At 39.3% G+C, this 72,089-nt stretch overlaps 5 protein-coding genes and 4 long non-coding RNA genes across 13 annotated transcripts; 5 read left to right on the top strand and 4 right to left on the bottom strand.

Moving 5' to 3' along the window:
* Positions 1-173: 173 nt before the first annotated feature.
* Positions 174-1,715, top strand: LOC123988974. Its single transcript, XR_006830359.1, has 3 exons — positions 174-1,076; positions 1,146-1,272; positions 1,353-1,715. It is a non-coding gene; the product is annotated as an uncharacterized LOC123988974 (long non-coding RNA).
* Positions 1,716-12,091: 10,376 nt separating this feature from the next.
* Positions 12,092-14,929, top strand: LOC123988972. The gene is made up of 4 exons (XR_006830357.1): positions 12,092-13,121; positions 13,202-14,289; positions 14,359-14,485; positions 14,566-14,929. It is a non-coding gene; the product is annotated as an uncharacterized LOC123988972 (long non-coding RNA).
* Positions 14,930-25,862: 10,933 nt separating this feature from the next.
* On the top strand, positions 25,863-30,332 carry LOC114882392. Of its 5 annotated transcripts, none has more exons than XR_006830348.1 (11): positions 25,863-26,386; positions 27,570-27,624; positions 27,687-27,711; positions 27,790-27,924; positions 28,038-28,094; positions 28,171-28,237; positions 28,442-28,545; positions 28,629-28,705; positions 28,919-28,983; positions 29,604-30,084; positions 30,241-30,332. XR_006830348.1 is itself a non-coding variant. In XM_046289716.1 (8 exons), the coding sequence occupies exons 1-8, from the start codon at positions 27,580-27,582 to the stop codon at positions 29,648-29,650; spliced, it is 705 nt and encodes a 234-aa protein (XP_046145672.1). In that variant the 5' UTR covers positions 27,349-27,579; the 3' UTR covers positions 29,651-29,753. The 5 variants fall into 5 exon arrangements, 2 of the variants coding, with proteins under 2 accessions (XP_046145672.1, XP_046145673.1); XR_006830347.1 differs by lacking the exon at positions 25,863-26,386 and adding an exon at positions 27,348-27,427; XR_006830349.1 differs by lacking the exon at positions 25,863-26,386 and having other exon boundaries at positions 27,349-27,624; positions 29,604-29,823; positions 29,907-30,084.
* A 47-nt stretch (positions 30,333-30,379) lies between these two features.
* On the bottom strand, positions 30,380-32,355 carry LOC114882391. The gene is made up of 2 exons (XM_029199277.2): positions 30,590-32,355; positions 30,380-30,508 (listed from the first exon to the last, which is right to left on the bottom strand). Exons 1-2 carry the CDS (start codon positions 32,318-32,320, stop codon positions 30,479-30,481), a joined length of 1,761 nt encoding a protein of 586 aa, XP_029055110.2. The 5' UTR covers positions 32,321-32,355; the 3' UTR covers positions 30,380-30,478.
* On the top strand, positions 30,470-32,447 carry LOC123988979. Its single transcript, XR_006830365.1, has 4 exons — positions 30,470-30,559; positions 30,671-30,825; positions 32,176-32,287; positions 32,355-32,447. It is a non-coding gene; the product is annotated as an uncharacterized LOC123988979 (long non-coding RNA).
* Positions 32,448-39,268: 6,821 nt separating this feature from the next.
* On the top strand, positions 39,269-41,594 carry LOC123988973. The gene is made up of 4 exons (XR_006830358.1): positions 39,269-39,786; positions 39,861-40,954; positions 41,024-41,150; positions 41,231-41,594. It is a non-coding gene; the product is annotated as an uncharacterized LOC123988973 (long non-coding RNA).
* An 8,584-nt stretch (positions 41,595-50,178) lies between these two features.
* On the bottom strand, positions 50,179-52,501 carry LOC123988969. Its single transcript, XM_046289715.1, has 2 exons — positions 50,672-52,501; positions 50,179-50,501 (listed from the first exon to the last, which is right to left on the bottom strand). The coding sequence occupies exon 1, from the start codon at positions 52,394-52,396 to the stop codon at positions 50,846-50,848; it is 1,551 nt and encodes a 516-aa protein (XP_046145671.1). The 5' UTR covers positions 52,397-52,501; the 3' UTR covers positions 50,179-50,501; positions 50,672-50,845.
* A 4,272-nt stretch (positions 52,502-56,773) lies between these two features.
* Positions 56,774-59,836, bottom strand: LOC123989001. The gene is made up of 6 exons (XM_046289728.1): positions 59,826-59,836; positions 59,519-59,760; positions 59,136-59,359; positions 58,027-59,066; positions 57,324-57,567; positions 56,774-56,914 (listed from the first exon to the last, which is right to left on the bottom strand). The coding sequence occupies exons 1-6, from the start codon at positions 59,834-59,836 to the stop codon at positions 56,774-56,776; spliced, it is 1,902 nt and encodes a 633-aa protein (XP_046145684.1).
* Positions 59,837-60,104: 268 nt separating this feature from the next.
* On the bottom strand, positions 60,105-61,658 carry LOC123989000. The gene has a single exon (XM_046289727.1). It carries the CDS (start codon positions 61,656-61,658, stop codon positions 60,105-60,107), a length of 1,554 nt encoding a protein of 517 aa, XP_046145683.1.
* Between the last annotated feature and the right edge of the window lie 10,431 nt (positions 61,659-72,089).

Here is a 72,089-nt window from a genome sequence, read left to right as displayed (position 1 = left end):
ACAATACCAATACCAGACAGGGACATCATGAATTAATTGAATTAAAGAATAACAAAGAAGAATCAAAATATCCAAGGATATATAACAGGCGACAAATCAAGAAGGCGACAGTGAAATAAATAAAATAGTGATAAACAGTGATAGCGTGACACAAATAAATTAAAATATAAAATATAAGTATATTAAATATATTAAATATATTAAATATAGAATAACCGCATAAAAGTAAACCATAAATATGTTAATATAATCTACAAAACTTTGTACCACCATGAACATACAATTAGACTAAATCATAACAATAGCTTCAATTCAATTTAATTCAGAAGAAGAACAAATGAGAGAATGAAAGAATGAATGAATGAACCACTGATCAGTGAAGTTATTAATTCAAGAAATTAAATAATGTAGTAAATAGGAAAGCGTTAAGGATAAAGTGAAAGCCGTGACCACCATAATGTAAATAATAAAGTAACGCAGTGTGATACAATGCAATGTGACGTCATATAACATAAAACAAATGAAATATAATGAAATAGAATACAAAATTCAAGAAGTGGGCTCACTAAAATATAACTGTGAAGATTATTAATGAAATACTCTATTCCTTTACACAAGTAAATTATAAGTTAAATTGTGAGCGGTATTTGGTCAATGATAAATGGTCATGTCAATGCAAATGCAAATAGAACCGATTATTGCATGACATTTCAAAAAAGTGGGTAAATAGCAACTAAATCAAATCAAATGTAGACTGCGTAGTTCAATTAACGCTGTGCTACTGTATAGCGTAGAGATAAATAAATAACTCAACAAGTAGAGTATTAAAAACTAACATTTAAAATGGTGAATTAAACAGAAACCATGCACCTTCAAAGCACTTGAATAGACAAAACCATTCAGCATCACAGAAAAATAACAAAATTAAGATAAATTAAGATAAATTAAGATAAAGTAAGATAAAGATAAATCAAGTCAAATCAAATCACCAACTTCAGCTGATCAGAGTGGATGAATGGATGAATGGATCAAGGAAGGAAGAGAGAAACAGCAGAATACCAGCAAGTACAAGTAAGGTAAAGTAGAAAACCATTAAAAGTAAAATCAGTGATGTGATAACGCATGACAAAGACAATTATTTACAGAATCACAACCCCAATGTGTCAAAGCAGTATCAAAGCCAGCATGCAAGGACTAGTTAAAGGAAATAACAAATAAGAGAGCTGAATTGCAACTGAAAAGGAAAAGAAAAGGAGAAAGAAAGGAAACAAGGTAAGGTAGTTGCAACATACTATAAACAACAGAAATAACCCATACTAGTGACATGAATATTAAATTAATTGCATTTACAGAAACAGCCCATCGTCATGGAAGAGCAACATTATGACCAGAGAGAGACATCGTGGATAAATTGAATTAAAGAATATCAAGAACATCAAAATGTCCAATGAATATCAAGAATGCACAGGCAAATCAAAACCAATCAACCAATCAAAACCAAATCAAGAAGCGATAATGAAATAAGTAAATAGCAATAACAGTGATAATGTGGCACAGATGAATTAATATATATAAATATAAGTATATTAAATTATAAAATATAGAATAAAGAATAACCATATGGAAATAAATCATAAATATATTAATACAATCTACAGAACTACAGAACTTTGTACCATCATGAGTTAAATAAATAAACTAAGTCATAACAATTACTTTAATTCAATTCATTTCAGAATAAATGAACATTGACAGAGTAGAATAAAAGAATGAACAACTAAACAATGAAGTAGTCAATTAAAGATACTAAATGAGCTAAGTAAGGCAATAGTTATTCAGTCATAAGTCATAAAGTACAAAATGAAGGCAGTAACCAACATAATATAAATAATGTAATCACATAATATAATGTAAAACAAAATGGAATATACTAAATAGGATACGAAATACAAGAAATGAATTCAATAATATATAACCATAGAATTTATTAACTACAACACCCTATTTCCTCAGCAAGGTACATTATAAGTTAAATTATAAATTATAAATGATAAATGGTGAATGACAAATGCTCATGTCAATGCAAATGCGAATAGACCTAATTATTAAATGACGTTTCAAAATAAAGTAATTAAAGCGACAATTAAGCCAGATAAATTATAAAGTACGTAGTTCAATAAGCACTACACCAGTATATAGACTGTATAAATAATAAGCGAATAAGTAAATAAATAAGGATACTTAAATAACAAGATTATAATAAAATCACGCACAATCAAAGCATTTGAATAGACAGAACCATTTGTCATCACAGAAAGCGAATTAAAGCAAGATAAATAAATCATATTCATTAACTTTAATTGACCAGAACTGAGCAGAATTAATGAGAGAATGCACAATGAATGAATGAATGAGACCGTTAAGGAGCTGAAAGATTAAGAGGAAAGAAGGTAAGAAGGCGTGAATAAAAGAAATGAACAAGCATGAAAGCATGAAAACATGCAAACATGAAAACATGAAAACATGAAAACATGAATGTGATAAAATTGTAAGTAAAGGAAAGGAAAGGAAAGTGAATGTGAATGAACACCCACCACCTAACAATAAACTACACAAAACAGACTACGCCAAGAGCACAAAACAATCACAATCAATCACTCATCACGCAACACTTTAAAACAATCATACTGATACTGAAATAAAACTAAAACAAAACCGAAACCGAAACTGAAACTGAAACTGAAACTAAAAGAAAAACAGTTAATAGTTAATAGTTAATAACAAAACCCGGATTGTTCAATTCATTCATTTAAGCATATTACACTGCTGCTTCGTCCAAATATAAAATGAAATGAAAATAAAAGAAAATGAAAATGAAAATAAAAGAAAATGAAATGATAATGAAAATGAACTTGAACTAATCAACGAAACAGCAATGCAAGCCAAGTAAACCATGAACACACATTATACACTGACATAAACCATTGATAACCGATAATTAACCGGTAAGATTCACAAAACAAAATAAAAGAACAACACCGGCAAATGCAATAACAGTGGAACGATAAATGAATTGAACAATGAAATAACGGAACAAGATGTAGATTGCGCAGATTTATTAAGCACATTATATATTATATAATTATATCGTTGCGATTAAATAAATAATAAATAAAGAGACGTCAATGATACAGAATAAAATAAACAATAATCAATATTACGCGAGTTGCACAAATCATCAATGCACATCACCCCACCGCATTTAATAAATAAATAAATAAATAACTAACAACTAAATAAATAAATAAGTAAATGAACAAATAACACAGAATAACACAAAATACAAAACGGAATGAAATATAACTGTATAATGGACGACGAACGGTGAAGGAAGATATACACCATAAACAATAGAATAATAAAATAATAAATCGAACATGAAAATAAATGAAAATAGAAATAAAATAAAATAAAATAAAATATACGTAGAATAAACACGTTAAAATGACAGATAGAATAAATGGAAAGGCTATGCCTCGAGCAATCACCGAATAAACGAGATAATATAATCGATTAATCGAAAAATCGAACAATCGAATGTATTAATAAACGAAAATAATTAAATAATACAGCGGGGTAACGTGCCAGTCAAACACATGCAACCAAATAGTAATAATAAATGGATCAATATTAATAATACTAATAATAACGAAATATCGAAAAATACCAAAAAATATCGAAAAATATCGACGCACTTTCACATAAATCACTTAATAAATCATCGCAATAAACGTTAAACAAATGAATAAAAACGCAATAAAAGATTAAAGATTAAAGTAATACGTCACCAAACCGTTGACCTAGTTTCTCATCGTCTGTCCTCTTCTACCCAAGGTCCTGGCCGCGCGTGCAGCCGTCTGTCTTTCTTCAACTACGGCAGCCATCTTGCGAACCTGTCAGTTCCTGCATGCTTTCATTAACCAAGTTAATCACAAATTAATCATAAAATCACTCAAAAAACACGGAATCACACCACGAAACGTTCTTAATAAACGAGAATTGTTCTTAAATAATGTCAAATGTTTATAATTAACGCCCCGAACAACGAAAATACGACGTCGAACTGCCGTGTAACACGCACACCACGTTTTCGATGATTATTAATTAATTAATACACTATTTAACTGAAAAACGACACATTAGCACTCCCGAACATATAATAAAATGATTCTAGCAAAAAACGCGAATATCTAAGAAACTATCCACCGCGTTGCAAATCTGACCACGGAGCGACCACGAAACACGTCCGCTCTCCTCGACGCGTCGAGCGGGGGAGCAACCTAACCTAACCTAACCCTAACCTAACCTAACCTAACCTAACCTAACCTAACCTTTTTTTTTTTTTTTTTTTTTTTTTTTTTTTTTTTTTTTTTGTTTAAATAGAAGAGGAAAATGCCTTTATGCACGCGCGGGTTGTCCCCCATTCACTCTATTCGGCTGGTGAGGGCCCGGGCAGTGTGGGACTCGTATCCCCTGAAGGGGGGCCTGGCGCCCATTGGTGAGGGCAAACCCAAAGAGGCAACCCAGAAGGGGCAACCTGACAGCCCTACCCTAAAGGGTGGGCTCAAAAATAAGGTCACAGCCCAGAAGGGGCGACCTAGCGGCGCCCAGAAGGGGCATCCGCGGCCTGATACACTACCCACTAAAAACCTCTCCCCTAACGTAGGCCGCCAGAACCGTTTCATCCTTTGGGGATATATAACATGAACCAACGATAGCCGCAACGGCGCTTCGGCTCCCTAGCTTACATCGACGCTTTCGTCCACCCTCAATCCGCCATGCGCACAATCAAGCTATAAGGGATTGAGGATCCACGCCGTTACACCTCCGATCAAGCGGTAGGATATTTTCAACCTGTACGATAAAGCACAGGATTTTTCTTCGGCCACGACCAGGAACCGGAGGATACACTCAACTCGACGGGTGGTCGCGCCATCCATTCACCAGCCTGCAAATGCGAGGTCAGGGCTTGCTCTTCGACCCGACCAGGAACCGGAGCACGTCCGCTCGACGGGTGATCGCGCCATCGGCAACGGTCAGCAACGGGGGGATATCCTCAGGGATCACACCAACCCGCACTGACTGTGCCTTCTCTTCACCAGCCTGCCGTAGCGAGGTCAGGATAGCTTTCTCTTCGGCCACGACCAGGAACCGGAGGATACACTCAACTCGACGGGTGATCGCGCCATCCATTCACCAGCCTGCAAATGCGAGGTCAGGGCTTGCTCTTCGACCCGACCAGGAACCGGAGCACGTCCGCTCGACGGGTGATCGCGCCATCGGCAACGGTCAGCAACGGGGGGATATCCTCAGGGATCACACCAACCCGCACTGACTGTGCCTTCTCTTCACCAGCCTGCCGTAGCGAGGTCAGGATAGCTTTCTCTTCGGCCACGACCAGGAACCGGAGGATACACTCAACTCGACGGGTGATCGCGCCATCCATTCACCAGCCTGCCGTAGCGAGGTCAGGAAGCTTTCTCTTCGGCCACGACCAGGAACCGGAGGATACACTCAACTCGACGGGTGATCGCGCCATCCATTCACCAGCCTGCGAATGCGAGGTCAGGGCTTGCTCTTCGGCCACGACCAGGAACCGGAGGATACCCAACTCGACGGGTGGTCGCGCCATCCATTCACCAGCCTGCAAATGCGAGGTCAGGGCTTGCTCTTCGACCCGACCAGGAACCGGAGCACGTCCGCTCGACGGGTGATCGCGCCATCGGCAACGGTCAGCAACGGGGGGATATCCTCAGGGATCACACCAACCCGCACTGACTGTGCCTTCTCTTCACCAGCCTGCCGTAGCGAGGTCAGGATAGCTTTCTCTTCGGCCACGACCAGGAACCGGAGCTCCTGCTCAACGGGTGATCGCGCCATGTCTTCACCAGCCTGCAAAGCGAGGTCAGGAGCTTTCTCTTCGGCCACGACCAGGAACCGGAGCTCCTGCTCAACGGGTGATCGCGCCATGTGTTCACCTGCTTAACAGGGCTTGCTCTTCAACACGGCCAGGAACTGGGACATCCACTTCCCAGTTGGCCGTGCCATATCTTCGTAGGCTGCAATCCTCGATGACTTGTCCCATACACACTTTACACTCACGTGCACAAACGCTTAAACACTCACACGCTCATGATAAGCAACAAAATAATAATAAATAATAAATGATAAATGATGAATAATGAATAATAATCCATGAGCCCATGAAGCCCATGGATAGGTGGACCCATAGACGGACCATGAAGATGACAGATGAATGCAAGCATAATTGAACATGATGATTATTAAACGTAACTAAATAACAGATTCACAAAATACAACAAGGAATCAACATATATATGCATCCAGTGCAACAATGCAATTAATGAAAAGTCATAAAGAACAGATAAGAAACCGTTAAAATAAGGAAAGAAAGAAACAGTAACAGTAAACAGTAATAATCAGTAATAAACAAACAAGTAAGCAAGTAATAAATAAATAAATAAATATATAAACATATATACATATATACATATATACATATATACACATGAGAACATTTGAGAACACATTTAAGAACATGAGAACATGTGAACGGAACATAGGATGCATAGTACTAGAGTAAGCAAGCGAGCACATGTGAACTCGGCATAAAAGGCAAGCCAAGCATATAACCAACAAAACCTCCAAAAAGCTGAAACGTCAAACATACGGCCAAGTAACCAATCAGCAGGAAATGAAATGAATAGTAAACAGTAAAGAGTATTTAACATTTAGTACCAACACACAATACAATTAGGTAGTTTAAAATAAGTTCAAGATGAACTAGAAATTAAAATGAAAATGAATGTAAACCAAGGATGTGAAGAATGTAAGTAAAGAAAAGATTATAGACAACAGATAGCAAATACCAGTCATAAGAGATGAGGTAAACACAAAACGCTGATAATTATTGTCAGCAGTAAAGGGCAATAAAACATAACCAGAAACAACAGATTCTGATGCAGAGTAGACACACGCATCACCACATTGAAGAGACAAGATCACCATGAAGAAAGAAAGGGTACGTCAATTAGCATAATGAGTAAATGTATGTATGTAACGAATGAATGCATGCGTGAGGAATTCCTTATAATCATCTATTACAATTATCAAGATGAATTCAGATAATAAGATAATAAGAATTGAACTGAGAGCTCATATGAAGTGCTCGAGCCAGCGAAGCTGGGAATCCCTCCTGCGAGGCCCAGCTACCCAAGACAGCCAAGATAGTATAAATTAAAGTCCATCAAGATTGTGATCAGACTGTGCTACGTGTAACCAACAACCCTGCAATGAACAAATGTGCTTAGAAGACGAGCTACATAAAACTTGAGCAGGCCCATTAATGGTGCTAACGCCAATCGTATACAATACATAATATATTCCTATCCTGTCAATTAATGGGAAAAGCACCATCTTCAAAAGGGGAAGATCGGCTAAAAATAAAAGCAGAAAGAAGAAAGAAGAAATAGATGGTGAGCATAATGTAACACTAACAGTTGAAATTACTGTTCGGGACCATTGAAACTACTTAAGTCTGCTTGCAGGAACGTTACCCACAACCGTGACCTCAAACTTGATTAACAAGCAAAGATGGTGAAGAAACAATCAAATCATCACATGCAGGCAATGAACAATAATTAAATTATTACATTATTAATTATCTTTAGCAAATCATCAATAAATAAAGGCAAATAGCAATATATATCCTATAACATGAATGATGGTGAACATAATAGGAAGAGATAGACTATTACCATCAGAAAGTGAGATGTTAATATTAAACCGTGAACAATAATATTAATCTGTTTGCAGGAAACCTTTACGCCAGCCAATAAAGTGGAGGCAAAACGTAGCAATTAATAGGAGAAGAAAATCGGAGAGGAAAATACCCATCTGTCATAATATGAGAAGCAACATGAGACGTATATCAGCCTAAAACATGGAGCAGATCAAATCAATGTAAATAGTTATAAATTGCGTATATATTGTTACTGAATTATCATACCGCTCCGATAAGTATGATATTAAATTTAAGTTAATACTGATACAGATAAAGTGAATCAATGTAAATCAATGTAATACAGCGCGTGTTAAACAAAACTAATCAAATAATAAACATCGCATACTACTGTAATGTTCCTAACCCAAATATGGAAGTAGAAGAAAACTAATCTCTGATATGAAGAAAATAGATCAAAATTTATTGTGTACGTATGTATTTATATATGTAGCAAACATGCCAAATTTAATTAATTTAACAATTTAATAAAGTATACTAATGTAGATAGCTAATTAAACTCCTCATATTATAGTCAATTTAAATAATACAATTCCATTAAGACCCCTTTTATTCCCAATTAATAGAGAAACATATGGAAAACATATGAGTACCAAAACCAACCCAGACATTGTTATAAGAAGTTCAAATGAGATCCACCGTCCAGAAAATCAGGAATTTAAGAAAATTTGAGGAACCGTGATGCATATGTGTACATATGTATAGAAAACAATAAAGACATTATATCATGCAAGAAAGAAAGACTACTGCAGCGTATGCCTCTCTGAGCACCCACCATATCAACTAATACTAAACTAACACTAACACTTTCCAAATCAAAATCAAAATTAGAATTGCAATTAAGATAGGATAATGTACAAAAGATTGCATAAAGTACTATAAATATTCAAATCTCACAAATCCATCATCCGTCACAGCTGTACTGGAATTACGTTAGCCATAACATGCAGAACATTGTCCTGAAGGGGTACGAAAAGCTACAAATGAGCAGTGGGCGATATTACAAACACGAATCCTGAACATATAGTTGGAGAAAGAAGTTCCTGAAGCATGTCAGAATGACCCAAAAGGAATATAAAATAAAGCAAGAAATAAAGAATATAGAGCATATAGAATATAGAATATATAATATAGAATATATAATCACAGCAGGTACGGTGAATAAACAAGCACATATTAATAATCAGAATCACGTCATTTAATTCAATGCAATTCAATACATTATGCCATATGCCACTGTTAGTCACCCTGTACACTTATTTACTCAATTATAATAATATAATATAAGATAAGAAGTTAATTATATAATAATAATATAATACACTACAATACAATCTAGCGCATAGTGCTAACTAAGTATGGCTTAATACACTAATACACCTCAAATAACCGGATGCAATCCAAGGTCTGGGATAATAATATAATATAGTATATAATACATTCAATATCTAAATTGGTCATAAATTGATTGTAACCTAAACGTGTATTGTAGATTGAAGATTGAAGATTGAAGATTGAACGTAGTAAGCATAAATATTAACCTAACCATAAAAATAAAATAAAAATATAAAATATAAGGATATAAATATGATAAAATACAAATACAAATATGAACATGATATAATAATATAATATAATAATATAGTAATTGTATATAATATATATATAATATAATGCATAAAACTAAGCAAATAAGCAAATAATAGTACCACTTTAACAAATACACTGCAACGCGTCTCAATGTAGCATACTGAAACACGCACTGTCACGGCAATCACGTCCGCACGTTCAAATTAGAAAGTTCAATTGATTTAGCTTAATTGAAACTTATCCCTTATCACTTCGTACCACATCACATCACAGATGACCGATGACCATGACCATGTCAACTAAGATAGGAACTAAGATAGGAAACCGGGGAAAGTAAAAGTAAAGAACGTAACCATAAACCTAAAGAATATAGATACCAAACGTTTATAAAATTCCCCAGTTCATACCACAATAACCATCAGCCATCATCAAATTAACCGTCAAACCATCAAATTAATCAATTAACAATTAATTACAGAGTATATAAATATTCAAAAGCGAAAAGCGAAAATGCTTCACAAACTTTCAATAAATCACCACAATGAAACCGGAAGTAAAGTACATATGAGAGGTAATGTTAGCAAAACGCATCGTAAGTAAAGCTCGCAATACTGCTCGAAGATAAGCCGCAAAGCTATCCATAGTCGGCAACTACCGCAGCACCAAAGATGTTACCATTCGCAGATATACCATCTACCATATGATACTCGGCCGTTCACTCCGTAACGATTGTCGGCACACAAATTATCAGTCGCACAGTGGTTACCTACCACGCGCCAGTTATCCGCTAGACAGTTACCGACTATAGACCTTTCCATCATGCAGCCGCACAATCCTAGGAATCATGCTTATCATCAAGCTTACCATCAAAAAATAAGTCTGATATACGACGCTTATACGCGAAAGATATAGGTAATTATACTCAGACAAAAAGCAACAAGTTGAATTTCAAGACGGGCCGAGGTCAAAATAAATCCATTAGCCCATTAACTGAGTCAAGCTGCGATTATTATTTATTATGTAAATCATTTATGAACTAAAATAAATATAAATATAAATATTGATATGAATATAAATATAAACATAATTTGAATATAAATTATAAAGAAAGTGAACCTACCATAAAGCTAGATTAAGCCAGATTAATAACAATTATGGAAGAAGTAACCCATATAAACCCGCAGATTGCGCGGAGTGCAGGCACATTGCGCAAGCACATTATCGCGACGCAGAAAACAAATTGTGCAAAATACCGAAAATAAGGAAAACAACCGCCAAGGAAAGAAAGGCCGAATAAATAAATAAACTAGAATAAACAAACAAATAACATAAGACACTTAACCAAATAAATAAATCAAGATGAAAATCAGAATCAAAATAAATCAGAATAAAATAAAATCAAACAACGCATGTAACAACGCATGTAATCAAGTAAATCTCATACAACCAACAAGCACACAACTAAATAGTATTAACTAATACTAATTTACGGAATAAATAAAATAAAATAAAATAAAATAAATTAAATCAAGAAATCAAGAAAATAGAGAAAATGTAGGGTGCAAACTGTAAAGTGAAATGCGTAAGCAGAATAACCAGCACAATATACTGTATTATAAACCGTAATATAAACAAAATAAAGAATAAGATACCGTGAAGTTACAGTGAAGTTAATTTCGAAATAATATAACCATAGATAATATAAACCATAGAACAGCCACCTTCAAAGATGTCAGGTGACAGAATTTACAGAGATATAACCTTAACCCTAACCCCTAATGTGTCAAAACAAGGATGTCAACAGGAAGCAAGAACAGTGTAAGAAGACTCGTTAGGGATAAGAAGAACAAATTACCAATTAAGGAACCCTGATTGCCAACTCAAGGACAGGAAACAAGCAAGGTAAATAAAGATTGTGGCAACGCACAATAAACATGAAAAGCACAACTGAATAACATGCACATTAATTCCTACAGAAAGGCACTGTCACCCTTTTGTGAAAGGGCTACGCAATACCAATGCCAGGGAGAGACATCATGAATTAATTGAATTAAAGAATATCGAAGAAGAATCAAAATATCCAAGGATATATAACAGGCGACAAATCAAGAAGGCGACAGGAAATGAAATAAAATAGTGGTAGTCAGTGATAACGTGACACAATTAAATTAAAATATAAAATATATATGTATTAAATGTATTAAATATAGAATAACCGCATAAAAGTAAACATAAATATGTTAATATAATCTACAAACTTTGTACCACCATGAACCTATAATTAAAACTAAATCATAACAATAACAATAACTTCAATTCAATTTAATTCAGAATGAAGAACAAATGAGAGAATGGAAGAATGAGCGACAAAACAGTAAAGTAGTTAATTAAAGATATTAAAGAAGAGTGAGGTAAATAATAAGACATAAATTATAAATTGAAGGCCGTAATCCAACAACACAATGTAAAATAATGTAATGTGACGCAAAACAGTATAATGTAATGTAACGTGATGTAAAGCAGTGCAATGCAATGTAATGTAATGCAGTGTAATGTAGTGTGAAGAAAATTAATATAAGGTAAAAGAGATATAATGTAAAGAATAGAGATATAATGTAAGGAATATGAAATGTAATGTAATATAATAGAATACAAAATACCGAAATTGAACTGAACGTATACCATAACCGTAAAGATTATCATCCCAATTACCCACTTCCCCGTCAAAGCAGACCATAAGTCAAATTGTAAATAATAAATGATAAATGATCATATCAGTGCAAATGTAAGAAGGACCGATTATTGAATGAGGTATTAAGATAAATAACTAAAGCGATAAACAAATCAAACATTAACTGCGTAGTTAAAATAGAAACTAGAAATAGAAAGTAGAAACTGATCGCCATATGAGGTATCAAGAATAAATAAAACAACAAAATCAAAATCAAAATCAAATCAAATATAAAGCACGTATCTAATTAAGCACCACATCATTGTATAATCGAACAAGTAAGCCTGATATTTAACAGTCAAACCATTATCCGTCAATTGTAGATAAATTAAATAGACACTTGCACAGAAAAACCATTCATCATAAAAGAAAAAACAATAATCAATCTACTGGCCTTGATCAATCAAGTAAAATGAATAAATAAACAATTAACAATATTAAATACGAGCCATCAATTGAAGAGATTATGAAATTATAAATTACAAATTAAGAAATTAAGAAAAAGAGAAAATGTGGAATGTAAAGTGCAATCTGTAAAGTATAGTATAAGGTATAAGGTATAATGTGTAAGCAAAATAATCAGCACAATATATGTGATATAAAACAGAATAAGAGAATAAGATAAAGTAAAGATACAGTGGAGTGAATTTCAAAATTTCAAAATTTCAAAATAATATAACCATAGATAGTATAACCATAGATAACCATAGATAACATAAACCATAGAATAGACACTTTCAAAGATGTCGGGTGACAGAATTTACAGAAATATAACCTTAGCCCTAACCCTAATGTGTCAAACAAGGAATGTCAGCAAGAAACCAGAACAGTGTAAGAAGACTCATTAAGAAAACGAACAAGAACAAGATTACCAATTAAGGAAGCCTGATAGTCAACTCAGAAAAGGAAACAGGCAAGGTAAGATAATAATTGTAATAACGCACCATAAAATAAACAGGAATAGCACAACTTAATAACATGCATATTAATTCCCACAGAAAAGCACACTTTCACCCTGTTATGAAAGAACTACACAATACCAATACCAGACAGGGACATCATGAATTAATTGAATTAAAGAATAACCAAAAAGAATCAAAATATCCAAGGATATATAACAGGCGACAAATCAAGAAGGCGACAGTGAAATAAATAAAATAGTGATAGACAGTGATAGCGTGACACAAATAAATTAAAATATAAAATATAAGTATATTAAATATAGAATAACCGCATAAAAGTAAACCATAAATATGTTAATATAATCTACAAAACTTTGTACCACCATGAACATACAATTAGACTAAATCATAACAATAGCTTCAATTCAATTTAATTCAGAAGAAGAACAAATGAGAGAATGAAAGAATGAATGAATGAACCACTGATCAGTGAAGTTATTAATTCAAGAAATTAAATAATGTAGTAAATAGGAAAGCGTTAAGGATAAAGTGAAAGCCGTGACCACCATAAATAATAAAGTAACGCAGTGTGATACAATGCAATGTGACGTCATATAACATAAAACAAATGAAATATAATGAAATAGAATACAAAATTCAAGAAGTGGGCTCACTAAAATATAACTGTGAAGATTATTAATGAAATACTCTATTCCTTTACACAAGTAAATTATAAGTTAAATTGTGAGCGGTATTTGGTGAATGATAAATGGTCATGTCAATGCAAATGCAAATAGAACCGATTATTGCATGACATTTCAAAAAAGTGGGTAAATAGCAAATAAATCAAATCAAATGTAGACTGCGTAGTTCAATTAACGCTGTGCTACTGTATAGCGTAGAGATAAATAAATAACTCAACAAGTAGAGTATTAAAAACTAACATTTAAAATGGTGAATTAAACAGAAACCATGCACCTTCAAAGCACTTGAATAGACAAAACCATTCAGCATCACAGAAAAATAACAAAATTAAGATAAATTAAAATAAATTAAGATAAAGTAAGATAAAGATAAATCAAGTCAAATCAAATCACCAACTTCAGCTGATCAGAGTGGATGAATGGATGAATGGATCAAGGAAGGAAGAGAGAAACAGCAGAATACCAGCAAGTACAAGTAAGGTAAAGTAGAAAACCATTAAAAGTAAAATCAGTGATGTGATAACGCATGACAAAGACAATTATTTACAGAATCACAACCCCAATGTGTCAAAGCAGTATCAAAACCAGCATGCAAGGACTAGTTAAAGGAAATAACAAATAAGAGAGCTGAATTGCAACTGAAAAGGAAAAGAAAAGGAGAAAGAAAGGAAACAAGGTAAGGTAGTTGCAACATACTATAAACAACAGAAATAACCCATACTAGTGACATGAATATTAAATTAATTGCATTTACAGAAACAGCCCATCGTCATGGAAGAGCAACATTATGACCAGAGAGAGACATCGTGGATAAATTGAATTAAAGAATATCAAGAACATCAAAATGTCCAATGAATATCAAGAATGCACAGGCAAATCAAAAACCAATCAACCAATCAAAACCAAATCAAGAAGCGATAATGAAATAAGTAAATAGCAATAACAGTGATAATGTGGCACAGATAAATTAATATATATAAATATAAGTATATTAAATTATAGAATATAGAATAAAGAATAACCATATGGAAATAAATCATAAATATATTAATACAATCTACAGAACTACAGAACTTTGTACCATCATGAGTTAAATAAATAAACTAAGTCATAACAATTACTTTAATTCAATTCATTTCAGAATAAATGAACATTGACAGAGTAGAATAAAAGAATGAACAACTAAACAATGAAGTAGCCAATTAAAGATACTAAATGAGCTAAGTAAGGCAATAGTTATTCAGTCATAAGTCATAAAGTACAAAATGAAGGCAGTAACCAACATAATACAAATAATGTAATCACATAATATAATGTAAAACAAAATGGAATATACTAAATAGGATACGAAATACAAGAAATGAATTCAATAATATATAACCATAGAATTTATTAACTACAACACCCTATTTCCTCAGCAAGGTACATTATAAGTTAAATTATAAATTATAAATGATAAATGGTGAATGACAAATGCTCATGTCAATGCAAATGCGAATAGACCTAATTATTAAATGACGTTTCAAAATAAAGTAATTAAAGCGACAATTAAGCCAGATAAATTATAAAGTACGTAGTTCAATAAGCACTACACCAGTATATAGACTGTATAAATAATAAGCGAATAAGTAAATAAATAAGGATACTTAAATAACAAGATTATAATAAAATCACGCACAATCAAAGCATTTGAATAGACAGAACCATTTGTCATCACAGAAAGCGAATTAAAGCAAGATAAATAAATCATATTCATTAACTTTAATTGACCAGAACTGAGCAGAATTAATGAGAGAATGAACAATGAATGAATGAATGAGACGGTTAAGGAGCTGAAAGATTAAGAGGAATAAAGAAGGTAAGAAGGCGTGAATAAAAGAAATGAACAAGCATGAAAGCATGAAAACATGCAAACATGAAAACATGAAAACATGAAAACATGAATGTGATAAAATTGTAAGTAAAGGAAAGGAAAGGAAAGTGAATGTGAATGAACACCCACCACCTAACAATAAACTACACAAAACAGACTACGCCAAGAGCACAAAACAATCACAATCAATCACTCATCACGCAACACTTTAAAACAATCATACTGATACTGAAATAAAACTAAAACAAAACCGAAACCGAAACTGAAACTGAAACTGAAACTAAAAGAAAAACAGTTAATAGTTAATAGTTAATAACAAAACCCGGATTGTTCAATTCATTCATTTAAGCATATTACACTGCTGCTTCGTCCAAATATAAAATGAAATGAAAATAAAAGAAAATGAAAATGAAAATAAAAGAAAATGAAATGATAATGAAAATGAACTTGAACTAATCAACGAAACAGCAATGCAAGCCAAGTAAACCATGAACACACATTATACACTGACATAAACCATTGATAACCGATAATTAACCGGTAAGATTCACAAAACAAAATAAAAGAACAACACCGGCAAATGCAATAACAGTGGAACGATAAATGAATTGAACAATGAAATAACGGAACAAGATGTAGATTGCGCAGATTTATTAAGCACATTATATATTATATAATTATATCGTTGCGATTAAATAAATAATAAATAAAGAAGAGACGTCAATGATACAGAATAAAATAAACAATAATCAATATTACGCGAGTTGCACAAATCATCAATGCACATCACCCCACCGTATTTAATAAATAAATAAATAAATAACTAACAAATAAATAAATAAATAAGTAAATGAACAAATAACACAGAATAACACAAAATACAAAACGGAATGAAATATAACTGTATAATGGACGGCGAACGGTGAAGAAGATATACACCATAAACAATAGAATAATAAAATAATAAATCGAACATGAAAATAAATGAAAATAGAAATAAAATAAAATAAAATAAAATATACGTAGAATAAACACGTTAAAATGACAGATAGAATAAATGGAAAGGCTATGCCTCGAACAATCACCGAAAAACAAGATAATATAATCGATTAATCGAATGTATTAATAAACGAAAATAATTAAATAATACAGCGGGGTAACGTGCCAGTCAAACACATGCAACCAAATAGTAATAATAAATGGATCAATATTAATAATACTAATAATAACGAAAATATCGAAAAATACCAAAAAATATCGAAAAATATCGACGCACTTTCACATAAATCACTTAATAAATCATCGCAATAAACGTTAAACAAATGAATAAAAACGCAATAAAAGATTAAAGATTAAAGTAATACGTCACCAAACCGTTGACCTAGTTTCTCATCGTCTGTCCTCTTCTACCCAAGGCCCTGGCCGCGCGTGCAGCCGTCTGTCTTTCTTCAACTACGGCAGCCATCTTGCGAACCTGTCAGTTCCTGCATGCTTTCATTAACCAAGTTAATCACAAATTAATCATAAAATCACTCAAAAAACACGGAATCACACCACGAAACGTTCTTAATAAACGAGAATTGTTCTTAAATAATGTCAAATGTTTATAATTAACGCCCCGAACAACGGAAATACGACGTCAAACTGCCGTGTAACACGCACACCACGTTTTCGATGATTATTAATTAATTAATACACTATTTAACTGAAAAACGACACATTAGCACTCCCGAACATATAATAAAATGATTCTAGCAAAAAACGCGAATATCTAAGCAACTATCCACCGCGTTGCAAATCTGACCGCGGAGCGACCACGAAACACGTCCGCTCTCCTCGACGCGTCGAGCGGGAATCAACCTAACCTAACCTAACCTAACCTAACCTAACCTAACCTAACCTAACCCTAACCTAACCTAACCTAACCTAACCTAACCTAACCCTAACCTAACCTAACCTAACCTAACCTAACCTAACCTAACCTAACCTAACCTAACCTAACCCTAACCCTAACCTAACCCTAACCTAACCTAACCTAACCTAACCTAACCTAACCTAACCCAACCTAACCTAACCTAACCTAACCTGACCTTTTTTTTTGCGAGGAGGGGGAAAATGCATTTAGGCACACCAGGAGAGAGGAGAAGACCCCCCCTGGTAGTGTGGGACTCTCGACTTCTGTCGCCTACCCACTAAAAACCCCCTCCCCGACTTTCCTGTTTCCATATGAGACAGGATGGAGCCGGGACCGCCTTTCGGCACTACTTCAGCCCATCCCTGTTGTCTCCCTCCATTATCACCATCATGATGACCTTCTTTATTAGCTTACTTATTTCCATTTAATATTTACTTCACCTACTAGCGCTTGCTTTATATTTTATCTTCTTTCCTATTATTTTCTTTATACTAGAGCGGCTGCACTTTCCTCATCTCTGTAGTCTCTATTTACTTACGTTATCTATAAAATCCTTTATTCTTCCATACATATATATATATATACAATTTATTTTTAATTATTAACTTATTTATTAAATTATTCATATACACTTGACTTGTTAATATTCCTTTACTCTGTTTAGTATTGCACATTCCCATCTCTAATTTCTATCATTTCGGTTCCTTGCTTCATTGCCATTCCTTATCTATACATGACTATCTATACACCTTGTACTCTATGTTCAATAGTGTCATGGCGTAGAAACCTTCCCGTTTATGTTTAGTTGTCAACTGGTTCTTTTATTATTTTTCCACGTTTATTTATCTACAGTTTTAAATTTATACATTCTCTAAATCACTTATTGACTTTAGAATTAATATAACCTACTCTCCACCCATATCGGTCACCTTTATGCATAAATAAATTAATTACATTTTCTCTTTTCAGGTTGATCCAATTCGGCTTTTATTTTTCCTCCCTCAATCAGCCACGATGATAGAGAGAGTATTCCTCAGAGACAGAACCGGTTTTACCTATCGATTCCATCTTAAGGTGAGCCTTCTTGTTCCTCTATACGAGTATTCTTACTTTTTTATATTCTACTCTTTACATTTCTTAAACTAACCCATTTGTACATTGTAGGTACGTAGTGTACTCTTTATTTTCTTTGTAGACTCTATTTTTATTTATATTCGTAGCTGGGATTTAACCTTACTGTTTGTCTACTTATGTAATTTGTGGCCCTCCGTTATGGGACGCCCTTCATACTTTGTAATTTATCTGCACCGTACCGTTGGATAAACCATCCGGTTGTGCTCCACGAAGATAGGCGTCAACCCTTCTCTTTTACTTTAATCATTGAATCTATATTCATTACATCATTTATTCAGTTGTACTACCCTTTATTCCTTCACGCCTCAGACCACCAGCTGTTATTATTTCATTGACAGCGTACCTTCTTTATTGGATTCTACTCCAGTGTACGCTGTCATATGTTTCTCCCTTCGACTGTTTAATAACCCTTCTAATCCATCTCCTTATATATATAGATAAATAAATATTTGAATAAATACATAAATAAATAAATAAATAAATAAATAAATAAATAAGTACTTCAAACAAAACGGACTACACAGATAGAATGACTAGATGTAATAATAAGACTGTATAAAAGTAGTAAAGATGTATAACTAAATGACTAAATGACTAGAACTGCACTGAATCTCAACTCAGCTATATAAATAACTTACTCCTTACAATTATATTCACATGTAATAAATTTTTTTTTCTCTTTCAGGTTGCTTATTCCCTCAATCTACTATGGTGAAAGAGAGAAACTTACGCAAGACCACAAAACAAATTGTACCTAACGTTCCCATCTCGGGTAAGCCTTTTTACTCCTCTATAGGAGAATTTTCCCTTATTGGTGCTCTATTCCTAAAAACTAAGTCCTTATATAAGCTGCAGGTACGTATTGTATTCTTTGATATTCTTTGTTAACTTCTATTTATTTTCCTAACTAAGATTTAGCCCTATTTACTAGTCTGTTTTTGTAGCACGTATCCCTTTGTTACGGCCATGGATCTTGTGTTATTTGACCACGGCGTGCTGTTGGCTATACCACCAGATTAGATCCCCAAGGGTAAGCGTCTATATTTTCCATATTCACTTTGTTCTTTTTAATTAATATTTAATTACCTATTTATTCATTTATACCCCATTATATACCTTCAGACTTCAGACCACCAGGTGTTATTATTTGTTTTACTGCATATATCCCTTATTGTTTTCTACTCTATTTTATTTTATTGCACGTTGTCATATATATCTCTTGCCCACTGTTTAATAAACCTTCTGTTCCATCTTATTTATATAATACATAAATAAATAAATAAGTAGATAAATATAAATAAGTAAATGTATAAATAAATAAATAAATAAATACATAAATAATACACAAATAAATAGAACAAAACGGTCTACACAAGTAAAATGACTAGATATAACAGTAAGAATGTATAAATACAATAATAGATGTATAAGTAAATGACTAGACTAGATATGTATCACAACTGCATAACTTAATAATATTCATTTTTCCTTTCAGGATTTTCTTCACTACGTAGCTCAGCCATCAAGGGAAATTCCCCGGCCTCTACCCACGGTAAACTCAACCCTTAATGGCGGGACACGTAGAACCATCCAGCCCTGGTGTCTGTCACGCAACACTGTTCTCCTTATTAACCTCATTTCTTTTCTTTTCTCTATTATACTTCCTATGTTTGTTTTTGCTTGCTTTTTCTATTGCTGTCTCCCTTTTGTTTCAGCTTTTCTTTCCTGATTTCCTCTCTATAATCCTTTTCCCATTTCTCTTTTGTTTTTATGCAATCTTCACAGAATTTTCTGATTGCCGCGTTCGCATTATTCTTCTTCAGGAGTTCTGTAACGGTTTCCACCTCCCATCTATCTGGTTGGAGGCTTTTCTTTAATTCTTCTCTTTCTACCTCCCATTTGGGGCAATGGAATAGCGTATGTTCTACGTCATCTATTGGGTTATTACAAAACCAACATTCTGATGTTTCCTCTTTTTTAATTTTATGTAGGTAACTCCCAAAACAGCCATGTCCGGTGAGAGCTTGAACCAGATGATAATTCACGGCCGGGATGCCCCCCTTGTTCCATTTAGTAATATCTGGAATTAATTTATTTGTCCATCTACCTTTATCGATTTTTTGCCATTCCTCTTGCCATCGTTGTTGTGTGATTTCGCGCTCCTCCTCTTTAATCTTCTTAATCATATTATTTTTGGTTTCTAGCGTTATAGGTTCCAGCTCCTCTTTTTTTTCTAGCTCCCTCGTTCTATGGAAGACTCTCTCGATTTCCATGGCTACCAAATCCCATGGTATCTGCCCTGTAACCGCACACATTACCTCCGTAGATACTGTTTTGTATGCTTTACATAATCTTTTTAGGGGCAGCCTTTGAGTGCCCCTCAGTAGGTTTATATTTATCTTGTAGTTTAGGGCCCTTGCCCATATCGGGGCTCCATACATTACTACTGATTTTACTACGTTATAATACAGCATTCTAGCTTTGTTCCCTGCTCCCTTGGTATTTTTCATCAGTATGCTTAATTGTACTGCATATTTGCTAGACTTATTTGTTGCTGTCATTATATGTTGTTTGAACACTTGATTGCACTCAAAGACCACCCCCAAATATCTGGCCCTATTGCAGACTGGGATTTGATTGTCTCCTATCTTCACTACGATGCCTTCAGGATTTTTCCTTCCGGTCAATAATATTGTTTCCGATTTCTGTGGAGCTAATTGCAGTCCTTCACTTTCGTACCACTTAATGAGGTCCTTCAGGGTCTCGTTTGCCATTTCGGCCATTTTTTCCAAGTTCTTTTCGATAATGACGATCCCTATATCATCTGCGAAGGCTACTAAGTACACATCCTTCCGTAGCCTGATCTTTAATAACCCATCATAAACCAGGTTCCACATGAATGGACCTATAATGGATCCTTGTGGGACTCCCCCGAATACCTGTATTTTTTCCTGGCCTTCATTCGTGTTTATTACCAACCATCTGTTGTTTAGGTATGATTTTATCAGCCCCACTATTTTCCTCGGAAACTTTCTCTTTTTCATTTCTCTTATTACGCTCTTCCATTTCAAAGAATTGAACGCATTTTTTACGTCTAGTAGTATTAGTAGGCAGTGTTTACCCTTCTTTTTCGCGTTGTCCCAGTGTTCCATGACTTCCTCCATGGCGTGGACGGTGCCAAGTCCCTTCCTGAATCCATACTGGTGTGCCGACAGGTCATTCCCCTTAATAGCTTCGTGCAACCTATTTTTAACTATTTTTTCGAATATTTTTGCAATATTTGACGCTATACATAGCGGCCTGAAATCTGAAGGGTTTATTTTATTAATATCCCCCCCATTATTCGACGACTTACCTTTGGGGAGCAGGACCAATCTAGTGGTCTTCCACTCCGCCGGCCAGTAACCCCTGTCCATGCATTTGTTTAGAAGGGTTTTCCAGAACTGGGACGCTCCTATCCCTATCTCTTTAGCTGCTTTAGCCGTTATCCCATCCGGTCCGGGTGCCTTTTTAACCGCCATTTTTTTACAGGCAGCCATTATTTCCCCCTCTGTGATGTGTTCTTCCCCCATCCCTTCATTTTCTCCCTCACCTATTACTATTTCATTTTCTTCCTCTATCTCATTTATAGTATTATTCCCTGCTTCTTCTATATCTCTTAGCATGAACAGCCCTCCAATTACTTCTTTCGTCTGTTCTAGGTCTAATTTAATTGGGGGTGTACTTATCCTAATTTGTTTCATTACAGTTTTATACGGCTTCCCCCAGACGTCCCTATCGACTGCTTCTAGTAGTTTGTCCCAAGACTCCCTCTTTGCATTTCTGATTTCCCTATTCAGATCCTTCTTAGCCTGCCTATATTCTTTTTCCGCTATGTTTAATTCCCCCCTTTCTTTTTTCCTTCTTAATCTAGTTACCCTCCTCCGCAATTTTTTTGATTTCTCCCTTAAATTCCCTAGTTCTGGTTTCCACCAGTGTACCGGGTTTCTTTTATGACTTTTCCTCTTTATACTCATACAGGAGTTTCCTATTTCATTTATTTCCTGTAGGATATTCTTAATGTTATTTACCCCGTCCCCGATCTTGTATTCTATGTTCTCCCTATTTCCGAATTTATCTAAGAAGGTTTCTATGTATTTTTTCTCATCTAGAGTTTGCTCTATCCCCTCATTTTTAATATTTATTTTCTTTTCAGATTCACCATCATTGATTATGTGGTATAGATACTGGTGGTCTGAACCCGTAAATTCGGTGAGTACCGTACTGTTTTTTACTTTGTTGATTAAATTTGTACTTGTTATTAGGATGTCTATTTTTGATCCCGTTCCTCTAGTGCACGTATTTCCCCCTTCTGTATATATGTAGGATAGATTTTCGCTCATCAGAAATTCTAATAATTTTCTTCCTCTAGGGTTCCAGACGCTGCTGCCCCATAACGGAGATTTGGCATTTAGGTCACCAGCCAGCACAATACCAGCCCATTCCTTGGCTCTTACTACAGTGGCGATTTCGTCTAATCTGCTATCCACCGTCTCATCATCTATATTTGGGGATATATAGCTGCTTATTATTAGTATTTCATTATAGCTTATTGCCGCCATTCCTATTGTCTGTTTTAGAACTTTTATATTTTTCCCCTTTTCCATGCCTTTGTTTGTGATCCAGATAGCAGCATCACCCTTTTCATCATTGAACCAGTTGCTTCTACTTTTATTTTGTTCAGTTATCATGACAATATCTGGATTGATTTTGTTTACTGTTTTATCAAGTAAATCTTGTGCAAGTCTACATTTGTTCAGATTTATTTGAAGTATCTGAACGTTGAATTTTATTGTCTTCTGTTTTTCCCCCCGACTGCCTCTTTATACAGTGCACATTTTAGTGAACCTGCTATATGGTTGAGTTCTGTCTCTGCTGCTCCTTTTGCTGCACAAATTTTACACCTCGCTTTTTCTGTCTTGCACTCCGTCATTGTGTGCCCGTTTCCGCCACACCTTCTACATATAGTAATTCCTTCGGGCACTGCCGCGCACCTTGCTGCAACGTGGCCCAAATTGTGGCACTTAAAACACCGTATGACAGTAGGTAATTGTCTAACCCTACAGTAGACCCACCCAATCTTCACCTTATTGTCTTGTAAATTGCTCATCAGATCACCTGGTCCCTCCACGATTGCCGCCTGGGTTCCCATGTACGCACTCCTAAGGTTTTTACAGATTAGATCTTCTATCTTTACTTTAGCCTCATTGGCTATACTCTCTAGTACTTCTATCTTGTCAGCTGCCGGATCTATGTCCTGTATTTCTATTGTGACTTTAGGTTTAAGCCTCCTTATTTCCGCTCTGTCCCCCATCACAACCTTTGCTTTTTCGTGGAACTCAGAACTATCTGTTTTGTTTTCGAACTCTACTAGAATATCTCCGGTCCTAGTCTGTCTGATCCTTTTGATTCCTTTAACGTCTGATCCCATCCCTTGTCTTAACTCTTTTGTCACTTCCGCGAAAGTTCTCTCTTTCTTTACGCTAATTGTGATCGCTTCATTCTTTTTAGCTGGTGTCATTATTCTCTGCCGGTGTTTATCTTTGAATTTTTCTACATCCCCTGTAGTCACTATCGACCTACTTCTTTCTTTGTTCTCATCTCTCCTTCTTTTACTTTTTACAGTCTCCCACTCCGAGTCAGATGAGGCCCCTTCTCCGTTTCTGATTATCTGCACCCTCTTGATAGTAGGCAACGCTCTGCCTTCTTTACTTTGAACCCTTGTCTTTTTCGTCATTGACTCCAATTCCGGAGGTGTTACATTTTTTCTTTTTTGAATATTGTTTATTTTTTCGTCTTTTTCTCCTATTTTGTCTATACGTTTACTTAGATTGTTCATATTGTCCATAATCCATTTTGTTTTTGCCTCTTCTATTCTTTCTCTTTCTGCCTGCTTGTCTTTTTCTTCCCTGTAGACTTGTGCAGTAATCATAATTAAGTCCCTTGCATTGCTTAACTCTATGCTCATTTCCCTGCTCGATTTTAACGCGGTTGGGTTTGCATTTTTAACCCTCTCTAAGTAATTTAGGACTGTGTCATTATGTGATTTGACCATACTTAGGATCTGCTCGATCCCCATAAGGGTAGTGTCCACTCCCCCCAATTTGCTTTTTAATCCCAACCCTCCTGTTTCTTCGTTCTCCGTCTCTCTCTCAGATTGGCCTTTGTTAATTCTTTCTTCTTCTACGAAGACATTTTCTTCTTCATCACCTGTTAAAACTACATCCGCCAATAAAGTATCCTGGCTTATTCGCGCTGGGCTTCTTGATAGCGTCCGCGTCGGCCTGAAGATTTGTATTGGGTCGTTTTGCCCTTTCTCATTCCAATTCTGTTTTTCATTTGAGCCTACTTGCTTTTTCCTCGTTTCATTTTCTGCGCTGATCCAGCACGTATCCTCAGTTTTATATTGTTCCGTGTTCATATTCGTTACCTTGTCGTTGCCAATTTTCGTTTCCTTATTTTCCAGTCCGATTTGAGTTTTTATTTGTTTGATTGTTTTTAAATTGTTCATATTTAGTCCCACGAGTGTGGTCGGAATTTTTGGTCCACCTACGCAGAGCCGCCTTGCGCAAGTAAGCCTAAATTACTCGGGGGGGCGGCCGGTACCCCCGAGGGACCGTTCATGGCTACACAATTTTGGTCCCTGTAGCCACGGGCTTCTCGGCACGGTACCTCACACCTTAAGCTAGGACCCCTTGGAGGAAAAGTGGAGTTCGGTGCTCAGGGTCTGAACTATACTAGGTGATTTTTATTTTATTTGTAGTTGGTTCGTGCATTTTTATTATTATAGGTCAATTTATAAACTATTGTATCATGATTTTCATACTCTATTAAACTATATTTTATGTATACGATCACTGTGCATTAATTATATTACGTCTAACGTCGATTGTTCGATCGTACGTTTAGCCCTTCCCCCTTTATATATATTTATTTTCTTGTTTAAATTGAAATGTTATTCTCGTCATATCGTTTAATTTTGTATTTTTATATTCTTATAGGTGGATCTTTATTTCGTTGCCACTATAGTAACATTTCCAGTGGAGGTCCACAATTTCGTGGCCCTACTGTACTATATTGCGGTGGCGCTGCAAATCTCGCGTCGCATCTTCCGTTCCTGCGCAGTTTATGTTTCATTGTCTACGCATGCGTACCCTTTCACTGGCGTATATAGTATCCATGTTTGGGGAGCCCTTCTTTCTTTTATTTGTTTTTTATAGCTATATATACTATTATTCTACTGTTTTATGTCCTCTAGAATTTTTATTACACACCCCCTCTAATTTTAAACATTTTCTAGTATTTCCTGCCAGTCTAGCTACTTTTTCTATTTTTCTCCTAGGTTGCGGGTGCCTGTGAGCCTAACTACTTTACTGTTTTTCGTTTGCGCATTCCGCTTGCGTCTACTAGGCTCACTTGCGCCCCCAACTTCCTTCTTTTACGGTATTCCTTCGCGTGCTAGTCTGATCGTGTTACTTCTTGTCTATTAATTAATTAATTTAATAGTTTTTTCACTTACCTTATAGTTTCTGTTTATCCTTGCTTTAATCTAAGTTGCCCGGTGTTGTGTGTAGTGGTGTCTTGTGTATTGTGTATACCGGGGGTTCCTTGTTTGTGTAATTGACCAATTTATTATGTTTGTGTTTGTTACGCCTCGTGTTCGTTGTACCTCCGCCATCCGCCATTGCAGTTTAAATTTCCTCTTACTTTTAGTTTTAATTTTAATGGCGGATTCTTGTCAATACGCATCAGTGTTACCTGTCATTACGTTTGCTTTTCGTCTTTCTGTCTAGTATCAGTTTGTCGGGTTTCATTGTCTGTATATTTTGAAACTGACATCATTTAATGTGTGCATGTTCGTAACTGTCACCGTAACCGTCTCCGCCATTACCGCTGTCAGTTTTTCCTCATTCCGTTAACAGATTTATGTCTATCCACGGTCGCGATCATCGTTTCCTATCATTTATTTTCATTTTGGTATTAAGTTACACCCTTTCTAATTTAATTTTCCCTTGATATGTGGAGTGCTATCATGATTTCCTGTATTTGTTAAGTGTACCCTTTCGCATTCAGTCTGTAACCCTTCTGTGTTAAAGGGATAGCACGTTATTACCACCCTTTCGTTTTCTCCTCCGTAAAACTTAATTTAATAAATAAATTACATATACAAAAAGTAGTTAGAAGTGTATTATTTTTCCTCACTTCACTTAAAACTTCTTATTTTCGCTCCCGATCCAGGAGCAACTCCACCGCACGTCCGACTCCTGCAGCGACCCGCACCGAACTCAACCTAACCTAACCTAACCTAACCTAACCTAACCTAACCTAACCCTAACCTAACCTAACCTGACCTAACCTAACCTAACCTAACCTAAGCTAACCTAACCTAACCTAACCTAACCTTTTTTTTTTTTTTTGTTTAACGAGGAAGGGAAAATGCATTACGCACGCCAACAGGCAGTGTGGGACTCCCAGTTATAACTGGCATACCCACTAAAAACCCTTCCTCGATTTCGACCGCATGTTGTCCGATACACCAACCACCCCCGGCACCGCTATATGAGCATTACTTCAGGGGGGGGGCTTTCTACGGACCGGCCACGTGCATTGAGACGAGTTTAATCGTCCTGTAGCTTTGGTCATCATCCCAAACTAAGGTTACCCCATATTAGCTCGCTTTAAACTTCCAGTATAACCACTTTTACTATTAGATCCTCTTGTCCATTATCCTATTTATATATATATACCAAGATTTTAGGTTTTCAACACATTATTCTGATAATCTTGTTTCCCTTTTAGGATTTTTATAATGAATTGCAGTACTATTGGTCTGGAGTTATCGTCTTTAATAAAGGTAATAAAATTATTTATTTCTAAATCCTCTTTGAGCTGGATATTCATATGTAATCTTTCCAGACACCAACGGTCGCAGTCAAACAAAGTATGTGCCGGGTCATCAGATGTCTCCTCACAGAACCAACAGCTGTCACTTCGTTGTTTCTTTGCCTTGTTCTTTAAGAATGTCCCGAAACATCCATGTCCTGTCAAAGTCTGCGTCAAATGGAAGTCGAGGTATTCAGGGCCCCACGTAATCCAATCCTTAATAATTGGGATCAATCTGTACGTCCACCTACCATTACTGGACAAATCCCAGGTACGCTGCCAGTTTTGTAACGTAATATTTCGTTCCTCTTCTTTCTCTTTTTCACTGAGTTCCCTGCGTAATATGATTCTCTTGTTGAATATTCTCTCTCTTTCTTTAACCAGGAGTTCCAATGGCACCTGCCCCGTCAAGACACAGAGGGCATCGAAGGATACCGTGCGGTAAGCCCTTGCCACTCTAAGAAGTACAGTACGTTGGGCTCTGTTTATAATATTAACATTACCCTTTCTTTTTAAGCCAGTTCCCCAGATTGGGGCCGCATACATTATTACGGACTCAATAACCTTGTAGTAAAGTTTTCTGGGTAAGTTACCGGCTCCATGTGTGTTTGGTAGTAATGGTGATAGTGCACCAGCATACTTTAAAGCCTTATTACACACGATATTTATGTGTGTCTTATAACCTAAATTCTTACCCAGAGTAACCCCAAGGTATGTGGCCTCTGAGGCCACCTTAATATCCACATCACCACATTTAAATATGATATCTTTTGGTGTTCTCTTTTCAGTGAGCAAAATTGCCTCTGTTTTATGGTGTGCAAGCTCGAGTCCTTCGCCGGTATACCAAACCGACATCTTCTTCAGAGTGGACTCAGCCAATCGGATCAACTTGGTCAAACTATCACTAATTATGATTATGCCGATGTCGTCTGCATATCCAATCAGGAATACATTTTTTCTCATTTGCATTTTCAGCAGCTCATCATACAGGATGTTCCACAACAGAGGCCCAATCACGGAGCCCTGGGGAACCCCCCCGAAAACCTGAAAGCGTGAGTACTCATCATCTCCCTCATACAGAATCCACCTGTCGTTAAAATAATTTTCTATCATTTCTACCAATACTCGGGGAAATTTACGTTCTTTCAGGCATCTAATAATGCTGGACCATCTGACCGTATTGAACGCGTTTTTAACGTCCAGCATTATTAGCATGCAATGGTGGCAATCTCTTCTCGCTCTAGTACTGTGCTTTGTGATTTCAGACATGGCGTCCAAGGTGGAAAGGCCCTTTCGGAATCCAAATTGGTTTTGGGCGAAGTCACAATGGGTGAGCGTATTCAATATTTTTTCTTTTACGATATACTCTAGCATTTTGGCCACACACGAAATAATCGACAGGGGCCGGTATGACTTTTCTTGTTCGATGGACGACGGTTTTTTGGATGTCGGTTTACCTTTTGCGAGAAGGACTAATCTCCCCGTCTTCCAAGGTTTCGGCCAGTACCCCTGCGAGTAGCATACATCAAAGATGTATGCCATCCACTCAGAGGATTCGATACCTATAGTTTTGGCCACTCTTGAGGTTATCCCGTCGGGTCCTGGTGCCTTCTTAGGAGCTAAGCGAGCAGCTGCTTTGATGACCTCTTCCATTGTGATATGGGCCGTGTCCGGTGTTGTATCTTCATTTATGGTGTTTCTGCTTCCTACGACTGTGGGAGGTCTCGTGTTATCAGGATGTAAGATAAACATTTTATTAACCACCTCTTTGACTTTTTCAGCGCTAAGAATTTCTGGGGCCGCTCTACCCTTAACTGATTTCATCACCGCCTTGTAAGGTCGTCCCCAAATGTCTTTATCTACTTCTCGAAGGAAACTAAACCAACTCTCTCGTTTTGCTATTCTAATTACTTTATTAAGCTCTTTCTTCTGTTTCTTATATTCTTTCAGCTTACTGTCAATTTCCTGTTCATTACAATGTTTTTTCCTCGCTCTAATGTATCGCCGCCTGGCAACCGAAGCCTCCTTACGCTGTTTGGCAACCTCTTCATTCCACCAGGGTGCAGGAGGGCCCTTTCTGCGGCTAATGGTCTTCAGCACCGTACTTTTCTTGATGATTTTATTCAAATCTGTAATAAAATCATCAACGTCCGCGATGGAGTTGCGTCTGGTAAGTATCCCCTGCCTTTCATTACTATATTTTTTTAGATATAGGGTGAGGAATCTCTTCTCGTCTAATTTGCCTCTTTTTAGGTCAAGAATCGCAGCGCCTGTTGTCACCTTCGCCTTGCCAGGGGCGCTTATAACATGTAACAAGTATCTGTGATCGGAAGCCGAAAAAATGTCCAAAACCTCAGAGTCAGCTATGAGCTTTACCACCTGTTTACTACAAAGCATTATATCGATCTTCGATCCCCCACCACGGTCGCAGGTATTTCCTCCCTTGGTTAGAATTGGTTGTAAGTCGGTAGAGGTAGCCATTTCGAACAGACTTCTACCTCGAGCACACCACTTATCAGATCCCCATAAAGGGGATTTCGAGTTGAAATCACCTGCAATTATAATACCGTGTCCTTTATTTTTACAGGCTTCCACCGCCGTTGTCAGTGTCACCAGGAAGTATTCGAATTCCTGGAGGGGCACATTTGGGGAGGCATATACGCTGAAAATAAACAATCCGCTATATTCGACTGCTACAAAACCGCTGTCTTTAAACGAGATCTTCGTCCCAGGGTTGGAAGCACCACCCTTTCTAGTCACGAAAATCGCCGTACGTCCAGTCTGGTCAGTATACCAATCTTCCAGGATTCTAAAGGGCTCCGAGATCACCACCAAGTCGGCTTCGCAATCCCCCACTGTAATCATCATAAGGTCGTGAGCTGTTCTACAATGATTTAGATTGATCTGTAAGATCTTCATGAATTTAATTTCTTTACCCTAACGGCTTCTTTATATATAGGGCATTTCACTGAGGCAGCCACGTGGTTAACGTTATCCACACTAGCCCCTTTTTCTAGGCAAAGCCTACAGCGAGGCTCTTCCTTACATTCACGAAGGCTGTGCCCTACGGCTCCGCATCGCCTACAAAGGACGAAATCAGGTGCAGGGAAGCGCTTACACGCCGCCGCAACATGCCCGAGCGCATGACATTTAAAACATCGCAATATCCGAGGTATTTCTCTCACATTTGCGATAGTCCATCCCACTTTAATTTTCCCTTTATCAATTAAGGTATTAAGGGCAGCCGCAGGACCCTCGACCACGGCTACTTTATTACGACGAGGATCTGTTCTAAGAATTTTTAGTCGGATTTCATTCTCTGGGCATTTTACTTCGGCACAGACAGCGGACAGGATCTCCTCTCCCTCTACGTCAGGGTCTATCCCTCTGATCTCCAAGTCGGTCCTTTCCTGGAGCTTGGAAATGGTCACCTCCGTTCCAAGCTTGCCCTCAATAGTCTTTTTAAAAGCCTCTACGTCCGCATTTGGGGAGAATTCAAGTAAAAGGTTGCCCGCCCTTGTCTGTCGGACACCCTTTATTCCTTCTGGCGAGGGTCCTGCCGTCCTCTTAACTCTTTTAAGGATTTCAGAAAAGGATGTTCCTGCCTCGAATCTGATCGCAATAGCTTGCGGTTTTATGCGTTTACGTTTTATCGTCCCTTTCATGTTATTTTTATCGTTTACCGGGGTACCAAAGGTAGGGGTATCCGGGACAAGGTTTGGAGTTCCCGGCATCGGTCTCTTCTTCCTTCTCTTTACGAGCTCCCATTCGACCGCTCTAGAATCTCTATTTCCTTCTACTTCCGTTATGCCTGTGTTAACAGTCTCAACTCTCCTAATACGAGGTCCAAGGGAGGCGGGGGCCTCTACCCTCTTAGTCTTTTTCCCCTCTTTCGCCAAAACAGGGGAGATCTCCTTCCTCTTATTTCCGGTATTCAGGGGTAACGGAGGGAACTCCATTCCGGGTGAGGTCTGCGTTTCCTTGGCGACGCCCCTTCCTAGTCCTTCTTTGCCTACTTCATCCTTAGCTCTTTCGGATTGTACTACCTTTCTTCTTAGCCTTTTGTCCGCTTTCCGGGCGACGCTCAATTGGTCCATTACATCCGCCATTTTTCCGACACAGGTGTCCATCTTCTGGATTGCTGTCGTGGCCGATGGTCTTAATACCTTCTTATCAATATTCAGGACAATTGTACTAACTTCCACTAAGGAACGTACCAGACTATTCATCGTACTTATGAACAGATCAATTTTTTCCTCCACCACACTTTCATGCTCCATATTTACGGGGGTCGTTTCTATCAACGAGTCATCTATAGTATAGGTCGATATATCATCCAGTTCATCCATGAGCGTCTTGTCCAACTCTTCCGGTGGCTGCATACTTCGGATCTCACCAGATCCCCCAAAAGTCTCCTTCTTCAGTCGACTAGAAAACCATGTTTCCACGTCAGTAGCCGATCTCAAGTTTCTAGATTTTTCAGGTTTTTCAGGTTTTTCACCAGACATCAATTTTTGCACAGTGGCCTGGTGCTCCACCTCCTGTGCGCCACAGTCATCGGATGACGACCCGGGAAGGCCTGCTGGCTCACCTCCTTTCGGGCCGGTACTGAGGGTTCCGACTCCCCCTGCACCGTAAGTATTTACTCGTTTCTTTTTGTTGTCCATTGTTAATTAAATTAATTTTAGAATTTGTCCACAGGAATCGCCAAGTTGTCGTAGATAAATTCCCGTCCAAAACGTCGCGACAGTCGCCGGAGAAACCATCCCGGAGAAAAAAACAGTGTCGTGTTTGAATTACCACCTCACGCCCAAAAATGTGAGTAAGGAATAGAAGAGAAAAGAAAAAAGAGTGGAAAGGGAAAGAGAGAAAAGAGAAGAAAAAGGAAGAAAAAGAGAAGGGAAACGGGAAAGAAAAAGGGAAAGAAGAAGAAAGAAAAGGAAGAGAGAGAAGAAGGGAAAGAAAAGAAGAAAGGGGGAGAAAGGAAGAGCGTATATATTCCTCAATTCCCACTTGCAAGTCGTGATTCTTATATTTTCTTTCGTCGGTCTGGTCCATCACTCAAGGTGTTATACTCCGGTGTTTGGTCCGCGGGAGCTATTTTATTTCACTCCTACCCTCCACGCACTCCGAAGAGTACGTGGCGAGCCTTCCCCTATCCGCCACCTGGGGACGCGCCACGTCGGGGTATCACCTCCCCGCCTATCCTGGACAACCAGGTAGGTTCGTGGAACCTAACCTAACCTAACCTAACCTAACCTAACCTTTTTTTTTTTTTTTTTTTTTTTTTTTTTTTTTTTTGTTTAAATAGAAGAGGAAAATGCCTTTATGCACGCGCGGGTTGTCCCCCATTCACTCTATTCGGCTGGTGAGGGCCCGGGCAGTGTGGGACTCGTATCCCCTGAAGGGGGGCCTGGCGCCCATTGGTGAGGGCAAACCCAAAGAGGCAACCCAGAAGGGGCAACCTGACAGCCCTACCCTAAAGGGTGGGCTCAAAAATAAGGTCACAGCCCAGAAGGGGCGACCTAGCGGCGCCCAGAAGGGGCATCCGCGGCCTGATACACTACCCACTAAAAACCTCTCCCCTAACGTAGGCCGCCAGAACCGTTTCATCCTTTGGGGATATATAACATGAACCAACGATAGCCGCAACGGCGCTTCGGCTCCCTAGCTTACATCGACGCTTTCGTCCACCCTCAATCCGCCATGCGCACAATCAAGCTATAAGGGATTGAGGATCCACGCCGTTACACCTCCGATCAAGCGGTAGGATATTTTCAACCTGTACGATAAAGCACAGGATTTTTCTTCGGCCACGACCAGGAACCGGAGGATACACTCAACTCGACGGGTGGTCGCGCCATCCATTCACCAGCCTGCAAATGCGAGGTCAGGGCTTGTTCTTCGACCCGACCAGGAACCGGAGCACGTCCGCTCGACGGGTGATCGCGCCATCGGCAACGGTCAGCAACGGGGGGATATCCTCAGGGATCACACCAACCCGCACTGACTGTGCCTTCTCTTCACCAGCCTGCCGTAGCGAGGTCAGGATAGCTTTCTCTTCGGCCACGACCAGGAACCGGAGGATACTCAACTCGACGGGTGATCGCGCCATCGGCAACGGTCAGCAACGGGGGGATATCCTCAGGGATCACACCAACCCGCACTGACTGTGCCTTCTCTTCACCAGCCTGCCGTAGCGAGGTCAGGAAAGCTTTCTCTTCGGCCACGACCAGGAACCGGAGGATACACTCAACTCGACGGGTGATCGCGCCATCCATTCACCAGCCTGCCGTAGCGAGGTCAGGAAGCTTTCTCTTCGGCCACGACCAGGAACCGGAGGATACACTCAACTCGACGGGTGATCGCGCCATCCATTCACCAGCCTGCGAATGCGAGGTCAGGGCTTGCTCTTCGGCCACGACCAGGAACCGGAGGATACCCAACTCGACGGGTGGTCGCGCCATCCATTCACCAGCCTGCAAATGCGAGGTCAGGGCTTGCTCTTCGACCCGACCAGGAACCGGAGCACGTCCGCTCGACGGGTGATCGCGCCATCGGCAACGGTCAGCAACGGGGGGATATCCTCAGGGATCACACCAACCCGCACTGACTGTGCCTTCTCTTCACCAGCCTGCCGTAGCGAGGTCAGGATAGCTTTCTCTTCGGCCACGACCAGGAACCGGAGCTCCTGCTCAACGGGTGATCGCGCCATGTCTTCACCAGCCTGCAAAGCGAGGTCAGGAGCTTTCTCTTCGGCCACGACCAGGAACCGGAGCTCCTGCTCAACGGGTGATCGCGCCATGTGTTCACCTGCTTAACAGGGCTTGCTCTTCAACACGGCCAGGAACTGGGACATCCACTTCCCAGTTGGCCGTGCCATATCTTCGTAGGCTGCAATCCTCGATGACTTGTCCCATACACACTTTACACTCACGTGCACAGACGCTTAAACACTCACACGCTCATGATAAGCATGAGCATAAAGCAACAAAATAATAATAAATAATAAATAATAAATGATAAATGATGAATAATGAATAATAATCCATGAGCCCATGAAGCCCATGGATAGGTGGACCCATAGACGGACCATGAAGATGACAGATGAATGCAAGCATAATTGAACATGATGATTATTAAACATAACTGAATAACAGATTCACAAAATACCACAAGGAATCAACATATATATGCATCCAGTGCAACAATGCAATTAATGAAAAGTCAAAAGGAACAGATAAGAAACCGTTAAAATAAGGAAAGAAAGAAACAGTAACAGTAAACAGTAATAATCAGTAATAAACAAACAAGTAAGCAAGTAATGAATAAATAAATAAATATATAAATATAAACATATATACATATATACACACACACACACACACACACATGAGAACATTTGAGAACACATTTAAGAACATGCGAACATGTGAACGGAACATAGGATGCATAGTACTAGAGTAAGCAAGCGAGCACATGTGAACTCGGCATAAAAGGCAAGCCAAGCATATAACCAACAAAACCTCTAAAAGCTGGAACGTCAAACATACGGCCAAGTAACCAATCAGCAGGAAATGAAATGAATAGTAAACAGTAAAGAGTTTTAACATTTAGTACCAACACACAATACAATTAAAATGAAAATGAATGTAGACCAAGGATGTAAAGAATGTAAATAAAGAAAAGATTATAGACAACAGATAGCAGATACCAGTCATAAGAGATGAGGTAAACACAAACGCTGATAATTATTGTCAGCAGTAAAGGGCAATAAAACATAACCAGAAACAACAGATTCTGATGCACAGTAGACACATGCATCACCACATTGAAGAGACAAGATCACCATGAAGAAAGAAAGGGTCGTCAAGTAGCATAATGAGTAAATGCATGTATGTAATGAATGAATGCATGCGTGAGGAATTCCTTATAATCATCTATTAAAATTATCAAGATGAATTACAGATAATAAGATAATAAGAATTGAACTGAGAGCTCATATGAAGTGGTCGAGCCAGCGAAGCTGGGAATCCCTCCTGCGAGGTCCAGCTACCCAAGACAACCAAAATAGTATAAATTAAAGTCCATCAAGATTGTGATCAGACTGTGCTACGTGTAACCAACAACCCTGCAATGAACAAATGTGCTTAGAAGACGAGCTACATAAAACTTGAGCAGGCCCATTAATGGTGCTAACGCCAATCGTATACAATACATAATATATTCCTATCCTGTCAATTAATGGGAAAAGCACCATCTTCAAAAGGGGAAGATCGGCTAAAAATAAAAGCAGAAAGAAGAAAGAAGAAATATATGGTGAGCATAATGTAACACTAACAGTTGAAATTACTGTTCGGGACCATTGAAACTACTTAAATCTGCTTGCAGGAACGTTACCCACAACCGTGACCTCAAACTTGATTAACAAGCAAAGATGGTGAAGAAACAATCAAATCATCACATGCAGGCAATGAACAACAATTAAATTATTACATTATTAATTATCTTTAGCAAATCATCAATAAATAAAGGCAAATAGCAATATATATCCTATAACATGAATGATGGTGAACATAATAGGAAGAGATAGACTATTACCATCAGAAAGTGAGATGTTAATATTAAACCGTGAACAATAATATTAATCTGTTTGCAGGAAACCTTTACGCCAGCCAATAAAGTGGAGGCAAAACGTAGCAATTAATAGGAGAAGAAAATCGGAGAGGAAAATACCCATCTGTCATAATATGAGAAGCAACATGAGACGTATATCAGCCTAAAACATGGAGCAGATCAAATCAATGTAAATAGTTATAAATTGCGTATATATATTGTTACTGAATTATCATACCGCTCCGATAAGTATGATATTAAATTTAAGTTAATACTGATACAGATAAAGTGAATCAATGTAAATCAATGTAATACAGCGCGTGTTAAACAAAACTAATCAAATAATAAACATCGCATACTACTGTAATGTTCCTAACCCAAATATGGAAGTAGAAGAAAACTAATCTCTGATATGAAGAAAATAGATCAAAATTTATTGTGTACGTATGTATTTATATATGTAGCAAACATGCCAAATTTAATTAATTTAACAATTTAATAAAGTATACTAATGTAGATAGCTAATTAAACTCCTCATATTATAGTCAATTTAAATAATACAATTCCATTAAGACCCCTTTTATTCCCAATTAATAGAGAAACATATGGAAAACATATGAGTACCAAAACCAACCCAGACATTGTTATAAGAAGTTCAAATGAGATCCACCGTCCAGAAAATCAGGAATTTAAGAAAATTTGAGGAACCGTGATGCATATGTGTACATATGTATAGAAAACAATAAAGACATTATATCATGCAAGAAAGAAAGACTACTGCAGCGTATGCCTCTCTGAGCACCCACCATATCAACTAATACTAAACTAACACTAACACTTTCCAAATCAAAATCAAAATTAGAATTGCAATTAAGATAGGATAATGTACAAAAGATTGCATAAAGTACTATAAATATTCAAATCTCACAAATCCATCATCCGTCACAGCTGTACTGGAATTACGTTAGCCATAACATGCAGAACATTGTCCTGAAGGGGTATGAAAAGCTACAAATGAGCAGTGGGCGATATTACAAACACGAATCCTGAACATATATTTGGAGAAAGAAGTTCCTGAAGCATGTCAGAATGACCCAAAAGGAATATAAAATAAAGCAAGGAATAAAGAATATAGAGCATATAGAATATAGAATATAGAATATATAATCACAGCAGGTACGGTGAATAAACAAGCACATATTAATAATCAGAATCACGTCATTTAATTCAATGCAATTCAATACATTATGCCATATGCCACTGTTAGTCACCCTGTACACTTATTTACTCAATTATAATAATATAATATAAGATAAGAAGTTAATTATATAATAATAATATAATACACTACAATACAATCTAGCGCATAGTGCTAACTAAGTATGGCTTAATACACTAATACACCTCAAATAACCGGATGCAATCCAAGGTCTGGGATAATAATATAATATAGTATATAATACATTCAATATCTAATTTGATCATAAATTGATTGTAACCTAAACGTGTATTGTAGATTGAAGATTGAAGATTGAAGATTGAACGTAGTAAGCATAAATATTAACCTAACCATAAAAATAAAATAAAAATATAAAATATAAGGATATAAATATGATAAAATACAAATACAAATATGAACATGATATAATAATATAATATAATAATATAGTAATTGTATATAATATATATATAATATAATGCATAAAACTAAGCAAATAAGCAAATAATAGTACCACTTTAACAAATACACTGCAACGCGTCTCAATGTAGCATACTGGAACACGCACTGTCACGGCAATCACGTCCGCACGTTCAAATTAGAAAGTTCAATTGATTTAGCTTAATTGAAACTTATCCCTTATCACTTCGTACCACATCACATCACAGATGACCGATGACCATGACCATGTCAACTAAGATAGGAAGTAAGATAGGAAACCGGGGAAAGTAAAAGCAAAGAACGTAACCATGAACCTAAAGAATATAGATACCAAACGTTTATAAAATTCCCCAGTTCATACCACAATAACCATCAGCCATCATCAAATTAACCGTCAAACCATCAAATTAATCAATTAACAATTAATTACAGAGTATATAAATATTCAAAAGCGAAAAGCGAAAATGCCTCACAAACTTTCAATAAATCACCACAATGAAACCGGAAGTAAAGTACATATGAGAGGTAATGTTAGCAAAACGCATCGTAAGTAAAGCTCGCAATACTGCTCGAAGATAAGCCGCAAAGCTATCCATAGTCGGCAACTACCGCAGCACCAAAGATGTTACCATTCGCAGATATACCATCTACCATATGATACTCGGCCGTTCACTCCGTAACGATTGTCGGCACACAAATTATCAGTCGCACAGTGGTTACCTACCACGCGCCAGTTATCCGCTAGACAGTTACCGACTATAGACCTTTCCATCATGCAGCCGCACAATCCTAGGAATCATGCTTATCATCAAGCTTACCATCAAAAAATAAGTCTGATATACGACGCTTATTCGCGAAAGATATAGGTAATTATACTCAGACAAAAAGCAACAAGTTGAATTTCAAGACGGGCCGAGGTCAAAATAAATCCATTAGCCCATTAACTGAGTCAAGCTGCGATTATTATTTATTATGTAAATCATTTATGAACTAAAATAAATATAAATATAAATATCGATATGAATATAAATATAAACATAATTTGAATATAAATTATAAAGAAAGTGAACCTACCATAAAGCTAGATTAAGCCAGATTAATAACAATTATGGAAGAAGTAACCCATATAAACCCGCAGATTGCGCGGAGTGCAGGCACATTGCGCAAGCACATTATCGCGACGCAGAAAACAAATTGTGCAAAATACCGAAAATAAGGAAAACAACCGCCAAGGAAAGAAAGGCCGAATAAATAAATAAACTAGAATAAACAAACAAATAACATAAGACACTTAACCAAATAAATAAATCAAGATGAAATCAGAATCAAAATAAATCAGAATAAAATAAAATCAAACAACGCATGTAACAACGCATGTAATCAAGTAAATCTCATACAACCAACAAGCACACAACTAAATAGTATTAACTAATACTAATTTACGGAATAAATAAAATAAAATAAAATAAAATAAATTAAATCAAAAGAAATCAAGAAAATAGAGAAAATGTAGGGTGCAAACTGTAAAGTGAAATGCGTAAGCAGAATAACCAGCACAATATACTGTATTATAAACCGTAATATAAACAAAATAAAGAATAAGATACCGTGAAGTTACAGTGAAGTTAATTTCGAAATAATATAACCATAGATAATATAAACCATAGAACAGCCACCTTCAAAGATGTCAGGTGACAGAATTTACAGAGATATAACCTTAACCCTAACCCCTAATGTGTCAAAACAAGGATGTCAACAGGAAGCAAGAACAGTGTAAGAAGACTCGTTAGGGATAAGAAGAACAAATTACCAATTAAGGAACCCTGATTGCCAACTCAAGGACAGGAAACAAGCAAGGTAAATAAAGATTGTGGCAACGCACAATAAACATGAAAAGCACAACTGAATAACATGCACATTAATTCCTACAGAAAGGCACTGTCACCCTTTTGTGAAAGGGCTACGCAATACCAATGCCAGGGAGAGACATCATGAATTAATTGAATTAAAGAATATCGAAGAAGAATCAAAATATCCAAGGATATATAACAGGCGACAAATCAAGAAGGCGACAGGAAATGAAATAAAATAGTGGTAGTCAGTGATAACGTGACACAATTAAATTAAAATATAAAATATATATGTATTAAATGTATTAAATATAGAATAACCGCATAAAAGTAAACATAAATATGTTAATATAATCTACAAAACTTTGTACCACCATGAACATACAATTAGACTAAATCATAACAATAGCTTCAATTCAATTTAATTCAGAAGAAGAACAAATGAGAGAATGAAAGAATGAATGAATGAACCACTGATCAGTGAAGTTATTAATTCAAGAAATTAAATAATGTAGTAAATAGGAAAGCGTTAAGGATAAAGTGAAAGCCGTGACCACCATAAATAATAAAGTAACGCAGTGTGATACAATGCAATGTGACGTCATATAACATAAAACAAATGAAATATAATGAAATAGAATACAAAATTCAAGAAGTGGGCTCACTAAAATATAACTGTGAAGATTATTAATGAAATACTCTATTCCTTTACACAAGTAAATTATAAGTTAAATTGTGAGCGGTATTTGGTGAATGATAAATGGTCATGTCAATGCAAATGCAAATAGAACCGATTATTGCATGACATTTCAAAAAAGTGGGTAAATAGCAAATAAATCAAATCAAATGTAGACTGCGTAGTTCAATTAACGCTGTGCTACTGTATAGTGTAGAGATAAATAAATAACTCAACAAGTAGAGTATTAAAAACTAACATTTAAAATGGTGAATTAAACAGAAACCATGCACCTTCAAAGCACTTGAATAGACAAAACCATTCAGCATCACAGAAAAATAACAAAATTAAGATAAATTAAAATAAATTAAGATAAAGTAAGATAAAGATAAATCAAGTCAAATCAAATCACCAACTTCAGCTGATCAGAGTGGATGAATGGATGAATGGATCAAGGAAGGAAGAGAGAAACAGCAGAATACCAGCAAGTACAAGTAAGGTAAAGTAGAAAACCATTAAAAGTAAAATCAGTGATGTGATAACGCATGACAAAGACAATTATTTACAGAATCACAACCCCAATGTGTCAAAGCAGTATCAAAACCAGCATGCAAGGACTAGTTAAACGAAATAACAAATAAGAGAGCTGAATTGCAACTGAAAAGGAAAAGAAAAGGAGAAAGAAAGGAAACAAGGTAAGGTAGTTGCAACATACTATAAACAACAGAAATAACCCATACTTGTGACATGAATATTAAATTAATTGCATTTACAGAAACAGCCCATCGTCATGGAAGAGCAACATTATGACCAGAGAGAGACATCATGGATAAATTGAATTAAAGAATATCAAGAACATCAAAATGTCCAATGAATATCAAGAATGCACAGGCAAATCAAAAACCAATCAACCAATCAAAACCAAATCAAGAAGCGATAATGAAATAAGTAAATAGCAATAACAGTGATAATGTGGCACAGATAAATTAATATATATAAGTATAAGTATATTAAATTATAGAATATAGAATAAAGAATAACCATATGGAAATAAATCATAAATATATTAATACAATCTACAGAACTACAGAACTTTGTACCATCATGAGTTAAATAAATAAACTAAGTCATAACAATTACTTTAATTCAATTCATTTCAGAATAAATGAACATTGACAGAGTAGAATAAAAGAATGAACAACTAAACAATGAAGTAGTCAATTAAAGATACTAAATGAGCTAAGTAAGGCAATAGTTATTCAGTCATAAGTCATAAAGTACAAAATGAAGGCAGTAACCAACATAATATAAATAATGTAATCACATAATATAATGTAAAACAAAATGGAATATACTAAATAGGATACGAAATACAAGAAATGAATTCAATAATATATAACCATAGAATTTATTAACTACAACACCCTATTTCCTCAGCAAGGTACATTATAAGCTAAATTATAAATTATAAATGATAAATGGTGAATGACAAATGCTCATGTCAATGCAAATGCGAATAGACCTAATTATTAAATGACGTTTCAAAATAAAGTAATTAAAGCGACAATTAAGCCAGATAAATTATAAAGTACGTAGTTCAATAAGCACTACACCAGTATATAGACTGTATAAATAATAAGCGAATAAGTAAATAAATAAGGATACTTAAATAACAAGATTATAATAAAATCACGCACAATCAAGCATTTGAATAGACAGAACCACTTTGTCATCACAGAAAGCGAATTAAAGCAAGATAAATAAATCATATTCATTAACTTTAATTGACCAGAACTGAGCAGAATTAATGAGAGAATGAACAATGAATGAATGAATGAGACGGTTAAGGAGCTGAAAGATTAAGAGGAATAAAGAAGGTAAGAAGGCGTGAATAAAAGAAATGAACAAGCATGAAAGCATGAAAACATGCAAACATGAAAACATGAAAACATGAAAACATGAATGTGATAAAATTGTAAGTAAAGGAAAGGAAAGGAAAGTGAATGTGAATGAACACCCACCACCTAACAATAAACTACACAAAACAGACTACGCCAAGAGCACAAAACAATCACAATCAATCACTCATCACGCAACACTTTAAAACAATCATACTGATACTGAAATAAAACTAAAACAAAACCGAAACCGAAACTGAAACTGAAACTGAAACTAAAAGAAAAACAGTTAATAGTTAATAGTTAATAACAAAACCCGGATTGTTCAATTCATTCATTTAAGCATATTACACTGCTGCTTCGTCCAAATATAAAATGAAATGAAAATAAAAGAAAATGAAAATGAAAATAAAAGAAAATGAAATGAAAATAAAAGAAAATGAAATGATAATGAAAATGAACTTGAACTAATCAACGAAACAGCAATGCAAGCCAAGTAAACCATGAACACACATTATACACTGACATAAACCATTGATAACCGATAATTAACCGGTAAGATTCACAAAACAAAATAAAAGAACAACACCGGCAATGCAATAACAGTGGAACGATAAATGAATTGAACAATGAAATAACGGAACAAGATGTAGATTGCGCAGATTTATTAAGCACATTATATATTATATAATTATATCGTTGCGATTAAATAAATAATAAATAAAGAAAGAGACGTCAATGATACAGAATAAAATAAACAATAATCAATATTACGCGAGTTGCACAAATCATCAATGCACATCACCCCACCGTATTTAATAAATAAATAAATAAATAACTAACAAATAAATAAATAAATAAGTAAATGAACAAATAACACAGAATAACACAAAAATACAAAACGGAATGAAATATAACTGTATAATGGACGGCGAACGGTGAAGAAGATATACACCATAAACAATAGAATAATAAAATAATAAATCGAACATGAAAATAAATGAAAATAGAAATAAAATAAAATAAAATAAAATATACGTAGAATAAACACGTTAAAATGACAGATAGAATAAATGGAAAGGCTATGCCTCGAACAATCACCGAAAAACAAGATAATATAATCGATTAATCGAAAAATCGAACAATCGAATGTATTAATAAACGAAAATAATTAAATAATACAGCGGGGTAACGTGCCAGTCAAACACATGCAACCAAATAGTAATAATAAATGGATCAATATTAATAATACTAATAATAACAAAAGATCGAAAGAAAAAAAAAAAAAAAAAAAAAAAAAAAAAAAAAAATATCGAAAAATATCGACGCACTTTCACATAAATCACTTAATAAATCATCGCAATAAACGTTAAACAAATGAATAAAAACGCAATAAAAGATTAAAGATTAAAGTAATACGTCACCAAACCGTTGACCTAGTTTCTCATCGTCTGTCCTCTTCTACCCAAGGCCCTGGCCGCGCGTGCAGCCGTCTGTCTTTCTTCAACTACGGCGGCCATCTTGCGAACCTGTCAGTTCCTGCATGCTTTCATTAACCAAGTTAATCACAAATTAATCATAAAATCACTCAAAAAACACGGAATCACACCACGAAACGTTCTTAATAAACGAGAATTGTTCTTAAATAATGTCAAATGTTTATAATTAACGCCCCGCACAACGGAAATACGACGTCAAACTGCCGTGTAACACGCACACCACGTTTTCGATGATTATTAATTAATTAATACACTATTTAACTGAAAAACGACACATTAGCACTTCCGAACATATAATAAAATGATTCTAGCAAAAAACGCGAATATCTAAGCAACTATCCACCGCGTTGCAAATCTGACCGCGGAGCGACCACGAAACACGTCCGCTCTCCTCGACGCGTCGAGCGGGAATCCCAACCTAACCTAACCTAACCTAACCTAACCTAACCTAACCTTTTTTTTTTTTTTTTTTTTTAATAAGAGAGGAAATGCATTTGCGCACGCGCGGGTTGTTCCCTCATTCACTCTATTCGGCTGGTGAGGGCCCGGGCAGTGTGGGACTCATACCCGCCCTGAGGGGGCAGCCTGGCGCCCGTTTGGTGGAGGCAAACCCAAAGAGGCAACCCCAGAAGGGGGCAACCTGGCAACCCGACCCCGAAGGGTGGGGTTTAGCCCAAGAGTAGGTCACAGCCCAGAAGGGGCGACCTTGAGCAGGTAGTCCAGAGGGGACAGTCCTGCGGCTGGATATACTACCCACTAAAACCTCTCCCCTGTGTGGGCCGCCAGTACCTATTCATCCTTTAGGATATCTAACAGGTTACCAACGTAGCCACAACGGCGCTTTGGCAATTCAATGCATTTCGCATTATTCCGTCCTCCCGCAAAAAACGCCATGTAACATGGGGCATCTGCGGATCCACGCCGTTGCACCTCCGATCTAGCGGTAAGGACATTTTAAACCTGAGAAATACACGCAGGAATTTTTTTCAGCAACGGCCGGCACCGGGGCATCCTCCAGGATCGCGCCTTCCCGGCGTGACCGCGCCACTCTTCGCCTGCCTAGTGCTACCAGGACAGGGGTTGTACTTCAGCACGGCCAGGACAGGGACATCGTATCTCCACAGTTGACCGTGCCCCTCTTCGTCCTCCTGGTGGGTTGATATTGATGATGTGGCTTTTCCTAGATGTCATCACGCCCACCTGACCTGCCACGAGGACAGGCCGTTTTTCTTCAGCAACGATCGGCACCGGGGCATCCTCCAGGATCGCGCCTTCCCGGCGTGACCGCGCCACCTCTTCGCCTACCTAGCACTAATGCCAGGACAGGGGTTGTACTTCAGCACGGCCAGGACAGGGACATCGTATCTCCACAGTTGGCCGTGCCCCCTCTTCGTCCGCCTGGTAGGTTGCTGATGATGTGCCTTATCCCTGAGGTCATCACGCCGACCTGCAGAGGCAGGAACATATTTTTCTTCGACAACGGTCGGCACCGGGGGGATATCCTCAAGGATCACACCATCCCGGCGTGACCGCGCCACCTCTTCGTACGCTGCAACCCTCGATGACATGTCCCATACATGCTTTACACAAACACTCAAATGCTCACTCACTCATGATAAGCATGCTTTGAATGTCACATGATGCAGTGAATGCGACAATCTAACAATCTGACTATCTATCTATCTGTCTACAGTGAATGAAGAATAATAACCCATGAGCCCACGGGGCCCATGAATCCCATGATTAGAACAGCCCATAAACAAACAATAAACAAACAATAAATGTACGATAAAATAACAACTAAAAGCCAAAATAAAGTAAAGTAAAGTAACAGCTGACAGATGCATACAATGAATACAATAGTGAATAATAAACAGTAAATAATAATCAATAATCAATAATAATAAACGTAATAAACATAATAAACATAATTAAACGCGATTAAGGTGATTAAATAATAAAAGAAATTGAGGAATTAAGAAAATAAGAATAAAGAATTTAAAAATAAAGAAAGAAATAAAGAAAGAAAGAAAGAAATAAATGTGCTGTAATGTACACACAAACATAGCCACACAGTGTAGTGCACAGTAAATGAACCAGATTACCACCAGATTACCACTCAAATATGACTGTAACAATCATTCCCCTCCATCACCACTACTTTTACAAGCTATTGATTTATCAATTGCAAACGATAAATGATTATGTCCATGCAAACGCAGACAGAAAGCAGAGATTGATAACGAATTGTGTATAAAGATGGATAGGTAAAAGACAATAATAAATCAAATCAAATGTAAGTCGCATGGTTCAGTTAGACACCATACTACTACATAACTCAGGAGTAAATAAGGAATAAGCAATGATTAAGTAGAATATTTAAATCTTTTAAATCTTTAAATTATAACGGAATCCACACACCATCAATGTTTGCGAGTTCACGTGGGCAGCGAGGTCAGAAATAATTGAGGCACACTTTGCAACAAACACTCGTTTATTGCGCGTCAAAATAGTCAACCAGTTTAACAAACACAAAGACAACGTGAAACAATCACAGCGCGTGGTCTGAATGTACAATAGTAATACGTGGACGATGCGTGGTCAATGAATAATACACCGAAAATGCGTGGGCAATGCGCGGTCTAAACTTTACACTTGAAAGTAATCGCGTGGACACTGCGTGGTCTATACTTGTTAAATTAACAACGAGGTCGTAACTTGATGCGTATCGTGAGCGTGGGCAACTAGCGACGTGCTTACACTGAAGCGTACGATCAAGAAGAAGGAAATCGATGATGGCGTCGATTACGCCGGTTACGGCGTAGAGAGGGGACCGCGTGGACAAAGTGGGCCCGAGAGGTGCTGCCGCTATCGGTAACGACGCACCAACGAACTATTTTCGCTGCCAACTTCGTCACGCTGCGTGTACGTGGGGAATTTCGCCAACATTTCCCCCCGGCCATCAGCGACTGGTCGATGATGTGATCTGCGTGTCCGAGTTGTCCTGAGAAGGCTGATGTAGAATGGCCAGCTTGGCGATGGGCCGCGTGAGCGTCGTGGTGGCCGTCTTGAGCTCGACGACTCTGGTCAATCCGTCCTTGCCTGGTAGGAGTTTGAGAACTCGAGCCATGGGCCATTTTCCTGGGGGCAAGCGTTCATCAGTAATAAGAACAAGAGTGCCTACCTTGATCTCATTTGACGGGTGATGCCACTTCGAGACTGCTTGGAGTCGTTGAAGATACTGCGTGGACCAGAGCCTCCAAAATTGTTGGAGACGCTGCTGCAGAAATTGCCACCTTGACAATCGGTTGACTGAGACGTCGAGAAGAGTAGGCTCTGGCACTGCGTTGAGCGGCGATCCGATCAGGAAATGTCCTGGTGAGAGGGCTGAGAGGTCGTCTGGATCATCGCTGAGTGGTTCCAACGGTCTTGAATTGAGGATGGCTTCGATCTGCGCGAGCAATGTTATTGATTCCTCGAACGTCAGCAAAGCATCTCCAATCGTCCTCTTCAGATGGAATTTGAGAGACTTAACCACCGCCTCCCATTTTCCACCCATGTGTGGAGCGGCAGGAGGGTTGAAGTGCCACTGTGTACCATCCTTGGCGAGTAGAGCTGCGAGGTCTTGATTTTCGCGTGTGCTGTCGTTGAACTGCTTTCTGCAACTGGTGCGTCTGCTCCTTGGAAGTTGGTGCCGCAATCTGAGTAGAGAGAGGCTGCAGTTCCTCTCCTTGCTGCGAATCTGCGATAGGCTGCGATGAACGCGTCGGCTGAGTAGTCGGTGACAACTTCCAGATGAACAGCTGATGTTGCGAAACAGACGAATACACAAATCCACCCTTTCTGCGTCTTGGCTCCTCTGCCTTTCCAAGTCTTCAGCGTGAGCGGTCCTGCGTAGTCCACCCCTGTGTGGGTGAACGGGCGTGATGGAGTGACCCGACAAAGAGGTAGTTGGCCCATCAGTTGATGGGCACGGATCCCCCTCTGCCGAGCACACTTCACACACCTCAGGATATGCGTTTTCACTGGAGCTCGTCCACCGAGAATCCAGTAGCGTTGTCTGAGAAAGGCGAGGGTGGACTGAGTACCTCCATGCATGGTCTGACGATGTGCGTGGTCGATGAGCAGTGCAGAGAGTCGTGAATCACGAGGCAGAATAACAGGATGTTTGCCATCGTGAGAGAGTTCTGAATGTTGGAGGCGTCCGCCTACCCTGGCGATTCCCTGATGGTCGAGGTAAGCGGTGAGCCTCGTGAATGGATGAGTGGTTGGAAGAGTTGTTCCCTTGGCGAATGCAGCGAGTTCGTCTTTGAAAAATGCGGATTGCGTGGCCTGAATCCAGTAGAGTCTGGCCCTTTCCATATCAGCTGCCGAGATAGAATGCGTGGGCGAAGCGTCCTTTCGTTTGAACAGCTTGTCCACGAATTTGAGGCAAAGAGCGGTGATTCTGAGTAGTCTGTGAAAGGAAGAATATTTATAGATCAGTTCCCATGAATATTCTTTTACTGCGTTTGCCGTGTGGAGTGCAACGACAGCACGAGCTTCTAGGGCGCCCAACTCGTCTGCGTCAACACTGGTCTGCTTGGGCCATGAGTTCTGTGGTTGCGCGATCCACGGTGGTCCCGTCCACCAAAGCGTGTGCTGTTGAAGCTGTTCTGTCGTCATGCCTCTTGACGCGCAGTCAGCTGGATTCGATGATCCTGGTACATGCCTCCAGTGAAAGTTCTGCGTGATCTCCTGGATCTGGATTACCCTGTTGCGAACGTAATCCTTCCATTTGGAGGGGTGCGTTTTGATCCATGCCAGCGTAACTTCTGAGTCCGTCCACAAAAATGTTTGAGAGACGGTCATGTTCAAAGTAGCGTGAACATGCCGTATCAGTTTAGAGAGTAGCAGCGCTGCTGTGAGCTCCAACCTCGGGATGGTTAGACGTTTGAGTGGTGTCACTCGCGTTTTCGAGCAGACGAGAGAAACTTGGGTACCCGTGAACGGTGCGTGTACGACGAGATAGACGACGGCTGCCATCGCGAGGACTGATGCATCAGCGAAGCCATGAAGTTCAACTGTAGACGTGGTCGTGGTGTTGAACCATCGAGGGATGGAAAGCTTGGCCAAGCTGGTTAAATCTTCCCTGATGCATAACCATCGTTGAGTGATGTGAAGCGGCAGAATGTCGTCCCAACTGAGTTCCTGTAACCAAAGCTCTTGAATAAGAATTTTGGCTCTGATAATTACAGGTGCAACAAAACCGAGTGGATCAAAGAGTTGAGCTACTTCGGAGAGAATGAGGCGTTTTGTAAATTGCGTGCGTTGCGTAGCTGATATGGTCGAGAAGTTCAGCGTGTCCTGATGTGGAATCCATTTAATTCCGAGAATTTTGGTTGCGCAGTCGTCGAATGAAATTGCTGCGTTGGTCTGTTCTGGTGCGAGGTCTTCTAGCAACGATTTGCTTGTGGAATGCCATTTTGCGAGTGGAAATCCACCCGCTTGACACAACTGCGTTAGCTGATTTGCAACGTCCTGTAGATGTTCTGCGGTGTCTGCGCCACCAAAAATGTCATCGACATACCTGCCATTTTTGATGGGTTCCACGGCAAGGGGATATTTCGACCCTTCGTCATCAGCGAGTTGCAAGAGTGTTCGGACAGCCAAGTACGGTGCAGCTTTCGTTCCGCACGTGACCGTGGTCAGCTGGTACTGCGTTTCTTTCTGCGTGTCATCAAGCCAGAGTATCTGCTGCAAGCTCCAGTCGTCTGGATGCACCTTAATTTGTCGGTACATCTTCGTGACGTCAGTTGCAAACAGATGTTTGTATCTTCGTATCCAAATGAGAAGATCTGCGATATTCAGCATCAGATTTGGACCAGTATGTAGAAGATCGTTCAGCGAGTATCCTGATGAAGTTGGACTGGAGCCATTGAAAACTACACGCAATGCGGTGGTGGTGCTGCCCAACTTCAGAACGCCATGATGCGGAAGAAAGTACTGAAACGGACTAGTTATTGAGTCGTTGTTCAGTCTTACCATATGACCAAGTTGCTCATACTCGAGCATGAACTTGGTGTACAGCTGATTGTACTGGGCGTCCTTGCTGAATCGTCTGAGAGTCCGTTGAAGGCAACTGTGCGCGGTCTGATAAGAATTGCCAAGTGCTCGAGGATGAATTTTGAGCGGCAATCGCACAATGTATCTTCCAGCGGAGTCTCTTGAATGCGTGGTCTTGAAATGATCTTCGCACTCTTGCTCGTCTGGCGTGAGCAAGGGTGCCGTGTCCTGCGGTGGCTCTTCCTGCGTCCAGAAGCGGCTGAGTAACTCACTCAATTGGCGATCAGTATTATTGACTGTCACTTGATGAGAAGTCCTGCGAATTGTCTGAGTGCCCTCGAGGGGCCCGATTATGAGCCAACCGAAAATCGAGAGTTGAGCGATCAACGGTGATGACGTGTTCCGAATAATATTTGGCTTGATGACTTGCCCGTATGCGTCCGCTCCGAGAATGATGTCCACCGGTCTTGAGACGAGAAATTGAGGATCTGCGAGGTTCAATTTCTCCAAGTGCGATGGCTGCGTTGGCTGAGATGGTGGTTCTGATGGCAAGCAAGTGGTCACCTTTGTAAGCACGTGTGCTTGAACGGTGACTGCGAGTGGTCTGTAATTAGAATGGAGTGTAATATTGACCACTCCATTTGTCTGCGAGGTCCTTGCTCCACCAACTCCGTGGACATCCAATGAGGAGCGTTTCCGTCTGAGTCTAAGCTGGTTAACTAAAGACTCTGAAATAAGAGAAACTTCAGAGCCTGAATCGACCAGAATTCTTACTTGCTGCGTTGCGAGGTCGGTGTGCACTCTTGCGAGTGCTGTTGCTAGAAGTGTGGTCCGTGGTCTGCGTGGTCTGAATGCGTGGGCTGCGTGGTCCTTTAATGCGTGGGCTGCGTGGTCCTTTAATGCGTGGGCTGAGCAGGCTGCGTGGGCGTCGACGACTGCACCAACATCTCAATGTTGTGCTGATTGTGTTTGCGTGGTCTGTGATGCCTTCGCCGTGGGCTGCGAAGACGTGGAGGCGGTCGCGGGCTGCGAGGTCTGCGGGAATGGCACCAACACCCTGATGAGGTTGCCACCATGTAATGCCGTGTGGTGCTGCTCATTGCAGAGCTTACACCGTTGTGCTGTACGGCAGCTTCTCAGATTATGGTGGCCCAAACAGTTCACGCACAACTGCTGAGCCTTCACCACAGTTATCCGCTCATCCACGGTTTTGTCCCTGAATGCAGGGCACGATGTCAAGAAATGATCCTTGGCGCAGAGCGCACAAGGATAGAGCGCTGAGGTGCGTGGGCGTGCAGAGGACGTGGTCGTCGTTGTCGTGGACTGCGTTGCGGCGGCTGCGTGGACGGAAGCTCGCTGTTGCACCAGCCGGATGTCGCGACTGGCGGGGCGTCCTGACGTGGTCTGCGTGTTCTGCGGCGTCTTTTGTTCGGCCACCCGCTCCAGCTGTTCCAATGTTCGGGCTCGTCCCAGCAAGAATGTCGTGAGCTGCGACATCGTCGGATAGTCCGTCTGAGCGCTCAAGGAAGACTCCCAGCGTTCTCGCGTGTCTGAATCGAGCAGCCTGACGAGGTGGTTCAGTAAGAAGCAGGAGTGAGGATCATTGAGCCCGAACGTGGTCAAAGCCTCTTGCGTTTCGCCGATGATGTTCGTCATCTTGATCAGCGAACTGGCCCTTCGCTGCTTCATTGGCTTCAAATCAGAGATCCGGTCCATGTAGGACTGGACATTGAGCCGCTTGTTCTCAAACCGCTCATCGAGAAGCTTCCAGGCCTTTTGGAAGGCCTCGTTTGTAGCGGGTAAATGAGCAATGACGTGGGCTGCGTTGCCTGAAACTGCTCCTTTGAGGTAGTGGAGCTTGTCCACTTCTGCGAGGTCGTCGCGTTCCATTATCACCGATGTGAAGGCAGATTTAAAAGCCTGCCATCTGTTGTACTCCCCTTCGAATTTGGGGAGTGCAATTTCAGGCAAGCGTGATCTTTTGGCTGCAAGTGGCTGCGTGGACGTCGTGGTCTGCGTGGTCGTGCTGGGTGCAAGTCGATGCTCCAGCTGAGCAATCAGCTTTCGGGCCGTCAGTACGACCTTCTCCTCCTGCGAGGCCACCTTCGTTTTGTAATAGCCGTGGTCAAGCTGTGACACCGGCCACAGACGGCTGAGGGCTTGATGCTCTTGATGGAACATCAAGTGCATCTCCATCAGGGTGGTTTTCGTAATTTCCACCTCTGACGCGATGATGGTCAGAGGCTCCTTCGCGGTTGATGCCTGCAAGTCTTCCACGATGGACAGCATCGTGTCCAGGCGTTCCTCCTGCATCTTTGCGCGGACCTGAAGCTCAGAGGAGAGGCGTGCTGGCGAGCGTGGGCGTGTGGTCTGCGAGGACTGAGTCGTCTCTTCCGGGACTTCTAGAAGAGGGGGCGCCGTGGTCGTTTCCTCGTCCGCCTTGCTGGAGCGGGCCGAGCTGTCGTGCGAGGCCGGTGAGGTGTCCCGCGATTTCGGCATGTTGTACGTCGAAACTCACTGCGTGGTCACTACACGAAGGGAAACGTTTCAAAACTTGAGAGTCACTGTAATTCTGTGACACCTCACTCGAAACTGCACTGCGTGTTCGTTTAACGGGCGTGGCCGTTACGCGTAATGGCGGCTCCGACCGTTACACGTGTCTTCGAAGCCGAGCGTGCCTCTATCCGGCTCGAAGGACCAACAAATGTTTGCGAGTTCACGTGGGCAGCGAGGTCAGAAATAATTGAGGCACACTTTGCAACAAACACTCGTTTATTGCGCGTCAAAATAGTCAACCAGTTTAACAAACACAAAGACAACGTGAAACAATCACAGCGCGTGGTCTGAATGTACAATAGTAATACGTGGACGATGCGTGGTCAATGAATAATACACCGAAAATGCGTGGGCAATGCGCGGTCTAAATTACACTTGAAAGTAATCGCGTGGACACGGCGTGGTCTATACTTGTTAAATTAACAACGAGGTCGAACTTGATGCGTATCGTGAGCGTGGGCAACAGCGACGTGCTTACACTTGAAGCGTACGATCAAGAAGAAGGAAATCGATGATGGCGTCGATTACGCCGGTTACGGCGTAGAGAGGGGACCGCGTGGACAAAGTGGGCCCGAGAGGTGCTGCCGCTATCGGTAACGACGCACCAACGAACTATTTTCGCTGCCAACTTCGTCACGCTGCGTGTACGTGGGGAATTTCGCCAACAGTAATATACATTTAATAACAATATCATTATTAATATATCTACATCAGATGAAATTTAATATACTGATTTAATCCCACAGACCAATGAACATTCAATAACAATATCGTTATTACTATATCTACATGGGATACAATGTAATATACTGATACCTTCCCACAGATCAATGTACATATAATAACAGTATCGTTATTACTATATCTACATTAGATATGTAATATACATTTATTACTATATCTACATCAGATGAAATGTAATATACTGATTTAATCCCACAGACCAATGTACATTTAATAACCATATCATTATTACTGTATCTACATTAGATATAATGTAATATAATGATCCCTTCCCACCGATCAATGTACATATAATGGCAATATCCTTATTACTATATCTGCATTAGATCTGCTGCAATATACTGATCACTTCCCACAGATCAATGTACATATAATAACAGTTTCGTCATTACTATATCTACAATAGATATAATGTAATATACTGATACCTTCCCACAGATCAACGTACATACAATAAGAGTATCGTTATTACTATATCTACATTAGATATGTAATATACATTCAATAACAATATCATTATTAATATATCTACATCAGATGTAATGTAATATAATGATCCCTTCCCACCGATCAATGTACATATAATGGCAGTATCGCTATTACTATATCTGCATTAGATCTCCTGCAATATACTGATTCCTTCCCACAGATCAATGTACATTGAATAACAGTATCATTTATACTATATCTACATTAGATATAATGTAATATAATGATTCCTTCCCACCGATCAATGTACATATAATGGCAGTATCGTTATTACTATATCTGCATTAGATCTCCTGCAATATACTGATTCCTTCCCACAGATCAATGTACATTGTATAACAGTATCATTTATACTATATCTACATTGGATATAATGTAATATACTGATGCCTTCCCACATATCAATGTACATATAATAACAGATTCGTTATTACTATATCTACAATAGATATAATGTAATATACTGATACCCTCCCAGAGATCAATATACATATAATAACAGTATCGTTATTACTATATCTACATTCGATATGTAATATGCATATAATAAAAATATCATTATTACTATATCTACATCAGATGAAATTTAATATCCTGATTTAATCCCACAGACCAATGTACATTTAATAACAATATCATTATTACTATACCTACATTAGATATAATGTAATATAATGATCCCTTCCCACCGATCAATGTACATATAATGGCAGTATCGTTCTTACTATATCTACATTAGATGAAATTTAATATACTGATTTAATTCCACAGACCAATGTACATTTAAAAACAATGTCATTATTACTATATCTACATGGGATACAATGTAATATACTGATACCTTCCCACAGATCAATGTACATATAATAACAATATCATTATTACTATATCTACATTGGATACAATGTAATATACTGATACCTTCCCACCGATCAATGTACATATAATGGCAGTACCGTTATTACTATATCTGCATTAGATCTCCTGCAATATACTGATTCCTTCCCACAGATCAATGTACATTGAATAACAGTATCATTTATACTATATCTACATTAGATATAATGTAAAATAATGATCCCTTCCCACCGATCAATGTACATATAATGGCAGTATCGTTATTACTATATCTGCATTTGATATGTAATGTACATTTAATATCAATATCATTATTAATATATCTACATCAGATGTAATGTACTATACTGATTTATTCCCACAGACCAATGTACATTTAATAACAATATCATTATTACTATATCTACATTGGATACAATGTAATATACTGATACCTTCCCACAGATCAATGTACATAGAATAACAGTTTCGTTATTACTATATCTACAATAGATATAATGTAATATACTGATACCTTCCCACAGACCAATGTACATTTAATAACAATATCATTATTACTATATCTACATTAGATATAATGTAATGTAATGATTTAATCCCACAGAACAATGTACATTTAATAACAATATCATTATTACTATATCTACATTAGATATAATGTAATATAATGATCCCTTCCCACCGATCAATGTATATATAAGGGCAGTATCGTTATTACTATATCTGCATAAGGTCTACTGCAATATACTGATTCCTTCCCACAGATCAATGTACATTGAATAACAGTACCATTTATAATATATCTACATTGGATATAATGTAATATACTGATGCCTTCCCACAGATCAATGTAATTTTGGTAACAACATCATTATTACTATATCTACATTAGATATAATGTAATATGCTGATCCCTACCCACAGATCAATGTATATATAATAACAGTTTCGTTATTACTATATCTACAATAGATATAATGTAATATACTGATACGTTCCCACAGATCAATGTATGTATGCGAGTTCACGTGGGCAGCGAGGACAGAAAACTGAGGCACACTTTGCAACAAACAGAATGCGTTTATTGCACGACGAATATTTACAAAGTCAGTCACAAACACAAAGACAACGTGAAACAATCACAGCGCGTGGTCTAAATGTACAATAATAATACGTGGACGATGCGTGGTCAATGAATAAATAACGCGTGGTCTATATAAACTTTACACAAGTAAAGGCGTGGACACTGCGTGGTCAAAGCTTGTTAAATTAACAACGTGGTCGAACTTGATGCGTATCGTGAGCGTGGGCAAGAGAGACGTGCTTTCACTCGAAGCGTACGATCAAGAAGAAGGAAATCGATGATGGCGTCGATCGCACCGGTTACGGCGTAGAGAGGGGACCGCGTGGACAAAGTGGGCCCGAGAGGTGCTGCCGCTATCGGTAACGACGCACCAACGAACTATTTTCGCTGCCAACTTCGTCACGCTGCGTGTACGTAGGGAATTTCGCCAACATTTCCCCCCGGCCATCAGCGACTGGTCGATGATGTGATCTGCGTGTCCGAGTTGTCCTGAGAGGGCTGATGTAGAATGGCCAGCTTGGCGATGGGCCGCGTGAGCGTCGTGGTGGCCGTCTTGAGCTCGACGACTCTGGTCAATCCGTCCTTGCCTGGTAGGAGTTTGAGAACTCGAGCCATGGGCCATTTTCCTGGGGGCAAGCGTTCATCAGTAATAAGAACAAGGGTGCCTACCTTGATCTCATTTGACGGGTGATGCCACTTCGAGACTGCTTGGAGTCGTTGAAGATACTGCGTGGACCAGAGCCTCCAAAATTGTTGGAGACGCTGCTGCAGAAATTGCCACCTTGACAATCGGTTGACTGAGACGTCGAGAAGAGTGGGCTCTGGCACTGCGTTGAGCGGCGATCCGATCAGGAAATGTCCTGGTGAGAGGGCTGAGAGGTCGTCTGGATCATCGCTGAGTGGTTCCAACGGTATTGAATTGAGGATGGCTTCGATCTGCGCGAGCAATGTTATTGATTCCTCGAACGTCAGCAAAGCATCTCCAATCGTCCTCTTCAGATGGAATTTGAGAGACTTAACCACCGCCTCCCATTTTCCACCCATGTGTGGAGCGGCAGGAGGGTTGAAGTGCCACTGTGTACCATCCTTGGCGAGTAGAGCTGCGAGGTCTTGATTTTCGCGTGTGCTGTCGTTGAACTGCTTTTTCAATTGTGCGTCTGCTCCTTGGAAGTTGGTACCGCAATCTGAGTAGAGAGAGGCTGCAGTTCCTCTTCTTGCTGCGAATCTGCGATATACTGCGATGAACGCGTCGGCTGAGTAATCGGTGACAACTTCCAGATGAACAGCTGATGTTGCGAAACAGACGAATACACAAATCCACCCTTTCTGCGTCTTGGCTCCTCTGCCTTTCCAAGTCTTCAGCGTGAGCGGTCCTGCGTAGTCCACCCCTGTGTGGGTGAACGGGCGTGATGGAGTGACCCGACAAAGAGGTAGTTGGCCCATCAGTTGATGGGCACGGATCCCCCTCTGCCGAGCACACTTCACACACCTCAGGATATGCGTTTTCACTGGAGCTCGTCCACCGAGAATCCAGTAGCGTTGTCTGAGAAAAGCGAGGGTGGATTGCGTACCTCCATGCATGGTCTGACGATGTGCGTGGTCGATGAGCAGTGCAGAGAGTCGTGAATCACGAGGCAGAATAACAGGATGTTTGCCATCGTGCGAGAGTTCTGAATGTTGGAGGCGTCCGCCTACCCTGGCGATTCCCTGATGGTCGAGGTACGCGGTGAGCCTCGTGAATGGATGAGTGGTTGGAAGCGTTGTTCCCTTGGCGAATGCAGCGAGTTCGTCTTTGAAGAATGCGGACTGCGTGGCCTGAATCCAGTAGATTCTGGCCCTTTCCATATCAGCTGCTGAGATAGAATGCGTGGGCAAAGCGTCCTTTCGTTTGAACAGCTTGTCCACGAATTTGAGGCAAAGAGCGGTGATTCTGAGTAGTCTGCGAAAAGAAGAATATTTATAGATCAGTTCCCATGAATATTCTTTTACTGCGTTTGCCGTGTGGAGTGCGACGACAGCACGAGCTTCTGGGGCGCCCAACTCGTCTGCGTCAACACTGGTCTGCTTGGGCCATGAGTTCTGCGGTTGCGTGATCCACGATGGTCCCGTCCACCAAAGCGTGTGCTGTTGAAGCTGTTCTGTCGTCATGCCTCTTGACGCGCAGTCAGCTGGATTCGATGATCCTGGTACATGCCTCCAGTGAAAGTTCTGCGTGATCTCCTGGATCTGGATTACCCTGTTGCGAACGTAATCCTTCCATTTGGAGGGGTGCGTTTTGATCCAAGCAAGCGTGACTTCTGAATCCGTCCACAAAAATGTTTGAGAGACGGTCATGTTCAAAGTAGCGTGAACATGCCGTATTAGTTTAGAGAGTAGCAGCGCTGCTGTGAGCTCCAACCTCGGGATGGTTAGACGTTTGAGTGGTGTCACTCGCGTTTTCGAGCAGACGAGAGAAGCTTGGGTACCCGTGGACGGTGCGTGTACGACGAGATAGACGACGGCTGCCATCGCGAGGACTGATGCATCAGCGAAGCCATGAAGTTCAACTGTAGACGTGGTCGTGGTGTTGAACCATCGAGGGATGGAAAGCTTGGCCAAGCTGGTTAAATCTTCCCTGATGCATAACCATCGTTGAGTGATGTGAAGTGGCAGAATGTCGTCCCAACTGAGTTCCTGTAACCAAAGCTCTTGAATAAGAATTTTAGCTCTGATAATTACAGGTGCAACAAAACCGAGTGGATCAAAGAGTTGAGCTACTTCGGAGAGAATGAGGCGTTTTGTAAATTGCGTGCGCTGCGTGGCTGATATGGTCGAAAAGTTGAGCGTGTCCTGATGTGGAATCCATTTGATTCCGAGAATTTTGGTTGCGCAGTCGTCGAATGAAATTGCTGCGTTGGTCTGTTCTGGCGCGAGGTCTTCTAGCAACGATTTGCTTGTGGAATGCCATTTTGCGAGTGGAAATCCACCCGCTTGACACAACTGCGTTAGCTGATTTGCAACGTCCTGTAGATGTTCTGCGGTGTCTGCGCCACCAAAAATGTCATCGACATACCTGCCATTTTTGATGGGTTCCACGGCAAGGGGATATTTCGACCCTTCGTCATCAGCGAGTTGCAAGAGTGTTCGGACAGCCAAGTACGGTGCAGCTTTCGTTCCGTACGTGACCGTGGTCAGCTGGTACTGCGTTTCTTTCTGCGTGTCATCAAGCCAGAGTATCTGCTGCAAGCTCCAGTCATCTGGATGCACCTTAATTTGTCGGTACATCTTCGTGACGTCAGTTGCAAACAGATGTTTGTATCTTCGTATCCAAATGAGAAGATCTGCGATATTCAGCATCAGATTTGGACCAGTATGTAGAAGATCGTTCAGCGAGTATCCTGATGAAGTTGGACTGGAGCCATTGAAAACCACACGCAATGCGGTGGTGGTGCTGCCCAACTTCAGAACGCCATGATGCGGAAGAAAGTACTGAAACGGACTAGTTATTGAGTCGTTGTTCAGTCTTACCATATGACCAAGTTGCTCATACTCGAGCATGAACTTGGTGTACAGCTGATTGTACTGGGCGTCCTTGCTGAATCGTCTGAGAGTCCGTTGAAGGCAACTGTGCGCGGTCTGATAAGAATTGCCAAGTGCTCGAGGATGAATTTTGAGCGGCAATCGCACAATGTATCTTCCAGCGGAGTCTCTTGAATGCGTGGTCTTGAAATGATCTTCGCACTCTTGCTCGTCTGGCGTGAGCAAGGGTGCCGTGTCTTGCGGTGGCTCTTCCTGCGTCCAGAAGCGGCTGAGTAACTCACTCAATTGGCGATCAGTATTATTGACTGTCACTTGATGAGAAGTCCTGCGAATTGTCTGAGTGCCCTCGAGGGGCCCGATTATGAGCCAACCGAAAATCGAGAGTTGAGCGATCAACGGTGATGACATGTTCCGAATAATATTTGGCTTGATGACTTGCCCGTATGCGTCCGCTCCGAGAATGATGTCCACCGGTCTTGAGACGAGAAATTGAGGATCTGCGAGGTTCAATTTCTCCAAGTGCGATGGCTGCGTTGGCTGAGATGGTGGTTCTGATGGCAAGCAAGTGGTCACCTTTGTAAGCACGTGTGCTTGAACGGTGACTGCGAGTGGTCTGTAATTAGAATGGAGTGTAATATTGACCACTCCATTTGTCTGCGAGGTCCTTGCTCCACCAACTCCGTGGACATCCAATGAGGAGCGTTTCCGTCTGAGTCTAAGCTGATTAACTAAAGACTCTGAAATAAGAGAAACTTCAGAGCCTGAATCGACCAGAATTCTTACTTGCTGCGTTGCGAGGTCGGTGTGCACTCTTGCGAGTGCTGTTGCTAGAAGTGTGGTCCGTGGTCTGCGTGGTCTGAATGCGTGGGCTGCGTGGTCCTTTAATGCGTGGGCTGCGTAGTCCTTTAATGCGTGGGCTGAGCAGGCTGCGTGGGCGTCGACGACTGCACCAACATCTCAATGTTGTGCTGATTGTGTTTGCGTGGTCTGTGATGCCTTCGCCGTGGGCTGCGAAGACGTGGAGGCGGTCGCGGGCTGCGAGGTCTGCGGGAATGGCACCAACACCCTGATGAGGTTGCCACCATGTAACGCCGTGTGGTGCTGCTCATTGCAGAGCTTGCACCGTTGTGCAGTACGGCAGCTTCTCAGATTATGGTGGCCCAAACAGTTCACGCACAACTGTTGAGCCTTCACCACACTTATCCGCTCATCTACGGTTTTGTCCCTGAATGCAGGGCACGATGTCAAGAAGTGATCCTTGGCGCAGAGCGCACAAGGATAGAGCGCTGAGGTGCGTGGGCGTGCAGAGGACGTGGTCGTCGTTGTCGTGGACTGCGCTGCGGCGGCTGCGTGGACGGAAGCTCGCTGTTGCACCAGCCGGATGTCGCGACTGGCGGGGCGTCCTGACGTGGTTTGCGTGTTCTGCGTGTTCTGCTTCTGTTCTGCCACCCGCTCCAGCTGTTCGAGTGTTCGTGCGCGTCCCAACAAGAAGGTTGTCAGCTGCGACATCGTCGGATAGTCTGTTTGGGTGCTCAGCGAGGACTCCCAGCGTTCTCGAGTGTCCGAATCCAGCAATCGCACCAAATGACTCAGCAAAAAACAATAATGCTGGTCGTTGAGCCCAAACGTGGTCAGCGCCTCCTGTGTTTCCCCGATGATGTTGGTCATTTTGATCAACGAGCTAGCCCTCCGCTGTTTCATGGGCTTAAGCTCGGAAATTCGGTCCATGTAGGCCTGCACATTCAGTCTTTTGTTTTCGAACCGCTCATCGAGAAGCTTCCAAGCCTTTTGGAAGGCCTCGTTTGTAGCGGGTAAATGCGCGATAACGTGGGCTGCGTTGCCTGATACCGCTCCTTTCAAATAATGGAGCTTGTCAACGTCGGCGAGGTCGTCGCGGTCCAAGATCACCGACGTAAACGCCGACTTGAAGGCCTGCCATTTATTGTACTCCCCTTCGAATTTTGGGAGTGCAATTTCCGGCAAGCGTGATCGCTTGGTCGAGGTTGACTGCGTGGACGTCGTGGTCTGCGTGGTCGTGCTGGGTGCAAGTCGATGCTCCAGCTGAGCAATCAGCTTTCGGGCCGTCAGTACGACCTTCTCCTCCTGCGAGGCCACCTTCGTTTTGTAATAGCCGTGGTCGAGCTGTGACACCGGCCACAGACGGCTGAGGGCTTGATGCTCTTGATGGAACATGAGGTGCATCTCCATCAAGGTGGTTTTAGTAATTTCCACCTCTGACGCGATGATGGTCAGAGGCTCCTTCGCGGTCGATGCCTGCAAATCTTCCACGATGGACAGCATCGTGTCCAGGCGTTCCTCCTGCATCTTTGCGCGGACCTGAAGCTCAGAGGAGAGGCGTGCTGGTGAGCGTGGGCGTGTGGTCTGCGAGGACTGAGTCGTCTCTTCCGGGACTTCTAGAAGCGGGGGCGCCGTGGTCGTTTCCTCGTCCGCCTTGCTGGAGCGGGCCGAGCTGTCGTGCGAGGCCGGTGAGGTGTCCCGCGATTTCGGCATGTTGTGCGTCGAAACTCACTGCGTGGTCACTACACGAAGGAAAACGTTTCAGAAGCTTGAGAGTCACTGTAATTCTTTGACACCTCACTCGAAACAGCACTGCGTGTTCGTTGAACGGGCGTGGCCGTTACGCGTAATGGCGGCTCCGACCGTTACACGTGTCTTCGAAACCGAGCGTGCCTCTATCCGGCTCGAAGGACCAAAAAATGTATGCGAGTTCACGTGGGCAGCGAGGACAGAAATCTGAGGCACACTTTGCAACAAACAGAATGCGTTTATTGCACGACGAATATTTACAAAGTCAGTCACAAACACAAAGGCAACGTGAAACAATCACAGCGCGTGGTCTGAATGTACAATAGTAATACGTGGACGATGCGTGGTCAATGAATAATACACCGAAAATGCGTGGGCAATGCGCGGTCTAAATTACACTTGAAAGTAATCGCGTGGACACGGCGTGGTCTATACTTGTTAAATTAACAACGAGGTCGAACTTGATGCGTATCGTGAGCGTGGGCAACAGCGACGTGCTTACACTTGAAGCGTACGATCAAGAAGAAGGAAATCGATGATGGCGTCGATTACGCCGGTTACGGCGTAGAGAGGGGACCGCGTGGACAAAGTGGGCCCGAGAGGTGCTGCCGCTATCGGTAACGACGCACCAACGAACTATTTTCGCTGCCAACTTCGTCACGCTGCGTGTACGTGGGGAATTTCGCCAACAGTAATATACATTTAATAACAATATCATTATTAATATATCTACATCAGATGAAATTTAATATACTGTTTTAATCCCACAGACCAATGCACATTCAATAACAATATCGTTATTACTATATCTACATGGGATACAATGTAATATACTGATACCTTCCCACAGATCAATGTACATATAATAACAGTATCGTTATTACTATATCTACATTAGATATGTAATATACATTTATTACTATATCTACATCAGATGAAATTTAATATACTGATTTAATCACACAGACCAATGTACATTTAATAACAATACCATTGTTACTATATCTACATTAGATATAATGTAATATACTGATCCCTACCCACAGATCAATGTACATATAATGGCAGTATCGTTATTACTATATCTGCATTAGATCTCCTGCAATATACTGATTCCTTCCCACAGATCAATGTACATTGAATAACAGTATCATTTATACTATATCTACATTGGATATAATGTAATATACTGATGCCTTCCCACATATCAATGTACATATAATAACAATATCATTATTACTATATCTACATTGGATACAATGTAATATACTGATACCTTCCCACAGATCAATGTACATATAATAACAGTATCGTTATTGCTATGTCTACATTAGATATGTAATATACATTTAAAAACAATATCATTATTACTATATCTACATCAGATGTAATTTAATACACTGATTTAATCCCACAGATCAATGTACATTTAATAACAATATCATTATTGCTATATCTACATTAGATATAATATAATATAATGATCCCTTCCCACCGATCAATGTACATATAATGGCAGTATCGTTATTACTATATCTGCATTAGATCTCCTGCAATATACTGATTCCTTCCCACAGATCAATGTACATTGAATAACAGTATCATTTATACTATATCTACATTAGATATAATGTAATATAATGATCCCTTCCCACCGATCAATGTACATATAATGGCAGTATCGTTATTACTATATCTGCATTAGATCTCCTGCAATATACTGATTCCTTCCCACAGATCAATGTACATTGAATAACAGTATCATTTATACTATATCTACATTAGATATAATGTAATATAATGATTCCTTCCCACCGATCAATGTACATATAATGGCAGTATCGTTATTACTATATCTGCATTAGATCTCCTGCAATATACTGATTCCTTCCCACCGATCAATGTACATTGAATAACAGCATCATTTATACTATATCTACATTGGATATAATGTGATATACTGATACCCTCCCACAGATCAATGTACATATAATAACAGTATCGTTATTACTATATCTACATTAGATATGTAATATACATTTAATAACAATATCGTTATTACTATATCTACATCAGATGAAATGTAATATACTGATTTAATCCCACAGACCAATGTACATTTAATAAACTATCATTATTACTGTATCTACATTAGATATAATGTAATATAATGATACCTTCCCACCGATCAATGTACATATCATTATTACTGCATCTACATTAGATATAATGTAATATAATGATCCCTTCCCACTGATCAATGTACATACAATGGCAGTATCGTTATTACTATATCTCCATTTGATATGTAATATACATTTAATATCAATATCATTATTAATATATCTACATCAGATGAAATTTAATATACTGATTTAATCCCACAGTCCAATGTAGATTCAATAACAATATCATTATTACTATATCTACATGGGACACAATGTAATATACTGATACCTTCCCACAGATCAATGTACATATAATAACAGTATCGTTATTACTATATCTACATTAGATATGTAATATACATTTAATAACAATATCATTATTAATATATCTACATCAGATGTAATGTAATATACTGATTTAATCCCACAGACCAATGTACATTTAATAACAATATCATTATTACTGCATCTACATTAGATATAATGTAATATAATGATCCCTTCCCACTGATCAATCTACATATAATGGCAGTATCGTTATTACTATATCTACATTAGATATGTAGTATACATTTAAAAACAATATCATTACTACTATATCTACATCAGATGTAATTTAATATACTGATTTATTCCCACAGATCAATGTACATTTAATAACAATATCATTATTGCTATATCTACATTAGATATAATGTAATATAATGATCCCTTCCCACCGATCAATGTACATATAATGGCAGTATCGTCATTACTATATCTGCATTAGATCTCCTGCAATATACTGATTCCTTCCCACAGATCAATGTACATTGAATAACAGTATCATTTATACTATATCTACATTGGATATAATGTAATATACTGATGCTTTCCCACATATCAATGTACATATAATAACAGATTCGTTATTACTATATCTACAATAGGTATAATGTAATATACTGATACCCTCCCAGAGATCAATATACATATAATAACAGTATCGTTATTACTATATCTACATTAGATATGTAATATGCATATAATAACAATATCATTATTACTATATCTACATCAGATGAAATTTAATATCCTGATTTAATCCCACAGACCAATGTACATTTAATAGCAATATCATTATTACTGTATCTACATTGGATACAATGTAATATACTGATACCTTCCCACAGATCAATGTACATATAATAACAGTATCGTTATTACTATGTCTACATTAGATATGCAATATACATTTAAAAACAATCTCATTATTACGACATCTATATCAGATGAAATTTAATATACTGATTTAGTCCCACAGACCAATGTACATTTAATAACAATACCATTCTTACTATATCTACATCAGATGTAATTTAATATACTGATTTAATCCCGCAGATCAATGTACATATAATAACAGTTTCGTTATTACTATATCTACATTAGATATAATGTAATATACTGATACCTTCCCACAGATCAATGTACATGTAATAACAGTATCGTTGTTACTATATCTACATTAGATATGTAATACACATTTAATAACAATATCATTATTACTATATCTACATTAGATGAAATTTAATATACTGGTTTAATCCCACAGACCAATGTACATTTAAAAACAATCTCATTATTACTATATCTACATTGGATACAATGTAATATACTGATACCTTCCCACAGATCAATGTACATATAATAACAGTATCGTTATTACTATATCTACATTACATATGTAATATACATTTAATAACAATATCATTATTACGATATCTACATCAGATGAAATTTAATATACTGATTTAGTCCCACAGACCAATGTACATTTAATAACAATATCATTATTAATATATCTACATCAGATGAAATTTAATATACTGATTTAATCCCACAGACCAATGTACATTCAATAACAATATCATTATTACTATATCTACATGGGATACAATGTGATATACTGATACCTTCCCACAGATCACTGTACATATAATAACAGTATCGTTATTACTATATCTACATTAGATATGTAATAAACATTTATTACTATATCTACATCAGATGAAATTTAATATACTGATTTAATCCCACAGACCAATGTACATTTAATAACAATATCATTATTACTGTATCTACATTAGATATAATGTAATATAATGATCCCTTCCCACCGGTCAATGTACATATCATTATTACTGCATCTACATTAGATATAATGTAATATAATGATCCCTTCCCACTGATCAATGTACATACAATGGCAGTATCGTTATTACTATATCTCCATTTGATATGCAATATACATTTAATAACAATATCATTATTAATATATCTACATCAGATGTAATGTAATATACTGATTTATTCCTACAGACCAATGTACATTTAATAACAACATCACTATTACTATATCTACATTAGATATAATGTAATATACTGATCCCTACCCACAGATCAATGTACATATAATAGCAGTTTCGTTATTAGTATATCTACAATGGATATAATGTAATATACTGATACCTTCCCACCGATCAATGTACATATAATAACAGCATCGTTATTACTATATCTACATTAGATATGTAATATACATTTAATAACAATATCATTATTACTATATCTACATTAGATATAATGTAATATAATGATCCCTTCCCACCGATCAATGTACATATAATGGCAATATCCTTATTACTATATCTGCATTAGAGCTGCTGCAATATACTGATTCCTTCCCACAGATCAATGTACATTGAGTATCAGTATCATTTATACTATGTCTACATTGGATACAATGTAATATACTGGTGCGTTCCCACAGATCAATGTAATTTTGGTAACAACATCACTATTACTATATCTACATTAGATATAATGTAATATACTGATCCCTACCCACAGATCAATGTACATATAATAGCAGTTTCGTTATTAGTATATCTACAATGGATATAATGTAATATACTGATACCTTCCCACCGATCAATGTACATATAATGGCAGTATCGTTATTACTATATCTACATTTGATATGTAATATACATTTAATAACAATATCATTATTACGATATCTACATCAGATGAAATTTAATATACTGATTTAGTCCCACAGACCAATGTACATTTAATAACAATATCATTATTACTATATCTACATTGGATACTATTGGGAAATAATTGCAAAACACGGCTCTATTTGAACACTAAACGAAAGGAACTTTATTATCATAAACTAAGAACGAAAGAATTAATATATATATATGTTAAACTATAAAACAAACGCAATAAGTAACGATCCTTTTGGATCGCATTTTCGCAGACGCGCACGACGCGAACATTCGCACAATGCAATGCGATTTTTCTGTGACGTATCAAGGGGCGCTATAGTCGCCTCGCAGCGACCTGCAACCGTCACGTGCTACAGCTTGCTTGGTGAGAGCGCGCGGAGATCATCTTGCTGCCAACACTCCCCCTATCGATGCGCGCTCGCTCAATTTCCACTTTTACACACACAGTGGTATAGCTAACATTTATCCTATCCGTAACATATTGATACACGTCAGGTGTTTTGCCTTCGGTAGGGCCTTCGTTAAAACATCAGCTAACATAAATTCTGTCCTTACATACTGTATTACGATCTCTTTCTTATTTACAAGCTCTCTAGTAAAATGGTAGCTTATGTCGATATGTTTGCTTCGCTTATGAAACACGGTATTTTTTGACAGTTCAATCGCACTTTGATTATCACAGTAAACACGTATAGAGTCCCTAACTAGTTCTTTGAAACCCATGTGTGTCAACAGTCTCTTTAGGTACACAATTTCGCGTGACACTTCAGCTAGCGCGGCGTACTCCGCCTCCATGGTTGATAAGGCAACCGATTGCTTCCTGGACTTCCAGCTGATTGGCCCACCAGCAAGAATTACGACATTCCCGCTGCACGACTTTCTGTCATCTACGTCTCCTGCCCAGTCGGAGTCAGTGTAGGCCCTCAGATTTTCCTTGTCCTTGACATACTCTATACCATAGTGCGATGTCCCCTTTAGATAACGAAGAACTCTTTTTGCTAAGTGCCAATGTATTCTGCCTGGATTGGAGGAGAAACGGCTAAGCATGCTCGCTGCAAATGCTATGTCGGGGCGAGTTGCATTTGACAAATAAACTAACCCGCCTACCAGCTCCCTGTAGGGTCGCTGCTTCATCTCATCTCGTTCCTCATCGGTACTTGGGCACATTTGGCTTGTAACTTTATCACCTGCTTCCAACGGTGTTGATGTCGTCTTTGCATTACTCATATTGAATCTTGCCACGAGTTCTTCTACGTATTTCTTTTGGCATAGCTTTATGTTCCCCGTTAATTCATCTCGCTGTACGCTTATGCCTAGGATGTCGTGGATTGGCCCCAGATCCACCATCTTCAGTGTCGACTTCAACTTGGACTTCACACATTCCAGACACTCAATTTTCTTTGATGCTAGGATTAGATCGTCTACGTAGATTATGACTATAACGCGATCATCGCCTTCATTGAATACATATACACATGGATCAGCTGCAGTGCGCACTCCTCCATTTTCCGTGATGAACTTGTCAAACCTGTTGTACCATTCACGGCCTGATTGTTTTAAACCATAAAGTGGCTTCATTAACCTACATACTTTCGATTCTTTTCCTTTCTGAATATACGCCTCGGGCTGCTCCATGTATATCTCATCCGAGAGTTCCCCTTGCAAGTATGCTGAAACTACGTCCATCTGATGGACCTGCATCTGGTCGTTTACAGATGCGGCGAGTAACGCTCTAACAGCCTCTAGTCTGGCAACTGGTGCAAAGACCTCTTCATAATCTATCCCTCTTCGTTGCGTGTGTCCTCGTACGACGAGTCTTGCTTTATATTTTTCAACCTCGCCCTTCTGGTTGAATTTCGTCTTGAATACCCAGCGATTCGATAGTACTCTCTTATCCTTGGGTCGATCTACCAAAAACCAAGTTTTATTCTTTATTAAACTGTCGTACTCACTGTCCATGGCCGCTAGTCAATCTTGACGCCTGTCTCCATCCAGGGCTTCTGCAACAGATTCTGGATCCCTAACATCCGTGTTGCGATTGTAATTGTATATTTTTCTCGGTCTTCCGGGGCGTCCATCTCTTAGTATTTTTGGGCGACCGACAGCTCGTCGTAGTCCGCCGTTAATCTGGTCAGGATCATCGTCTCCTTCTTCTTCTTCTTGTGAGGTTTCGGAGCCCTCATTGACCTCCTCCACGCCTTCAGTATACGGCGTTTGCAATAACTGTGTCGGGTTCGAACCACTGTCAGCATCTTCAGCTTCGGTCTGCTTCTCGTTCTCGGATAATTCGAAGTCATTTTCCCGCATTTGACTTTCATTGACCTCAAAATGCTGCTGCGAGTCAATCTCAGGCTGCTCAAAGAACTTGATATCTCGAGCTTTTATCACCGTCCTCGTACCTGGCTTCCACAATCTGTAAGCTTTTGACACTTGTGAGTACCCAACTAAAATATACTCATCTCCTTTTGGCTGAAATTTTCCTCTTTTGTGTGCTTTGTCCAATACGATGGCCTTGGCTCCAAACATTCTTAGGAACCCTACATATGGCTTACGGTTTAGCCATGCTTCGTATGGAGTTTTTCCATTCAGCGTCTTCGTCGCACACCTATTTCTCAAGTAAACCGCTGTATTGACTGCTTCAGCCCACATCATTTGGGGAAGGTTACCCTGCAACAGTAAACATCTTGCCATTTCAGTGATCGTACGATTTTGTCGCTCTGCGACCCCGTTTTGTTGTGGTGTGTACTGGGTGCTCAGCTGATGGATGATGCCACTCTCTTCAAGCAAATTCTTGAATTCCTTGGACAAGTACTCCGTCCCATTGTCCGTTCGGAGCTTCTTAATTCGTTGACCCGTTTGATTTTCAACGTTCCTCTTGTATTCTTTGAATGCTGCGAGAACATCCGAGCGATTGCGTAATATCCTGACCTCAGTGTACCTAGTGCAGTCATCGATGAAGGTGACGAAATAATTCGCACCACCCAGGGATTGGGTACGCATCGGGCCACAGATGTCCGAGTGGATTAGCCCTAATCTTTCATTTTCACGATGCTCTGATTTTCCAAACGGTTGGACATGAATTTTACATTTAGCACATACCTTGCAATTAAAGTCCTTACTTTTTGGATCCAGGCTGACCCCTTTGACCATACCCTCGTTTACCATTCGTTTGAGGTCATTCACATTCACATGGCCATACCTCTGGTGCCACGTGAACAAGTCTCCTCTGCGTTGAGCCGTCATTGCCTGACTCGCGTCTTCGTCGACGCAGTACAGTCCGTCTCGTTTTGTGGCCGTCAAAACTGTCGATCCATTTCTTGCTCTGACTACTGCACGCTTTGCTCCAAAATGAATGGAGTGCCCCTTGGCTGTAATGGCCGATGCCGAAAGGAGGTTGTTGCGCAATTCGGGCACATACAACGCGTCTTGTATCTTCACTCGATTTCGGCCACCACGCTTAGATTTCACTTTCAAATGCACGTTACCCGAACCGGTAGCGTCAATGTAATTTTCACCCGCGGTATACACTTTTGACTGTTCTGTCTTATCAACGCACTCAAACATTCCTTTGTCATTGCACATGTGTCGCGTCGCACCACTGTCGAGGCACCACGTTCCCGATTTCTTTCCGAGTTCTGCATTACAAGCAATAGCTATTAACACGCCCTCTTCAGCATCTGATTTATTGCGCGAAACATATGCTTTGTTGCGATTTAATTTGGCTCTACAATCACTGATTCTGTGCCCCATTCTTCCACAATTAAAACACTTTCCGTTGAATTTTTGCACATGCGACTTCGATCTATTGAGACTCGAATTCGCGCCCGATTGCCTTTCTTGGTTATGGCGTGCCCTTGTGTACAGCGCCTCACCTCTGTTATCATGGTTGCCAGTCTTCGCGTCGCGCTCTTTTTGTCTCGCTTCTTCCTCTATTAGCTTGGTCTTGAGAATTTCGAGTGTTGGTATTTGATCTCGCGATTCGATGGCGACACTAAAGTTTTCAAACTCTGCCGGTAATGAGTTTAGTAGCATTATCGACAGCAATTCTTCCGGGATATCGATACCCGCTTCCTCAAGTTGTCCAGCTTTGCTTGTGAACTCATTCACGTGCTGCGCAATTGTTACGTTTGGCGCCTTTTCTAACCTCACTAACTGCTTGTACAGCGTGGCTTTTCGAACCGGACCCTTTGACTCGTACACTCCTCCAAGGATGGTCCATGCTCCTTTTGCCGATTCTGCCTTTTTAACGTAGCTTAATTGACTCTGGGATATGCTTAAATTTATCAAAGCTAGCGCCTTTGCATCTCGTTTTGACCATTCGACCGCATTTTCGTTCGTTCTTTCTTCTGACCCGTCGACGTACTGCCATAAATCGTTGTAGACTAGTACACTTTTCATATGTATCTTCCATAGCTCGTAGTTTTTATCCATCAACTTTTCTACGTTTGAGAAACCGGTCGCTGACGCCATATTTTTATATTTTCACTGAAACACGTGCCCTGGGCCCATAACCTATTGGGAAATAATTGCAAAACACGGCTCTATTTGAACACTAAACGAAAGGAACTTTATTATCATAAACTAAGAACGAAAGAATTAATATATACATATGTTAAACTATAAAATAAACGCAATAAGTAACGATCCTTTTGGATCGCATTTTCGCAGACGCGCACGACGTGAACATTCGCACAATGCAAAGCGATTTTTCTGTGACGTAGCAAGGGGCGCTATAGTCGCCTCGCAGCGACCTGCAACCGTCACGTGCTACAGCTTGCTTGGTGAGAGCGCGCGGAGATCATCTTGCTGCCAACAATTAAATATTTAATAATATTTAATTTATATTATTCTGAAATAAATATTTAATATTCTAATTTTATTAATATTATTTAATTAATATTGTATTTAATTAAATATTTAATAATATTTAATTTATATTATTCTGAAATATTTAATATTTTAATTTTATTAATATTATTTAATTTATATTTAAAAATTTGTTAATAAAATTGTATGAATACAAAACAGATCAAATTCTGTTGGCGATGCAAACGCGCCTTGCCGAGTGGTTCGTTGTGTATACGCCAGGTGTGCACCCCTACTACAGACTGTGGCCCAATCGTTGGGCCGTATTATCTATATCTAAAATATACTGTTATTCTTTTTGT

This window comes from Osmia bicornis, unplaced genomic scaffold, assembly GCF_907164935.1.
Source record: "Osmia bicornis bicornis unplaced genomic scaffold, iOsmBic2.1, whole genome shotgun sequence".
Lineage (NCBI taxonomy): Eukaryota > Metazoa > Arthropoda > Insecta > Hymenoptera > Megachilidae > Osmia > Osmia bicornis.
Note: the sequence above shows the minus strand (reverse complement) of the source record. Positions and strands in the feature narration are given on the sequence as shown.

Excerpts from the sequence above, each read along its gene's own strand:
- LOC114882391 (XM_029199277.2), bottom strand. The coding sequence starts at position 32,320 with ATGGACAACAAAAAGAAACGAGTAAATACTTACGGTGCAGGGGGAGTC. Across the intron at positions 30,509-30,589 it reads TATATAAAGAAGCCGTTAGG|TGGGGGATTGCGAAGCCGAC; the intron begins GTAAAGAAATTA and ends TGATGATTACAG.
- LOC123988969 (XM_046289715.1), bottom strand. The coding sequence starts at position 52,396 with ATGCCGAAATCGCGGGACACCTCACCGGCCTCGCACGACAGCTCGGCC.
- LOC123989000 (XM_046289727.1), bottom strand. The coding sequence starts at position 61,658 with ATGCCGAAATCGCGGGACACCTCACCGGCCTCGCACGACAGCTCGGCC.
- LOC114882392 (XM_046289716.1), top strand. The coding sequence starts at position 27,580 with ATGAATTGCAGTACTATTGGTCTGGAGTTATCGTCTTTAATAAAG. Across the intron at positions 28,095-28,170 it reads GCATCGAAGGATACCGTGCG|CCAGTTCCCCAGATTGGGGC; the intron begins GTAAGCCCTTGC and ends TTTCTTTTTAAG. Across the intron at positions 28,706-28,918 it reads CCCCCCGAAAACCTGAAAGC|ACATGGCGTCCAAGGTGGAA; the intron begins GTGAGTACTCAT and ends TTGTGATTTCAG.
- LOC123989001 (XM_046289728.1), bottom strand. Across the intron at positions 59,360-59,518 it reads CGCTCAACTCTCGATTTTCG|ACGAGCAAGAGTGCGAAGAT; the intron begins GTTGGCTCATAA and ends TGCTCACGCCAG. Across the intron at positions 57,568-58,026 it reads AAACGTCTAACCATCCCGAG|ACTACTCAGAATCACCGCTC; the intron begins GTTGGAGCTCAC and ends TTCTTTTCGCAG.